The 71,631-nt window shown below is 47.4% G+C and overlaps 3 protein-coding genes and 1 pseudogene across 3 annotated transcripts; 1 reads left to right on the top strand and 3 right to left on the bottom strand.

Moving 5' to 3' along the window:
• Positions 1 to 32,993: 32,993 nt before the first annotated feature.
• Positions 32,994 to 34,481, bottom strand: LOC103642222 (auxin response factor 13). Its single transcript, XM_008665532.2, is given in 5 exon segments — positions 32,994 to 33,065; positions 33,432 to 33,500; positions 33,588 to 33,672; positions 33,674 to 33,824; positions 33,827 to 34,481. Coding segments are annotated over 5 exon segments (1,032 nt in total).
• A 2,691-nt stretch (positions 34,482 to 37,172) lies between these two features.
• Positions 37,173 to 38,315, bottom strand: LOC103642976 (uncharacterized; annotated as a pseudogene).
• A 9,630-nt stretch (positions 38,316 to 47,945) lies between these two features.
• Positions 47,946 to 56,861, top strand: LOC100502197 (uncharacterized). The gene is made up of 14 exons (NM_001363231.1): positions 47,946 to 48,308; positions 48,897 to 48,987; positions 49,085 to 49,201; positions 49,312 to 49,487; positions 49,601 to 50,462; positions 50,561 to 50,658; positions 50,758 to 51,181; positions 51,267 to 51,866; positions 51,936 to 52,124; positions 52,597 to 53,124; positions 53,403 to 53,513; positions 53,622 to 53,740; positions 53,828 to 55,358; positions 55,927 to 56,861. Exons 1-14 carry the CDS (start codon positions 48,112 to 48,114, stop codon positions 56,629 to 56,631), a joined length of 5,748 nt encoding a protein of 1,915 aa, NP_001350160.1. The 5' UTR covers positions 47,946 to 48,111; the 3' UTR covers positions 56,632 to 56,861.
• Positions 56,862 to 56,983: 122 nt separating this feature from the next.
• LOC100193827 (uncharacterized) lies at positions 56,984 to 58,493 on the bottom strand. The gene is made up of 2 exons (NM_001138909.1): positions 58,132 to 58,493; positions 56,984 to 58,063 (listed from the first exon to the last, which is right to left on the bottom strand). Exons 1-2 carry the CDS (start codon positions 58,249 to 58,251, stop codon positions 57,092 to 57,094), a joined length of 1,092 nt encoding a protein of 363 aa, NP_001132381.1. The 5' UTR covers positions 58,252 to 58,493; the 3' UTR covers positions 56,984 to 57,091.
• Between the last annotated feature and the right edge of the window lie 13,138 nt (positions 58,494 to 71,631).

Raw genomic sequence — 71,631 nt, 5'->3', positions numbered from 1 at the left:
CTCGGATTCGTGGCCTTTTCCCCGCCATTGAGTTCGCTGTGGCATTCTCTCCCTCTGTGTCCAATCCCGGCGACCCCGAACCCCCCTAGCACACGCCTGCCTCAACTCCGGCGACCTCACCGCCGCGGAGAGGAGCAGCACCGCCCACGGCCATTCAACCCCACGGTTTGATCTCCTCCGTCTGATCTTAATCGCACGGCCCAGATCGCGGATACTGCTTCGCGCACGCGCGCCCTGCGCCCCTGGCCCGCCTGTCAGCGCCCGTGTCCCCTAGCGCTGGGCCCGCTCGGTCAGTGCGCTCTCCCCTCGGTCGCTGACACCACCTGGCCCGCCTGTCAGCGTTCGCGCGCGCGCGCCCTTGGCCGCAGATCTAATCTCGACCGTCGGTTTCTGATCTAACGGTTGGAATCACCCGATACCCCTTCGCGTGGTAGTTTTATTAAAGAGACCCTTAGTTTGTTTAGAATCAACCCACCGTCCCTAGTTTTCGCACGTAGGCCCCTGTATTCTTGCAGATTGAACCCTGGACTTTTAAATATTCACAGAATTAGCCCTAATATCATATTTTGAACTCCCAAACTTGTTTATTTCATATCTTTTGCATATGAACTCCAAATTCAGTGATTCAAATTAAAAAATGTTCATAGTATTATTCTCTGTTCAAATAAATTAGTTCCATTTACACCATGTGCCTCCTAATTTTATGGATAACTATTAACTAGTTTATGTATAGATTTGGTGTATTTAATAAAATAAAAGGGAAAACTCTAGAGATTAAAATATGCTTAATCTTGTGAGATTAATAATGTGTATTACATGAATTCATCTCTGTTCTATTTTTAGGTCACAATAAAATAAATTGAACTATGTTATGTATTTGTGAGTAACACTTAGAGAAATAATAATCTATTTCCAAATGAAGTTAGTTTATGATTATAGTTTATGTTATACTTTGAACTCATTATCCCTTATGTAGTATTGTGTCTTTTTAAGATGTATTCCTATGTTTGTACATGTTTGGTGTACTATTCATTTGTACTTTCCAAATGTATTGAGTGCATGTTCGCTTTATTTAGACAACGAGCAGTCCGAGGCTCCTGAGTGTGTTGTTGGAGACCTTCCTGAGCAACAACCTGGTGAAGGCAAGTGTCCTCTGACCTATTATGTCCTACATACTTTATGATTCACTATCCTGCATGACCTTATATAAACTTAAGGATTGACTAGTCTGTATGTACCATTTCCTTGTTTACCTTTTGGGTTATCATGGTTAGCATTTTGCTATTGCCTTAACTTTAATCAATGAACATGATGTGAACATTTATGATACGATACTGTTATCCTGATTATGTTGATGATCTTGTGATACTCTAGGGGGCTCAAGCCTTTTTCCTGAGTACCTCTCCGTAAGGACCTGTTCGTGGAGTGACCACTCGGGATAACAGTGCACCCATGAGGGTGGAATGGGACGCCCTTAGCTGATTAATTAGATGAACCTGGGGGTGTAGTTGGCTTTGCCGGAGGGCCGTCAATGGGGTCAGGGCATAGTGCTCACTCTGCTAAGGTTGGGGTGCAGAGGTTCATTCGATTTGGTTTTGTTAGTCACCCACCTTGGGGAGGTGTACTGCGTTTGTACGACTGGTGAAACCAAATGAGCAGCTACGCACCAGGGGAGTCTTTGTAAAGGCTACGTAGTGTATTCCTCACCATTCACCTTGGTAGTAAAGATCGGGTCTGTACAACCCAGGCTGGAAAGGGATCACGACTCGTGGGTAAAGTGTGCAACCTCTGCAGAGTGTTAGAAACTGGTATATCAGCCGAGCTCACGGTTAAGAGCAGCCTTGGGATCCTCTTTGATTAGAGGAATTATAGTTACCTTTATGATGATGGTTAACAATGATGTTATAAATCTGATCTCTGGTATTTCCTCTTTTGAGGGAGTACTTTTGGGTAATAACTGGGTTTATTACTAAAACTTGGATCTACTAATAATAATAAACACTTGACCAACTAAAAGCGACTGCTTAACTTCAACCCCACATACAGCTAGTCCACTTTAGCCAAACGGGACATTTGCTGAGTACGTTGATGTGTACTCACCCTTGCTTTACACACCACCCCCACCCTAGGTTGTCCCTATTGTACTCAATGCTCAGGAGGTGATGCTGGCAACATGGATGACTTCGAGGAGTTCCAGGAATATGATGAATTTTAGTTTACTTTAGTGGCAACCCCCAGTCAGCTGCCTATGTAGGCTTATCATCTACGTTTTGTTTCTCTGCACTTTGATATTTAAGTTAAAGACAATGGTTATGTAATAGACTTTGTGGATGTCTTGGACATCTTGATGTAATTAAGTACTTTTCCGCTATTTATTTCGAGCATTGTGTGATGATGTCCAATTATGTAATCGTTGTGTACGTGAGTTTCTGATCCTGGCACGTACATGTTTCGCATTCCGTTTACCTTCTAAAACCGGGTGTGACATAAGTGGTATCACAGCCTTGCTGACTATAGAACCGCTAACCTAGACTAGAATGGTCGACCTAAGGACTATAGACCCCTACTCTTACCTTGCCCTTAGAGTTCTTTCAAAAGTTGGTCATCTTGACCAACTCTATGTTATCTACTTATCTCAAAAAGTTTTGTCTCACTTTTCTTTCTGTTTACTTTCTGGTCTCATAGTTCTACTCTTACTCTTGTGCTTACGATGTCTTTTGTAGATGGCCCGTATCAGGTGCACTGCACATAAGTCTGTGATCCCCTTTTTGCCTTCTCATCTTGCGGAGCGTCCACTGCGTCGCACGGTGCCTGGTCAGTCCAGTCACCTGGAGAGACTGCATCGTCGCCTGCACGAGGAGCAAGAGCGTCGATGCGAAGAGCAGGAGCAACAGGACTCTTCCCCCTCGCCTCAGCAGGAGGTGGAGTCTGAGAGGCCGCCTTCCCCTGCACCTCAGCCAGAGATGCCCCCTGCACCACCACAGGGCATCCTGGCTGCTGGAGGAGACCCTGATGAAGATGGAGACGACGACGACACCGGTGGTAGTTCAAGCCACGGCATGGAGCACTCGGAGGAGCCGAAGCCAAAGGGATGGATCGCTAGACCCATCACTCGTGACGCCGCTCGCAAGTGTCACTTCCACGACGCTCTCGATACCTTGTTGCGTCGGGCCTTCGACCGACACACTTGGTCCATCGAGTACCGTTGTGTAGTCTACCAGCATCGTCGTGGGTTATACCCAGACCAGTGGGAGGCTACTTGCTTGGTGCGCCGTCTAGACGATGATCTTCGGGGTGCAGAGGCCTTCTCAGAGCACTATTCTATTACTGAGAGGGACACTGCCGAGGCAGCCATGCAAGATGCAGCACGACAGGCACTTTCGCAGTATTGCTTGTTGTTTAGCGGGGTAGTTGATGGCCTCGACCTGAAGTACTACCCTAGCCGTTCGACCGGCAGTGCTGGAGTTGTGATTGCCTCGCCAGTTGGTGAGGGCAATCCTAGGCTGAACAACATGGTCAACCTGGCTGTCGTGCTCAACACAGAGTTGGACCATGACCTTAACGAGTTGGGCAAGGTTTGGGCGGAGGTTGCGGAATTGCGTGTTGAGTGCGCCGCACGCCACTATCTGGATGGTGGTTCTTCCGCCCTTGTCGGGATTCAGCACCCTTACCGTTTACCGCCCCGTGGTCGCTTCGACTATGGTACCCCAAACTGCAGGACCCGGATAGATTTGGATCCCTAGATCGACAGAGTCGGAGTCTCTAATAATGCTTAGTTTAGTGTCTTAGTCTATTCAGTCTTAGTTAGAGTTAGTTTTCTTATCTTATGTTGGATGCTTGTTATGATGGACATGTAATGAAGTTGGATCTTTGTAATGATTGTCACCAAGGTGTGGGTATCCCCTGCAACTTGGTGTAGTTATTAATAAAGTCAGTTATTTAGTTGGGTAATCCATTTATTTCCACTTTCCTCTTTATCTAAGAAGCTGTCAGTGAAGATGGTCATTTGTTCAGTACTATGAAGATTTTCTATACATCTTTTCTTATGCTGAAAGACTGCAGAGTCAGATTTGATATATGTGTGTGATTTCTATAGATGTCTGAGAACAGGCACATAGGTGCGAGGCATGCTCAGCCAGAACAACAGGCACCCCAAGAGGAGGCAGACCCGCAGCAACATTTGCCACCTCCACCCCCGATGACTATTGAGCAAATGTTTGTGATGCAGACCCAAGCAGTCCAGGCAATTGGTCAGACCTTAGCAACTATACAGCAGCTGCAGTAGTAGCCATCACCACCTCAGCCTTAGGTGCAAGTCCAGATGCCTCAAGTGCCCAGAGACAAGCGGGCAGAATTCATGAGGGGCCACCCCTAGTCTTTGCCCATTCTGCTGATCCCATGGATGCCAAAGATTGGCTGCGTACCGTGGAACGTGAGTTGCATACTGCCCAGTGCAACGATCGTGAGAAGGTGTTGTATGGTCCCCGACAGCTAAGGGGAGCAGCATAGTCTTGGTGGGAGTCTTACCTCGCCACCCATGCCAACCCTGAAGCCATCACTTGGGAAGAATTCAGGGACACCTTCCGTCGCTACCATGTGCCCGAGGGGCTAATGATAGTGAGGAAGGAGGAGTTTCTTGCCCTGAAGCTAGGTCCCCTGTCCGTTAGTGAGTATAGGGACAAGTTTCTGCAGCTGTCGCGTTATGCCTCAGAAGATGTCAACACGGATGCCAAGAGGTAGTACCGCTTCCTGAGAGGATTGGTTGATCCCCTCCACTATCAGCTAATGAACCACACCTTCCCTACCTTCCAACACTTGATAGACAGAGCAATCATGACAAAAAGGAAGCGTCGGGAGATGGAGGACAGGAAACGCAAGATTGGTGGACCTCAGGTTGGGAGTAGCAGCCATCCTTGCTACTCAGGCAACCCACCTCAGCCATTCAAGCAAGGTCACCAGCACCAGCACCAACATCAGTGTCAGAACCAGCAGCAGCAGTACCAGAGGCAGTTTCCTCAGCAGCAGCAGCAGTACCGTCAGAACAACCAGTAAGGAGGAAATCAATACCAGCGTTAGAGCAACCAGGCAGCCTGTCTTCCTGCCCCAGCAACCAACGAGAACAACCAACCAGCGCAAGGAGGAAGTCGTGCGTGTTTCCACTGTGGGGAACAAGGCCATTGGGCGAATCATTGCCCAAAGAAAGCAGCTCAGCAGCAGCCAGCTCCCAATGCCCCAGTCAAGCAGAATGCAATGTAGCAAGGAGGCAACAACCGTGGGCAGCCTCGTGCCCAGTACGGAAAGGTGAACCACTTGGAGGCCGACATAGTCCAGGAGACTCCAGGAGTGGCACTAGGTACGTTTTCAGTTGAGTACCATTCTGCAAATGTCTTATTTGATATTGGAGCAACGCATTCTTTTGTGACTGCATCATGGGTAGAATCACATAATATACCAGTAGCACCCATGTATCCACCTATGAGGGTTAGTTCAGTTGGTGGAAGGACCCAAACCGATAAATTTTGCCCTAGTGCAAAGGTTCAAATAAGGGGGATAGAGTTCCCCACTGATTTAATAGTTATGGGTAACTAGGATACAACTATAGATGTCATCCTAGAGATGAATTGGCTAACCAAGTATCAAGCCAGTCTTAGTTGTGATAAGAGAACAGTGAAGTTAGTGTCCTTATCAGGAGAAGAAGTGTTAATGGAGTGGGTCTTGTTTGGACCAAGGAAAGGAAGTTGTCACCAAGTCACCGCCCATATCGAGGAGATTAAACCATCAGAGGCTATCAATGTAGTGTCAGAATTCCCAGATGTGTTTCCCGAGGAGTTATCAGGTATGCCACCTGAAAGGAAGGTTGAATTCGCCATAGAGCTTATACCAGGCACCGCCCCTATTTCCAAGAGAGCCTATCGAGTGTCCGGACCGGAATTGGTGGAACTCAAGAAATAGATTGATGAGTTGTCGGAGAAGGGCTACATCAGACCAAGTACCTCACCTTGGGCAGTCGTAGTGCTGTTTGTGGAGAAGAAGGATGGCACGAAGAGGATGTGCATCGATTACCGAGCCTTGAATGAAGTTACTATCAAGAACAAGTACCCCTGCCCAGAATTGAAGATTTATTCTATCAGTTGAGAGGAGCCAATGTGTTCTCAAAGATAGATCTGAGGTCAGGTTACCATCAGCTCAGAATCCGACCCTCAGATATACCGAAGACAACATTCATCACCAAGTATGGACTGTATGAGTTCACGGTCATGTCATTCGGTTTGATGAATGTGCCAGCCTACTTCATGTACTTAATGAACAATGTGTTCATGGACTACTGATGAGGACATCACTCCCATGGATACAAACAACACTCCTCAAGTTGACTACCAATTACTCGCGCACGCGCTCGACAATTGAAATTATAGGTGATCTCGTTCCTAAGTAATTATTCTTGTGCATTTGAGAGTAGTATGCTACCTAATGATTTAATTGTACTTAGGAATGAAGGGGAGGACCAGCTAGGACGTCGGGATCAAGATGGAGGCCCAAGTTGACGTTCAGAATCTGTTCCGGCGCTGAGGTAGTCGGCGCCTTTTGCAGTATGGCTCGAACGAAGGTCGAGTCATTAGATCCCCGGTAGAAGTCCTCGATCACTGCTGCTTCCACAACCTCAGGGATACGATTTCTCATGATCTAAAACCTATTGAGGTATGACCGGAGAGTCTCATCCCCTCGGCGCCTGATGGATTTGAGGTCCCATGGCTGCGCTGGCTTGTCAGAGAGGGATTGGAAGTTGGCGATAAAACACCGACTGAAGTCGATCCAATCGTCGATGCAGTGTCGGGGCAGGTGTCGTAGCCATTGCAGCGCATCTTGCCCAAGGACGATGGGCAAATATGCAGTCATCACAACTTCAGTTGCCCCAACAGCCTGGGCAGCGGTGGTGTAGACAGCCAACCAGCCTCCCGGGTCCTGCTTGGGCTCGTACTTGTCGACGTTGGAGACCTTGAAGTTAGGGGGCCACTGAATGGCCCTGAGACGTGGAGTAAGCGCCGATACTCCACACGTATCCTCCTGTCGACGATTGTGGTGTCGGTACTAGGGAGGGAAGATGTTGATGTGCTGCTTCGACCATCCCCGGGTCGTGCTGCCAGTTGAAGCTGTTGCCGACTCAACCCTGGTGGCCTGACTTCGCGCAGGGATGCCATGATCTTGATCATACTCTTCTCGACGCCGAATCTCGTTCTCATGTCGTCGTTCGCGCGAAGCATTGATGGAGCTCCGTGCGTCCTGCCGACTATTGATGGTGTGTCGTAGATCGCTTGGAGGATGAGCGAGAGGCAGAAGGTGGTTGGCTGCCCGAGTAAGCAGCCACCGATAGCCCTCGGCGTCTAGAGTCCGGGGGAGGCCATCGGCTATCCGAGCTAACACCCCACCAACCTCGCTCGGTGTGTTGATGGCTCAGGCGAAGTCGGGTTCAGATTTCGTCCGAAGAGAGGGTTCTCTCGACGCTGTCTCGCCTCCTGCTCGGCTTGCTCTTGAGCTTGTCGTCGATCACGTCGGTGGGAATTCCTTCTTTCCCTGAAGACTCGTTCATCTAGAGTTTCTCCCACCTCCAAGATCTCATCTCACGACACAGGCTACGCTGGATCTCGTTCTCCGGCTTCATGATGTCGTCGGGCGTTACGGCGTCGGTTCCTTCGTCGACGAGCTTCCCGCTGAGGAGGTTCTTCCCCAGGCACAGTTGGTTCATCGTCGGAGATGGGGGACAATTCCACTCTCCCCCTGATAAAGAGGATGTCGGGGTAGAACGGAGTTGTCGTGACGACAAGCTTCTTTTTGTTCTCCTTTGAGGGCGGAGGCTCCAGAAGAGCAGCTTGACGGGTCCTTGTTTCTTTTTTCCTCGTAATCCGTGTCCACTCTTCTGTGGATGAAGTGGACAACGGGGTTCTTCAAGTGAATGAATTTTCCGCTCCTGGCTTGCAGGTGGTAGTCTTCGCTCGGAGCGGTGGAGGTTGCGCTATTTCCTGCTTCGCTCCGGCTTTCCCGGAGATTATCGAGGAAGGTTTTCTCTTCGGCAGATCCGTTATGCGATGTAGAGTTCCTTCTTCATCTGCCATGGATGAGATGGTTCCGAAGCAGAACACGGTTCCAGGGCGGAGAGCGATCTTGTGCTAGAAAGTGACGGCCATTGAGCTAGCTTGGATCAGTGACACAGCCCCTACCTGGCGCGCCAGCTATCAGTGTTTTGGGTCCGACCGCGCACCCGGGATTGCCCCTCGAGGTGCTTTTTGAGGAGGACTGTGTTACCAACTGTAGCTCGATGGTTCGTGCTAAATGCACGAGAGACAGTGGACAATTTTATACAGGTTCGGACCGCTTAGAGAGGCGTAACACACTACTTCCTGGTGTGGATCTTTTATGTGGTGGGTTACAAGGGAATTCTCTAGTATGAGGGACACTAGAGAGTCGAGTAGACGGCTAATGAGTGAGTTGTTTTTGAGGGGGTGCCCCCTAGGCCTTATATACTCGACCGTGGGGCGTTACATGCGGATATAATAACAACGTGCGCCTAAGTAATAGTGAACCGACTGAGCTTATCTTCCTATAATTCTGCCGACTTATCATCATTCAGTTCCGACGCCTGAGGGCGCAGCGCGGGAGAATCGGATCACTACTGGGGATAATGCTTAAATTCATTGGGCCGCCTGGGCTCGAGTTGATCCAATCTTGCATCGATCCACTATGCCAGACATTCCTCCCCAGGCCCACGAAGGGATGGCCTTGCGAAACAATGAGCCCAAGGCCTTTCGCGAGGTCTTCTAGCCTTCTAGTGGACCCGGGGGATATCTGTCCCCCATAGTTCGACCAAGCCTGAAATGCTTGCCTAGTCCTTGTTGGAGTTAGCCACACCTTGGCTTGGAGTCTATTTCAACTCCTTCCACAGTTTGCTCAGATCTATCAGTGCGACAAATAGAGCCTTCCACTATGTTGATATCAGTTACAACGATGTTGTGGCTGCTTACAATCTTCTCGACAGCACTCTGGCAGAGTAACAATGCGCTCAAGATATTGCTCTAGCTCTCAGCAGGACTTCCCCTCTCTCTAAAGGCTTATAACTTCGCCTCTACACAAACTAGAGAGATACACAAGAGAGGGAGAGAACGAATTGATCCAAATGATGTATGAACTTGTTGGCTGCACTTGTGTACTTGTTTGAGGCGCCTAGGGGTCCCTTTTATAGCGCCAAAGGGCCTAGGAGCCGTTGGAGCTTCATTTAGAAGCTCTCAGCCTTCCCTAGTTGCGGGTGCACCGGACTGTCCGGTGGCGCACCAGACAGTGAACAGTAACAAATCTGATTGGCAGTTTCCTTCCCTGGAAGAGCTAGCCATTGGTGCACCGGACAGGCTACTATTCACTGTCCTGTGCACCGGACATGCTACTATTCACTGTCTTGTTCACCAGACAGGCTACTATTCACTGTCATGTGCACCGAACAGCTAATATTCACTGTCCTGTGCACCAGCCAACAACACACTAAGTGTTTTTTCCTCCGTTCTTTCTCCGTTTGACTTCAACTTTTGGGAGGATTTTCCTGAGACTTAAACAAACACATTTAGAGTATAACCCAATTGATTTAGTCCTAGAAACTTACCTCTTTCTTGTTCTTCTCCTAGCTTTTCTGTTTCTCTTCAAGCAGAGATTAGAATGGCACTTTCTCTACAGAAAGAGTTAGAGAGCAAACCAAGGCACCAAACTTGTAGTAAGAGGTGTATGCAAAATGGTTGAACACTCAAACCTTACATACTTAACCTTTTTCATCGTTTTACCCAATTTGGCATGTTTGAGGTCGATGTTGGACTCTAAACCATCAAGTCAACTTGACTTGATCTAGATTGACATATCTGAGCTCCAACCCCCTTGTTTACTTCCCGAGCTTGATCTTGAGCCTTATGACTTACACCACATAACTGTAGACGTTGCCTCATTGGTTGTAAGTCATGTCCTTATGTAGTGATCCTTGATGCACCATAACTCTTCTTAACTTGATCAACCTTGACTTTGCAAGTCTTCTTCTTCACCCCTGGCTTTGGGTTCCTGGTCTCCTTGACCTTCTCTCGTGCACTCAGTACCTCGAAGCTCTTCTTGCCTCCATCCTTGGCTTGATCGGTTGTCTCTGAGTTACGCACATCGAGTCTCACTTAAGCAATGTCCATCTTACTTGTGATGTCCATTATCTATAGATAATCTAGTCTTTGGGCCATCAAAATTGTTCACTTGTGTTGAACCCTATTAGCTTTGCATTAAGCACCTGTTCAACACTTAGCACACTTGTTAGTCCTTTAATTAGGTTGTCATCTAAACACCAAAACCCACAAGAGAGCTTTCACAGGTGCAGCAAGAACATCAGCAGCAATGTCCTCAGACACCACAACACCAGGCCTCCTCATCAGGATTCGCCGGCAAGAACAACCTTGTCCATGGCTTTGTCGCACATCGCTTTCATAACAACACGGTCATCATCTAAGGCCTTGATGTTGAGGCAAGTGGCCTCCAGCTCTTGTGTGACAAGTTTCTTTGAGGCGCGTTGTTCCTTGATGACATAATCCTTCGAAGACAACAGCTTGTCGTGACACTTCAGTCTGAGATGCCCTCAATTCATCTCGATGATGGTCCAAGTCCGACATAGTGAAGTGATGACTCCTCTCTAGGATAGTCAAGGAATTGCTGGTATCGCGGTATAATCTGTCTAGATTGTCGCAAGAAGCAGGAAGCGTCCGCCTCTCCTCCTGCAAGCAAGAAAAGCACTGAGCATCAAAGCAAAGAAAGCAAAGCAGAAGTAGTCAGGAAAATTTACCTCATAAGCCATCTTCTCTGAATCAAGTTGGGCATTCAAAGAAGAGTTCAAGGTCTGAGCGCTGTCCAAGAAGGCAGAGACCTGGTTCAGATCAGCTTGGCTCTAAGTATACCTCTCCTCAACATTGGAGCATCGCTGAGTCAGAACTGGTAAAGCAGCAGGAAAAGAACACAAGATGTGAGATAAGAAAAGCAATAAACAACAAAAAAGGAAACCACAGACTCAATAACCAAGGTTTGAGGCCTTCAGATGATCTATTTTCCTCTGGAGCAGTAGAGGGTTCCACTGCATCAAAGACGAAACTTGGTCGGGGACAGGGGCGCCACAAGATTTTAGCTGAGCAGATACAGTGTCGAAGACATTCTGCAATTTCAAAAATTAGCAAGAGAACTCGTTTGTCAACATGAATAATAAGAAACAACGGTCGGTCCACCTGGAGATTGGAGAAAAATAAAGGAAGTCCTAGAGCTAGAAGCATTGATGCACTGCCTATTGATGGGGCATTGACAGGGACAATGTTGAGAGCATCACTCGGGGAAACCTCAGCTCCATCAGCAGGCGGCAGATTCCCAGCATCCGGGTCACTGGTCTCTAAGGTGACCAGATCGACGAGAGCAGTAGATAAATTCGATCACCACGGGTTCCTCAGATTGAACCAGTGGTGATCCAACGTGAACATCCATGGAGACAGCCGAAGAGGAGCCTGGCCTGGCATCCTTGGGGGCTGGGTCATCCTCAGCACCACCCTTGGGGGCTAGGTCATCCTTAGCACCACCCTCGGAAGCTAAAGCACCCTCGATCATGCCCAAAGGAGCTGGGTGACTCTAACTGGCAACGTCAAGGGACATTGTGTCCTCGTGAACTAGACCGTCTTCCAATGTCGACGAAGCGTGAGAAAATGTCCGGGTTATCTCTTGCCCTACAGGATCACCAGCCAAAGGAACGCCATCTGGGACCTCTGGACGGACGATAGAACTTTCAACCTCAGGAGGCTCTGATAAAAGGTCCTTAGGGATAATTTCTTCTAATGCATGGTCAATGGCAGACATTATCAACCCCTAGAGGCTAACAAGTCCTGATAAATCCTACATTGGGATGTCACTGCTCCTGCTGCTACGACTGTTTTTCAAATCAAGGGGACCTCTTCCTCCTCCTCTTCATCCTCATCAAGCACACAACCACCAACTCTGAAATCATCACGACCTCCGATGACGTCCTAGAGGTTGGTCTCGCTGGGCCACCACCGAGGAGTGAGGTCGTGGGATCAGCATCCTGTTCCAACACTGATGATCACCGAAGTCTCTTCTTTCTTTTCTTCCCCTCGGCAGGTGCAGCTGGAAGGATTGTCCGGCGCGATTGTTTGCGATGAACACTTCCAGGACTCTGAACTCCTTCATCCTTACCAAGGCCATGTCCAATGGCAATAGTCATCGACTAAACATGGCCAGAGTCAGACGATCCTCTTGCCAGCAGACTGAGAACAATGTTCACCTCAGCCTCATCAGCGCTATTCGACATCTGGAAATGGGTTTGTCTCTCCACTTTAGGAAGATTCTGGAATGGAGCAATGAAAGCATCAATGTCCTCTGAGGAGGGTCACACTCTATGGCCCGAACTGTCATCTTGAACAGGAGGGTTGGAAATGAACTCAGAAAAGGGGCTCTATGGAGGTAGATTCCAGGTAGAATAAGATAGAGGAGCACCAACATTCGAAATCTTGTCTCTCAGCATCAAGTCAATTCGGCTCATCATGTCCTCTTCAGGAATCCACCTGTTGGTAAATCGGGTAGGGTCATTGATCCCAGTATACAAATAGGTTGGGTTAACTCTATCTTTCCGAGGTTGAATATTTTTGAAGACGAAATCAGCGACAATAGCTTGAACAGTCAAGCCTCTATCTTTCAATGTGCATATTTCAGCAAGCACCACTCTAGACTCAGCTAGCTCTGAATCTGTAGGGGACTCTGTCCAGTTAGGCGTTCGGACGTCAGGTTGTCTCCCCGATCAAGGAGGGAGGGACTTGTTGTTGTTCTCCATGGTAAACCACTCAAGGCACCATCCCTTAATACTGTCCTTCAGAGGGATATCAAGATATTCGACCTTCCTGCCTCTGCGAAGTTCTAGGCTAGCACCGCCAACAAGCTGATGCTGTCCTCCAGCCATCCCGCGCTGATTGTGGTAGAGATACTTCCAAAGCCCAAAATGAGGAAGAATTCCAAGGAAAGCTTCACAGAGGTGAACAAACACAACAATTTGAAGAACAGAATTGGGGTTTAAGTGTGTAAGATTCAGAGCATAAAAATTGACAAGGCCGCGGAAGAAGGGAGATGCTAGCAGGGCTAGTCCTCGGTTGAGAAATGGCACGAAGATGACAACTTCGTGGGTATCCTCTATCGGAACGGTAACCCCACGCCATATTCGCTAGGAACACAACTCTTTTGGTGGAAGAACACCAGTTTCGACGAGGTGCAGAAGGTCAGCCTCGGAAACAACAGACATGTGGTTGCCGGTGAATGGAAGTTGGCTGTTAAGATCGATTGGCGGGATAATTGGAACAACAACACTCTATCTCTTCCTCTTGGAGGCCATCGTGATCTCTCAAGAAAGGCCGGTGGACTCAAGTGCTCAGGAAACAGGAAAGCGGCGGTGGAAAAAGTGAGAACTAGGGTTCAGAATTCAAGGGGATACATCAGCAGAAGTATGGGTTGGCTCGATAAGTCTTGCGCAAGGTGCCAGACCGTAACTCGGAAAAGTGGGGATCGCAAGCATCACTCGGGCATACCTCTAAAATGCCAGCAAGCTGTCAAATGCGCAAACAAAAACGTGCAGCAGTGGACCAGCAAAGAACTGCATTTTCATTAGTAGGGGAGATCGTTACAAATTTGAGACCGACTCACCTGAGTCGGCCTCTTCACCCCTTGGTCATTACATTAAATTACAGTACACTACTACTTACACTACGCTATACTACTACCTAATACTACCTTATTCTACTACTACTGCTGCTGCTACCTATACTAATATTTAAACTAGCAACATTATGCCGCCGGCCTTGCCGTCGCCGCCGTCGGCCTTGCCGCTATCATCGCCCATGTCGTCACCATCTTTGTCGTCGTCGTCGTTGCCGCCCTTGCTGTCGTCCTCGTCGCCATCATCCTCACCGCCGCTCCACTCCTCGGAGTCGGAGGAGTCCTCCACCTCCTCCGAGGAGGTCTCCTCCGAGTCGTCCGACCCACCGAGCCCGGGACGCTCGATGGAGCGCCAGTACGCTCGGGCCGCGGTGGACAGCCCCATGGAGTCGTCCGAGTCCTTGGACGACGCCATGGGGATGCGGGAGCAAGCGACCGATCATACTTGGAGGAAGCTTCCTCCGAGTACTTCGAGTCACCAAAATCCTCCGAGGGCGGACTTGGAGGACGCTTGTGCTTGCCGTCGGCACGGCGAGGTCGTCCCTTGCCCTTCTTGCCCCTGCCCATGGTCGTGCGAAAAGTGGACAAGTGACGAAGAATAAGAGAGCAAGTGATCAAGGACGAGTAAAGAAAATAGCCAGGGCCAGCGTGCTATTTAAAGAGGCCGAGGGGTGACCGTCCACTTCCTACCCCGCTCGCCGAACAGTCGCAAGAATTCAATAAGCAATTCAAGCCGCCTGAAAATGAGTTAGGCAATTGGCATCGTTTCGCGTAACACGACACCGGTTGGACCCAAGTAACTGCTCAGGCAAATGATTACACCCCTCCGTCACATCAAATTACTACTTCGGGACAACGCGATAAACACTCTACATAGGGCATACACCCCTTGGGCACACCCATTAGATGTATCACCTGGAATTTTCAAGATATTCTGAAGAAGTGATATCCATAAAATATACGCAATGAATGTACCACGACAAAAAGAGGAGATCGTCTGAAACAGGAGGAAGCCCATTTGTGGTTACTGAAGCGCAAGTCCAATCAACAGAAGCATTAAAGTACAGGGCAGAGTGGTGTCGAGCTGAAGGCCCTCTGTCTCAACCAGCCAGATGTCCAACATGTCACCGATCAAATTAATTTCAGGCCTAACAAGGCATGGACAGATGGCATCATCTGGTTATTCCGAAAATGCTGATTTCAAAAGCATAAAAATGAATACCTTTGAATGAATTACTTCCAAAATCCACTCAAAGCTCGAGGGCTAATCCCAATGGGTGCACCCTTGATGCCAAAATGCTAATTTCAAAAGCATAAATATGAAGACCTTTGAATAGATTACTTCTAAAGTCCACTCAATGCTCGGGGGCTACACCCATTGGGTGCACCCTCGGTGCACCTTGAGGCCAAAATGTTGACTTCAAAAGCATAAAGATGAAGACCTTTGAATGGAATACTTCTAAAATCCACTCAAAGCTCGGGGGCTACACCCAATGGGGGTGCACCCAACAGCAGTACAAAAAATTAGGCCATGCAACGAACCCACAGACAGGACCAGAAACCTCTGAGTCGATTATTTCAAAATCAACTCAAAGAATGGGGGCTTGTGGGGGACAGATATCCCCTGCGTCCACTAGAAGGCGAAAGTCCTTGCATGAGGCCACAGATTAGTCGCCCCACAAGGTCGTCTCGTCGTGGGCCGGGCAAAGACTACAATGGAAATGGGCCGACCCAAGAAGGCAATGGGCTCATGCCCGGATCATCCGTGGGTTAGATGAAGATGAAATTCCAAAGGCCACAATGACAACTATGGAAATAGGTGACGTGTGACCACAGGAACAACGAGAACAGGATCAACCATCTTCCTCAACAATGGTGCAACCCCCAACTCAAGATGAGGAACAAGTACCTTAAGAAGAAGGCATGAATCAAGGGGGAGCACAGGAAGAAAAGGATAAGGAGGAAGAAGTACCACAAGCACCTCAACTCAAGTCTAGGCCATCATTCAAAGGAATCATCCAGTGGATCAAATTCTCGGTGACATCAGCAAGGGAGTAACTACTCGTTCACGATTAGCTAATTTTTTTGAGCATTACTCGTTCATTTCTTCTATTGAGCCTTTCAGGGTAGAAGAAGCCTTGTAGGATAGGGAATGGGTATTGGCCTTGCAGGAGGAACTCAATAACTTCAAGAGAAATGTGGTGTGGAGTCTGGTGCCATGTATGAAGCAAAATGTTGTAGGAACCAAGTGGGTGTTCCGCAACAAGCAAGATGAGCACGGAGTGGTGACAAGAAACAAGGCTCGACTTGTGGCCAAAGGATATGCCCAAGTCGCAGGTTTGGATTTTGAGGAGACTTTCACTCCTATATGTTGTAGCTAGGCTTGAGTCGATTCGCATTTTATTGGCCTATGCTACTCACCATTCTTTTAAGTTGTTTCAAATGGACGAGAAGAGCGCATTCCTAAACGGAACAATCAAGGAGGAGGTGTACGTGGAACAACCCCTTGGCTTCAAGGATGATAGGTATCCCGACCATGTTTATAAGCTCTCTAAGGCGTCCTATGGGCTTAAGAAAACTCCAAGAGCATGGTATAAATGCCTTAGAGATGTTCTCATTTCCAATGCTTTCAAGGTCGGGAAAGCGGATCCTACTCTTTTAACTAAGACTTGTAATGGTGACTTGTTTGTATGCCAAATATATTTCGATGATATAATATTTGGTTCTACTAATTAAAAGTCTTGTGAAGAGTTTAGCACGGTAATGATGCAGAAATTTGAGATGCTGATGATGGGCGAGTTGAACTACTTCCTTGGATTTCAAGTGAAGCAACTCAAGGAAGGAACGTTCATATCCTAAACAAAGTACACTCAAGACTTGCTAAAAAGGTTTGACATGAAGGACGCAAAGCCCGTCAAGATGCTAATGGGAACCGACGGGCACTTGGACCTCGATAAGGGAGGTAAGTCTGTTGATCAAAAGGCATACCGATCTATGATAGGTTCATTACTTTATCTTTGTGGTAGTAGATTGAATATAATGCTTAGTGTATGCATGTGTGCTAGATTTCAATCCGACCCCAAGGGATGTCACCTTGTGACCGTGAAGCGAATTCTGCGATATTTAGTTCATACGCCTTGCTTCGGGATCTGGTATCCAAAGGGGTCTACCTTTGACTTAATCGGATATTTAGATTCTGACTATGCCGGGTGTAAGATTGATAAGAAGAGCAAATCGGGGACTTGTCAGTTTCTGAGAAGGTCCCTGGTGTCTTGGAGCTCTAAGAAACGAACATCCGTTGCCCTATCCACCGCCGAGGCCGAGTATGTTGCCGCAGGTCAGTGTTGTGTGCAACTAGTTTGGATGAGGCAAACCCTCCGGGGCTTTGGCTACAATCTAAGGAAAGTCCCACTCCTATGTGATAATGAGAGTGCAATCTGCTTGGTGGATAATCCTGTTGAACAAAGCTGCACTAAGCACATAGACATCCTACATCACTTTTTGAGAGACCACCAGCAAAGGGGAGATATCGATGTTTGCCACATTATCACCGAGAACCAGCTAGCCGATGTTGGGGGCCTTCTTCTTCGCTGAAGGTCCTCCAAGCAAAAACACCTTCTGCAGGATGATATGCAAGCAAACACAACATGAAGGTATGTGCCAAAGCTACAATACAGGGAGCTTCGGCATGACGACGCGCCTTGAGACGAAGGGCAGCACCGACTTAAAGAGTAAAAGACCATTTAGTCCATGATAACTTGTGTCATGGTTGTGATTAGTTATCAAGGACATAAATGTAATTTTGTCTGGGTTGCGTCCCGTGCCTATAAATAGATGAACAATACCCCCGTACTGTTCACACTGACTTGTATTCACTCGCACGTCACTCTTGGATTCATACCTTCTGTCAAGCCAAAGGTACAAATGTAATTTGCTGTTATTAATGTTTGTCCATGATTAGATAATAAGAATATAAATAATCTGACGATTTAATGTGATTGTTCATGTTATTTTCTATATTTCATATGTTTCTACTTTCATTATTACATATTGAGATGATGAAGGTATGTCCTTCATAACCTTCGTCTGAAGATCATTATATCTTGAGGGAGATAATGCTTCAAAGGACGAAGGTCTTTGACCATTAACATTTTGTGTTGCCTTGTTCTTAAGTCGAAGCATTTGAGAACAAGTCCCCAACATTGGCGCCCACCTCCGGTGAACTCACTTCCACTGTTGAGTTGATGGCTTCGTTCAACAACCAAGCTATAGCACCTTCGGTTACGAAGCTGGTGCTCCCAATCACGGGCGGTTCAAGTTCAGAGCCATCCAACAAGAAGAAGAAGAAGAAGGAAGCGCAGAGAAGAGTGCAGCATGTTGGGGTGCAAGGACTCTTCGTCAGGTCCAAGTGGTCCCACATCCCAATCACCTTCTCCGAGGAGGATCTTCAGCTAAAAGACTATCCTCACAATGATGCTATGGTTATATCTTGTGTCATCAAGGGATTTCTGGTCCACAATGTTCTGGTTGACACAGGCAGTGCAGCGAACATTATATTTGCAAAGGCTTTTAGGCAGATGCAAGAACCAGAGGACAAGATTCATGATGCTACACACCCTCTTTGTGGCTTCGGAGGACGGCAGATTGTGGCAGTTGGCAAAATCACAATGTCAGTTACCTTCGGTTATGTCCACAACACAAGAATTGATCAAGTTGTTTTTGACATTGTCGACATGGAGTACCCGTATAATGCAATCATTGGTTGAGGAACACTTAATGCCTTCGAAGTAATACTTCATCCAGCATACTTATGCATGAAGATACCTTCGAAACAAGGGCCCATTGCTGTCCATGGAAGTCAAGAAGCTGCCAGAAAGGCTAAAGGGAGTTGGACAGATTCAAAGGCAATCCACAACATAGATGGAGTCGAAGTTTGTCAACAATATAAACACAAAAGAGAGAAGGTTGCTTCAGCAGATCAGCCGAAGCCTATGCTCCTATGTGAAGATATAGCAGATCAAAGGGTACTGTTGGATCTCAGCTATCTGATGAGCAAGAAAAAACTTTGATAAGGTTTTTGTTCAACAACAAAGATGTCTTCGCTTGGACAGCCAATGATCTTTGTGGTGTCAACAGAGATGTCATCGAGCATTCACTTAATGTGGATCCATCTTCCAGGCCAAGGAAGCAAAGACTTCGAAAGGTGTCTAATGATAAAGCTGAAGGTGCTCGGAACGAAGTAAAGAGACTCCTCAGTGTTGGTGTTATCAGAGAAGTAACATATCCAGAATGGCTAGCCAACACTGTTATGGTGAAGAAGGCTAATGGCAAATGGAGAATGTGTATTGATTTTACATATCTTAACAAAGCATGTCCAAAGAACGAGTTCCCATTACCAAGAATAGACACCCTTGTAGATGTAGCAGCTTCTTCGGAGCTCATCAGTTTACTGGATTGCTACTCAGGCTATCATCAAATTTGGATGAAGAAGGAAGATGAGCCAAAGACTAGCTTCATAACTCCTAGTGGCACCTATTGCTACCTTCGGATGCCTGAGGAGATCAAGAATGCTAGAGGAAGCTTCAGCAGAATGACAGCCAAGGTCCTTCATTCTCAAATAGGCAGGAATGTGTTGACTTATGTTGATGACATTATAGTGAAAAGCACGAAGCAAGAAAATCATATTGCCGACTTGCAAGAGACATTTGCCAATTTCAGGCAAGCTGGTCTCAAATTAAATCCAGAAAAGTGTGTTTTTGGAGTAAAGAAGGGCAAGTTCCTTGATTGTCTGGTATCAACAAAGGGAATCGAAGCTAACCCAAATAAGATCGAAGCTATCCTTCGAATGGAGCCGCCAAATTCAAAGAAGGGGGCTCAACGGTTGGTAGGAAGGCTGGCATCGTTAAATAGATTTATATCAAGATCAGCAAAAAAGAATCTACCATTCTTTGAAATACTAAAGTCAGACGAAGTTTTCCAATGGGGTCCGGCTCAGCAAAAGGCTTTCGAAGAGTTAAAGCAATACTTGATAGACGTGACAACTCTAACTCCACCATCGCCAGGGGCTCCGTTACTCCTATATGTAGCAGCTTCTCACTTTGCAGTCAGTGCGGCGCTGGTACAGGAGAAGCAGGATGGTCAAGGCAAAAGACAAGCTCCAGTATATTTCGTCTCCGAACTTCTAAGTTTATCCAAGAAAATTTATATATAATTGGAGAAGGTGTTATATGCTGTGTTGATGGCCTCAAGAAAACTTCAGCATTATTTTCAAGCATATCATATAATTGTTCCTTCATCACAACCTCTGAAGGACATAATGAGGAATAGAGAAGCTACTGGGAGGATCGGAAAATGGGCTGCCAAGCTCAATGAATTCTCTATTGATTATGTACACAGATCCTCAGTTCAGTCCCAGGCGTTAGACGCTGATTGGATGCTAGGGGCTAAGAGAGAAGTAACAAAAGACGCTAAAGCCTGGACAGTCTTTTGTGATGGTTCTTGGGGAACCTTCGGCGCAGGCGCGGCTGCTGTTCTAGTAGTGCCCTCTAAAGTCAAAACATGTCATGCAGCAAAACTAGACTTTAGTTGTACAAATAACATTGCTGAGTACGAAGTCCTTCTGTTGGGGCTTCGGAAGCTAAAGGCAATGGGAATAAGAAAGGGTGATCCTTAAAACTCACTCCCAAGTCATCTCTGGCCATGTAGACAAAAGCAACAAGGCAAGGGATCCGAAGCTTGAAAAATATTTAGACACAGTCCGAAGGTTGGAGGCCTCTTTCGAAGGTTTTTCTGTAAAAAATATTTCAAGAGGGGAAAATGAGCATGCAGATCTGCTAGCTAAGTCAGCAGCACAGGGGCTCCCTCTACCTTTGGAAGTATTCTTTGAGACAATAAAAGCACCTTTGGTTGAACTTATGGAGAGAGCAGTGCTTGCAATATCACCTATACATAGTGAAGATTGCAGGACTGAAATCATATCTTTCCTCCAAGGTAACTGTCTTTCGGATGACGAAGTCTATAATAAAAGAATGGAAGCAAGGACAAAACCATATGTCATAATAGAAGGGGAGTTATACAAACATGGAGTTTGCTCTCCACTTCTCAAGTGTTTATCCAGAACTGAAGGTATAGAGCTAATGAAGGAAATACATGCAGGTTTGTGTGGATCTCACATTGGGTCTAGGCCTTTGCTGGGAAAGGTTTTTAGACAAGGATTTTATTAGCCGTAGGCAGCTTCGGATGCACCAGATTTGGTTCAAAAGTGCGAAAATTATCAAAAATGTGCAAGAGACCAGAAACAACCTTCGTCGCTAACTCAGTTAATACAGCCAACCTGGCCATTGCAAAGATGGGGTCTAGATTTGTTGGGTCCACTTCCACCAGCACAAGGCAACTTGAAGTATGTTGTAGTGGCAGTAGAATATTTTTCTAAGTGGATTGAGACGAAGGTCTTGGCTACAATAACTTCGGTCACGGTCGAAAAATTCTTCTGGTAGAATATTGTTTGTCGCTTCGGTGTGCTGAAAGCAATAACTGTGGACAATGGTACACAATTTGATGCCGAAGCATTCAAATATTTTTGTGACTGAATTGGTACGAAGATTCATTTTGCATCAGTTAGGCATCTAGAATCAAATGGGCTGGTAGAAAGAGCAAATGGCATTATAATGACAGGAATAATGAAGCTAATCTTCAACCAGCCCAGAGGAAAGTGGCCAGATGAGCTGATTAAAGTGGTGTGGAGCCACAACACAACTACGTCAAGGTCAACAGGATTTACACCCTTCAAGCTCTTATTTGGTGACGAAGCAATAACTCCAGAAGAAGCAAAGACAGGGTCAATAAGAACAATAGCTTCGGCAGAAGACGAAGCTGATTATCAAGTAACAAAAGATACTATAGAAGGGATCAGACTTCAGGCTATAGAGCACATCAATAAATATCAGGCTGAAACAATAAAGTGGCGTGATAGAAAAGTTTGATTGAAAAACATCAAGCCAGGGCATCTGGTGCTTCGGAGAGTGGCCAACCCAGATACAGTGGGCAAGTTGCAACTGAAGTGGGAAGGACCTTTTCTGGTAGTATCTTCGTCAAGACCCTGTTCTTATAGATTGAAGGATATGGACGGCAATGACAAACCCAGATGTTGGAATGCGGATGAGCTTCGACGATACTATGTGTAATCTGATGTAATCTTTTTTCATTTTTTCTATGGCACCCTTTTCCTTTCAAGAGGGGAGAAATGTTTTTAATGGGGCCATAACTTGTAATTTTTCATTCTTATTTAGCCCTATGAGGGCCAAATCCCCCAAAGACGTAACATGTAAAATCTGAGCCTGCACCATCAAGTGCAAAAAAGAAAAACAGGGAGAAGCTCAAAAGACGTCCCCAAGGGGATGCAGAGCATGACAAAGTTGCAAAAAAATCGCTCTTATGGGAGCGCAGCGTAAGTTTTCTGCTCAAAAGTCGTTCATAAGGGAATGCAGAGCCAAAAGCATGATGAAGCTGCAAAAAAGTCGTTCCTAAGGGAGCGCAGAGTAAGTTTTCTACTCAAAAGTCGTTCCAAAGGGAATGCAGAGCCAAATACCACCGAAATAGAAGGTAAAGAAGTTCGAAAGTCGTTCCTAAGGGGATGCAGAACTTAAATGCCACCAAAATATAAGGTGAAGAAGCTCAAAAGTCGTTCTTAAGGGGATGCAGAGTCTGGGTGTGGTTTCGTGTGTGTGTTCGGAATATTCACTTGCACATTACATTACATCATGCTTCATCCACAACAAAGCAATTTACACATGGATGAAAAGGTAAAAATATATTAAAAGGTATGGACAAATATACAAATGATCAATTCTCGATTACAATGTCTTTTACAAAGATAATAAAAAATGCTTCTAAGCTCTATGTAGCCAGGCCTAAAAAATAGCTTTAGCCTTCGGAATGTGCTTTGGACTATCAATCTTCGGCATCATCATCCTACACACAACAAAGTAGTATAAGGTAAAAAGTAATTACAAGAAAAGGTAAGCAACAGGTATAAGTTTCATACCTGCTTAAGCAAGCTTCGGGCCTCGTCACCAGCTAAATCTCGACCACCCTTCGCCCAAATTTGTGTTATAAATCTGCTCCCTATGCTTCGGTCTTCGCTGGGAATATCAACCAAATCTGTTGAAGATAGGCTGAAGGTTGGTCTATTCACAATCTTCGCGTGCGTACAACCAGCTTTCAGAAATGTTGCAGATGTGCCGCGAGAAGCTAGCAGGGCACAAAAGTCACCGTGCCCCGCTATTACTTCATTAAGCGCCTCGACTTCGCCTTCAATGTGTTCGAAGGTACTTGATATGTTTTCGGTCGAAGGGTTAAATTTTTCAGCACTGGCTCCAACCGAGTTGAAAACCTTTTTCAATCGTTGTACGCAGTGGCTGCCAAAACCCAAACACATGTTCCGAAGCTCTTTCAAAGATTGCTGCAGCTTCGTATTTTGTTTGCAAGTTTTTTCTCTCTTGTTCGAAGCTCTCTGATTTTTGAAGAAGTTCCCCATTCAATCTAGTATTTTTGGCTTGCGCTTCTGCAAGGGAACCCTCCATTGCTTGGAGCAGGAAATCTTTCTTCTCAAGGGAAGCTTCGTACTCTTTAATTTTGTTTTCTAAACCCTCGATTATAATTTCATTCTTTTTATCTTCGAGGTCTTGCTGCATTTGTAGTGCTTTGCTTAGCAACATACTCTGTAGAAGTAAACATTCATCAGCAAATTTGCTTCATCGCAAAAATAAAAAAGAAAATTTTTTCTTCATCATAAGAATTTTACCTTGAAGTTGGAATAAAACAAACTGCCGACGATATGTTGTCGTCGGTAGCTGCTAATATCGACTTCGAGCTTCGGAAAACGGACACTCTTCGATAGAGTGCCGATTATCTTTGCCCCGGTGCGGTCGCGAATGCATCCTAAGGCCTCTTCATCGATCCCACCAAAGAGCATGGCTCCTGGCTGGTAGCCACAGGAAATGTCATATTCCTGTAGCTTTTTCTTTTCGGCCTCAGATAGTTATTGCCCGATCAGGTTTCGAAGGTCGAAGTCTTTTTCCTCCGAAGCAGCATCGACAATTTTCTTTCCTTTGTCAGGCACTGGGGCCATGACCATTTTTGCAGCCGTAGCTGTTTCTTCTGTAGGCATACCCAATAGCAATTTATCAATTCCAGATAGTGTGCTCTCCAAGTTGGCAGCTTTGGTGGCAGTTGTAGCTTCGGCAGAAATGTTTGCTTCGACAGTGGCCGGGGCCGATGGTGGTGTCTGTTCAATGGCTTCCATTATGGTGCCGATCCTTCGCTTTTTCTGTCCATCCACCTTTTTTGTAGCTGAAGGCTCGTCCTTTTTCTGTAAAAGCTTCATCAGTTCTGGTCCCAGAGGACTTAGCAGCTTGATAGGTAGAGATTCAGTCATTACCTTTAAAATTTCTGCCACTTCGGTAGCAGGAGGTGTCGAAGGAGTTTCCTCTTCTACCTCAGTCACCTTCGGCTCTGGAGTTGCAGCTTTTCTTTTCTTCAAAGCTGCCACCTTCAGCTCAGGACTGGATTTTCTCTTCTTTAAAATTTTCTCATCTTCCTTCACCATTCTGGCAGCTTGTCTGTTTAAGACGCTGACAATTCTTTTCCTTTTTGCCCCTTCGGCACCCTTGCTAAGCCGCTCATAATCAGGGCATTTAAATTTTAGAGCATCCATCACCCAGTTTAACCTTCGTTTTGGCCGGGTGTCGAAGGCTGCTGCCATCAATTGGTCTTCTTTTTAGTATAGTTTCCCAGTATTTCATTACACATAGTTTCAATCATTTCTAGCCATTCTTGGCAAGGTTGCTTGAACTGTTTTTCAAATTTGAAACAATAAGGTAATTGAACAAGTTCATATTTCTTCTTTGTTCCCTTCATCTTCGGCATCCCCCAGTCACTAGACGTTGGATACGTCCGGTTGGCTAGGTATTCCTGCACCAAGTCACTGGTGCTGATTTGTTCAGCCACCACTCAGAATTCCACCTCGGCCAGCTGGCATACTGACCCTAGCTGCATGTTGCACAGGGGCCTGGTCATTTTGAAACTAAGGACAACGGGCACATGACCATCGTCATCAGTTTCCCTCTCTTCTTCTCATCAGCCTTGATGTAAAACCATTCACCTTTCCAGCCGGTTGGCCATTTGGTGCGTAACTGAGGACTGGAGCCTTCGTATCCTTGCGATACGCAAAATTGTAGCAACCAAAACTTTCATGTAGCCCGTCTGCCCTAGCCTTCGTCTGGTAGTGCAACTCATGCACTCGACAGAATGCTTCGGCATCTAGGCTCATCCCTTGGCTTCGGAGGGCCCAGATGAAGACGCTAAGCCCAACAATGGTGTTAGGGGTCAGCTGATGAAGATATATTTCGAATTTTTTCAGGACTTCTCCTATCATCTCGTTCAGAGGAAGTCGCAGTCCTTCTCTGAAAAAACACTTGAAAACCACTAGTTCATCATCCTTCGGCGCTAGGGTGGTTTCTTCTCTAGCAAATCGGACAAGTTTCCTTTCAGCTTCCCCAAAGTAGCCTAGCTTCATCATCATAGGCATGTTAGCTTCAGACACAGTAGATTTCTCAAAATCTAGAAGGCTGGGTTTTGATGGGATCAAAATACTATAATCTTCTTCATCCTCTTCAATATCTTCTTCTTCAACAACGGTCTGTTCAGCTTCGGCAACAGCAGTACCTTCGTCAGTTTTTCCCTCCGTCACAACTAGACCTAATTGTTTCATGACTTCGAAAATTGGTGCTGTCCCGGTGGCCTCGGTCTCTTCTCCTTCACGAGTCACCCTTACAGTCGAACACACTCTGGCCATCTGATGGATTTTTTTGCGATTTTAACGAAGTTGGTGTTTCTTTTTGCAGTTTTGACAAAGCTCTCTTTTTTAACGAAGTTAACACTAAAAGATGAAGTGTTCGCTTGAGAGCGCAGTGAAAAAGCTTCGGCTATGGTTAAATTTTTTAACAGCACAACAGTGCAATGGCAATGAATGTTGTGGTAACTCTCCACCAACTCGTCTGTTTATTTAGTGCTGCAGGTGGGAAGGTGAACCGCCAAATCACCTGCACCCGCTGAACGGTGGACCACTCGGCGCTTGGAAGGGGAATCATTAGATCGCTTGTATTCGTTGAATGGTGGACCACCCGACGCTTGGAGTATTTTAATCGTTTCTCGGCAACGAGCTCAGGGAAGATGTTTTCGGACCTTCAGCATTCCGAAGCCTTTGAGATTTTTCACGGATCGAGCTCGTTACAAAAAACGATCTAGCACCATGAAGGGGCTACTGTTGGGGGTCTTCTTCTTCGCCGAAGGTCCTCCAAGCAAAAACACCTTCGGCAGGGTGATATGCAAGCAAACACAACACGAAGGTATGTGCCGAAGCTACAATACAGGGAGCTTCGACATGACGACGCGCCTTGAGACGAAGGGCAGCACCGACTTAAAGAGTAAAAGACTGTTTAGTCCATGATAACTTGTGTCATGGTTGTGATTAGTTATCAGGGACATAAATGTAATTTTGTCCGGGCTGTGTCCCGTGCCTATAAATAGATGAAAAGTACCCCCGTACTATTCACGCTAACTTGTATTCACTCGCACGTCACTCTTAGATTCATACCTTCTGTCAAGCCGAAGGTACAAATGTAATTTGTTGTTATTAATGTTTGTCCATGATTAAATAATAAGAATATAAATAATCTGACGATTTAATGTGATTGTTCATGTTATTTTCTATATTTCATATGTTTCTACTTTCATTATTACATACTGAGATGATGAAGGTATGTCCTTCATAACCTTCGTCTGAAGATCATTATATCTTGAGGGAGATAATGCTTCGAAGGACGAAGGTCTTTGACCATTAACATTTTGTGTTGCCTTGTTCTTAAGCCGAAGCATTTGAGAACAAGTCCCCAACAGCCGATATCTTCACCAAGCCTTTAAATGAGAAAAGGTTTTGCAGGCTACGTAGTGAGCTAAATGTCTTAGATTTGCGGAACTTGGATTGATTTATAACATACATGTGTCTTTATGCCTTTGATCATATTCCTATGAGCATCATTGTCTTTACTTGCTTATTTTGGCGCTCAAGTTGTACAAAGTCATCCCCGGCCCTCACGAGTCCTTATGCAAGTGATGCATATGTTTAGGGGAGGATATGCTACAACTTGACCCTTTGAGACTAATGTGTTTGCTTGAGTGCTTATAATATAGTCTCAAAGGTGGAAAGGGAAAAGGTGGACTTGGACCAAGACAAGGCTTCCGTTGCATTACGGTATCAATGTATCTTGTTCCAAGTCACTATTGAGTTTTCTCATTGCCCTAGGCTTTTAGTTGAAATTTTTGTGTAAGGCAATGGGGTTAAAAGGCCACTAGTTCTTCTGTTTTAGTGTTTAATTCCAAAGGGGGAGAAATTAAGGCCAAAGCAACTGGATCAACCACCACTTGTGATTTTTTCAAAAATTTAGTAAAAGTATACTTGGTTTTTTATCAAAACCCTCTAAATTGCAAAAACCACTCTCTTGTGGGGGAGAAATTTGATTATGGGGGAGTTTCTGGCTTTTGATCAAAACTAGTCTTGAAAGATATTTTGATTTGCCAAAACAAAGTGTTCTAACATAGAGATAGGAAAATGAATTTGTTTTGTGAAAACAAACCAAGTGGTGGCAAAAATGATCCAAATATACCAAATGCTATGATGATTTAATTGGTTTTAAGTTTGACATCAATTTGCACTTTTAGCTCGCATTTGGATATGTTAGTGCATTTTGAGTTGCTTTTGATGTGTTGGCATAAATCACCAAAAAGGGGGAGATTGAAAGGGAAATGTGCCCTTGGGCTATTTCTAAGTGTTTTGGTGATTAAGTGCCTAACACATCACTTTGATCTAACATACAATTGTGAGTATGAGCTCAGAGTCAAAGAAGAAGCAAATTGAGAACTATAAGGATAAATTGCAAACTCTACAATCCTGAAGAAACAAAGGTATGATTCTAGCACTTAGTAAATTGTTTTTGATACTAACTAAGTTCTACTAAGTGCTAGGGAACTTCTCAAAACAAGAGAAATTTGACTAGAGAAGTTTGGCTAAGGGTAGCCAAACTTGCACCAGCCTGCAGTGCACTGGACAGTGTCCGGTGCTAGACTGGCGCACCCAGTGAACAAGGCGCTCTCAGGAAAAGCCAGGGCACCGTAGCTATAATTCATTGGTGTCCGGTGTGCACTGGGCAGTACGGTGTGCTAGCTACGCGCCTGGCCAACGGTCAGCAGCGTGATCAGTGGGTGCCATGTGTGCTTAGCCAACGGTCACCAAGCGACACCGAACTGTCCGGTGCATCATGGGACCAGAGGCTGGCAACGGTCGGCTTCGCTAAACAAGGAAGGGAGTCACACACTATTCATTGTTCGGTGGTGCACCGGACTGTTCAGTGTGCCCACGAACAGAAGGCAGTCAGAGCCTTCCTAATGGAGGAGCAACGACTCCTTTAGCCCTTGGAGGCTATATAAGAGGCCCTACGTGCCTCCATCAGAACACCAAGCATCCTTTGAACATCCTACGACACTGTGACCACGCTAGAGCTTTGATAGTTTGAGATTCGAGCATGTGTTTGAGTTGTAATTCCGTTGTGTTGTCTCTTGTGCTCCTCTCTCAACTTGTGTGCGTGTGTTGCTTTGATTTTATCTCTTGTGTGTGTGGTTCTACTCACCCTTACTCTTGTGGTTTATTTGGAATCAACTGTGTGAGGCGTGAGAGACTCCATGTTGTGGAAATTCCTCACAAAGGGAAAAGCTTGTGATAAAAAAGAGAACCGCGGTACTCAAGTTGATCATTGGATCACTTGAGAGGGGTTGAGTGCAACTCTCATCTATTGGGACGCCACAACGTGGAGTAGGAAAGCATTTTACGCTTGACCAAACCACATGCTAAAATCATTGTGTCACTTGTCTACGTTACTTTAAGTTATTACGATTCTACTCTTTCTAGCACTTCTCTTCACTTACAATATTGCTCTAAGTTTAATATTCACCTTGTGAGAGCAATTAAGTGAAGAAGTTCTCTCCTCTCATCCTCTTCATTCGAACTTGGTTTTTTATTACATTAATTCAACATTAGACGAAGTTTGTTTTGTTGAGTTTTTTTTACAGGATCACCTATTCACCCCCTCTAGGTGTTCTCAAAAAGTGAGTTGTCTCATGCCTCCTTGATGATAGAGGTCACAACAAGCCTCCTTTTCTATGGGGCAAGCCCTCGAGTCCCCTGTTCATTAGGGAGGATCAGCCTGGGGGCGTGTCATGTCTTTCTACTGTTCCTTCCCACGCATCCCGTCCACCGAGAGGGGAAGGGTGAGTTGTACCATGCTCCCCTCGGTGATTGAGATCATGGCGCTTGGAGGGCCTTGATCGGTAGATCCGAATAGGCCCTTCTTTTTGCGGAGCGAGCCCTCAAGTCCCCCATTCGCTATAGGGGATACGTCTAGGGACCGCTCTATCTTTTTAATACTCTTCTCGTGCATTTTGTTCATTGGAAGGGGAAGATTGAGCTGTACCATGCTTTCCTCGATGATCGAGATCATGGCGCTCGATGAACTATAAACAAGTGATCCAAGTGACGCCCCGACTCCTTCAGCAGGATCAAGGAGCGGGGTCCGCTGGTGACCGTCCTCATACTCCTAAGTTATGACTCATATAGTTGTTGGCCCCATTCGACCGGGTCCGACAACTCGTTGCCTCTGTTCGTGATAAACCATGAGTCATATATTCCATGAGACTTGAACATGATTTAGAAGTGCCCTTGATGCTTGTGCAGTAGGGTACTGACCACTATGGTGCCTACTTCATAATCGCCCCTCACTTTGGGGTTTTGGGAGTGGTCACGAAACCTTCACGGGCCGACCTTTGAACTCCAAATTTTTACAGATAGCCTGGGCCGCCTCGCGGTCCAGGCCAGCGAGGATCCACAGGCCTTTCACGACAGATGAGAGATAGTATCGAGTACTAAAAAGACGGGTTGAGTCATCTTACTCAATATCGGCTTGGTAACAGTTGGGCCTCAGCGCCACTTCCTATACTGTGTGAAAGCAAGGGTGAGTACACATCAACGTACTCAACAAATGCCCAATTTTGCTGAAGTGGATTAACTTTATGTGGAGTTTGGCTCAAGCAGGTTGCTTTTACTTCATCAAGTTTTATCATTAGTACAAGCGGGGTTTTAACATTAACACTAAGTTATTAATCCATGAGATATCCCCTCATAGAGGGAATACCATAATTGTAACCATGATCATCATAATTAAAGCCAACATCATAAATGTACCAGTGTATCTTTAATCAAAGAGGATATATATCAGTTTCTAACCCTCTATAGAGTTCGCACACTTTCACATGAGCCGTGATCCGTTTTTGGCTTAGGTTGTCTAGACCCTTAATCACTTTCAAGGTGAGTCGGTAAGGTTTCAGTACGTAGCCTTTACAAAGATTCCCTAGAGGTAATAGTCGTCCATTAGGTTTCATCGGTTTGATAAACACAATACTCCTCGCCAAGGGGGTGACTAACAAGAGCAAATGAAAGAACCACGACACCTAGCCTTAGCAGAGCAAGCACTATGCCCAGCCCCATTGACGACACGACGACAAAGCAAACTATACCTCAGGTTCCTCTAATTAATTAGATAAGGGCGTCACATACCAGCCTCATGGCTGCACTGTCTTCCCGGGTTATCTCTCAATGAACCGGTCTTTACGGAGAAGCACTCGGGAAATAGCCCGAGTCTTCTTGATGTCACAAATTCATAAACAAAACCTTGTAAACCATCGTATCATAGATATGTATCATCATGTTCAATAATTAGGTTTAAGCATTAGCATAAGAGCTAATCATCATAGCCACCCAAAAAGGTAACAAGGACAAGATAAAAGAAAACTAGTAAATTCTTAGGTAGAATCATTTATGCGAAAATGTAAGTTTTCATGTGAATAGGACATAATAGGTCAGAAGACACTTGCCTTCACTAAACAGTTGCTCAAGTTCTTCTCCTGCTCCTCCTCTGGGAATCACAAACTGCTCGTTGTCTACCTAATACAATAATTCATTCAATACACTTAGAGAAAAGCAAAAGAACAACACACCAACCATATGCAACACAATAATCTCATGTTTAGCAAAAGTTGTAGAAATAACTACGGAATCACTAAGTTTTGGATGGATGAAGACACAAGGTTTTCTTTTACTGTGTTAGTCATTAGCTAAATCTATATCTCAACAACATTATTCAAATAAAAATATTTTGTTAATGTCATCAATCACTAGCGTGACACGGAGCACGGGCAGCGGACGACGAGGCGCGGTGTGGACGCAGCTCGGCGACGAGGCGAGCTTCGACGTGAGCCTAAACGCAGACAGTGGGACGATGACATGACAGTTGGCGGTGCTCTAGTGCGTAGAGCCCTCGACGAGGAGCGGCCCCAACAAGGTCTCGATGCGGCAAGACGAGCACTCGGATTGCTACGAGATCGTAGCTTCATGAACCACTAAATTCAGAGTTAAAATGTGCAAGTTATGAAAATTTTAAGTTCTTAGATTAACTTTTATACCAGAAAATCATTTCCTCAGTATTTATTTTATAAATATGAAGGATCTAGACTGCAGTTACTATTTTAGGAAGGTCGAGGTTTATTTTATAAATATTTGGACCTATTTGTTATGATCTCTGTGAAGGAAGGTACGATGGGTTGATTTGATAGAAACTCGAGGTCTCTTTATAAAGTTTGTCGTGGCGAATGTGTATGTTTATATCTCGGCCGCTCGATCCTAATACAAATCTACGGCGGAGATTAGATCCAATCGGTACATGACCACGTCCACTCGATCTACAATCCATGACCACGATTTAAAATCCCATGATCTAATATTGTGCGTTCATCTTCGAACCAATGCACCGGATTCAACTTAACCAAACGGAAATTCGTTGCACTAATCTCAGACGTCTGAGGCCGAAACGACGGCCCACGCTTCTCCTTCCTACCCCTGATGCCCATACGACGGCCGGCGTGTCGAGGCGCGGTGGCGCCATGGCTGGGCTTACCTAATCCGACGATCCCGACCCCCATCGCTCAAATCAAAAGGTCCTGCACCAACAAAAGACTAAGGCGGAGCTTGAGGAGGAGTCTTTATCGTTTATTAGGTTGCGATGAAACCAGTTCCCGGTGCAGCGTGGATTGATGGTGGTCACGTTGCTCCGACGAGCAATTGCGCCGTCACCCAGTCGACTCTGAGCATGGCGAGGTCCTGATGACGTGCGGCACGTGCGGTACACCTTCCCGGATTCTTGATTTTGCTTGGGCTCTGGGTCGTCTTCGAACGGCAGGGGGCAAGGTTTCCATGGAAACAACAAGCTATTTGTACCTTCCGCGGGCGATGCGAAAATACTTCTCGACGATCTTCGTAGGCTCTTCAGGATCGCCCGGTATGGTGAGCTAACTGACGATGTTGGTGAGGCGAAGAGCGAAGTCTTCCACACCCTCACCGTCCTTGAGTGCCAACTCCTCGTACTGACGGCGCACACGTTACACGCTTGTCTTCCTCGCGCAATCGTCTCTGATCCGCATGAGGCGAATGCTCTCCCACGTCAGCTTCGCAGTCGGCTTGATGGCGAGAGTCGACACCATCTCAGGAGGAGCTGCACTGCAGAGGGCGTCGAGCGCCATCAGGGCCTCCAGCTCACTGACATGATCGTCGAGATCGATTGCGCGCCAGAGACACAGGGCTTGCAACTTCATCTTCATGAGCAGGCCCAGTCGTTGTAGTTGGTCTTGGTCAAGATGGGGTACATGGCCAGTCTCGTTAAGGTGATCCGCTCCATCATCCTTTCCACCACTCGCTCGCTGTTGTCGTCCTGTCATCGTCGACGCCTCCATGGTCGGCAACGAGGTGGAGTCAGGGAGGGCGTCGACATGCTGGACCTCCCAACCTAGCTTCAATGCCAATTGTTAGGAAGGCCACAGTCCGGCGATCACCGTTGTGGAAGACGGAAATTGGACCTCACACTATGAACTGGAATTTGTGTCGTTCTAAAACTTGCGACGTTTTCTGATGCATATATATCAACGGGAAAACTAAACACACGGAGAGCCGAGCGTCTCCACGGATGCCCGGGTATCGGCGCGTCCATCCCCGCGCCCGTACACCGCGAGTGTGTCACTCAATATGGATCTTTCACCTGGCACACATATGGATCAATCGTATACATTTGATCATTGATCTTGTCCGGCAACTGAAAGATGCAATTGCGATTTGCATTGCAAGCAATGGATGGATTGCAGCAGAAATAGAGTCGACCAGCAGCCAGCAGCCAGCAGCCCAGCATTATCTCAAGCTAGCTAACATCCGCATGCAGCTAGCTAACTACTGTCATGCATCATCCATAGCATCACCACCACCATTGACTTGTTCAGAACCAACAGGGATTCACGTTTTGGACTGGGTTGTTGGGGGAGAAGCGCTAGCAGCTGAGGGGCTTCGCATTGCAGGAATTGGTGGCCCCTCCAATGTCATGCTCATGCCCTGGGCCTGGCTTCTTACGGACCCTCCAATAATATGGCCGAGGAAGGAACCACGCAACACGCTGGACTTGCCAAACATTCACAAATCTGCTCATTGCTCGTGACGGTGGTGACGCAGATGCAGGTGAGTCACCCCACCAGTGGATCTGCAGTTATTTTGGCAAATCATCAGTCAGCTAGCTCATCGAAAACAAGAAACAGGTCAATGGATGGCGAGACGAGAATTTCAAAACCTCGAGCATCCGCCAGATGTTTTGGCGGTTCGCCTTGACGACGTGGCCGTCGACCCACACGCTGCGCTGCTTGTTCTCGTCCTCCAACCTGCGCGCCTCGTTCCCAGCTGGTGGCGAGCGCGCTATCCACCTCGCTGTGCGGGACGACGAACTCCACGGCGGCCTGTCTCGGGAAGTAGGTGACCGTGAAGGGCCTGCCCACGGCGGCGAGGCGCGCGGCCTCCATGACGTCCTGGTGGCCTTGCGGCGCAGGCCGAGGATGAGGTCGCCGTTGGGGTGGCGCATGAAGACGATGGTGTCCCCCGCCACCAGCAGCTTGGCGTCGACGAACTCGCTCCACCCGGCGGTGAGCCGGTGTTGGCGTATCTTGACTACGTAGATGTGGTGGAACTGCCACGGTTTGCCCCTGGTGTCGCGCATGACGAGGTCCTGCTCGGGCGGGTTGGCATTCAGGTCGAGCTTGGGGAAGATGTGCTCCGTGCAGTAGCGTGGGATGCAGAACATTCCGCTGGTACTCGTGTCTCTATGCAAGAGCTCATTGACGAAGTAGCTGAGCCCCTGCCGCGTGCTGTTGCTGCTGCCGGGCCCGGGCCCGGGCTCCGGACGAGAAGCGGCGGCGGGGCCTGGCCTGAGGGAGATCTTGGCGAACACCTCGTCCGTCCTGTCCTCCGCGCCGAGGCTCACGTCGGTGACGGTGCAGGTGCAGGGGAAGCGGTGCGACGCAGGGAGCGGCGCCAGCAGGTGCTGCTCGGCGTGGCCGTCGGGAAAGTAGTAGACCTCGGCGCCGACGGTAGGGACGCGAGAGAACGGGACGGCGCAGGCCAGCCAGACGTCGCGGTCTACGATGCTATCGCCATCGCCGTGGCCTTGGGGAAGCGCTGGCTCGGTCGCCATTGTCTTGTGAGTACTAGGGTTTGGCGAGGCATAGGGAGAGAAGGAAGGAGGACGGAGGAGAATGCTGTTTGGGGCGGAAGATTCGGACATATAATAATACTAGATGAATACCCGTGCGTTGCTACGGAGTAAACATCTTTCTCTTGCAGTTGTAGCATCGCAAAACAATCTCTATCTCTATTGGCCTCTTGTTGTGACTGTTGTTGCTACAATAGCAATAGCCGACAAAACAAATTGGACAGCAACAAGAGAGAAAACGACAACTCTCCATAATTGTTAAGTATGTATTAACCTGAAAGTTTTACAAAGAAACAATGTTGAGCTTATCTAAGGACTAAAATGGTGAAACATTGTACCTAGAAATAGTAATGTGATGTCACTCATTTATCGAACACTTAAAAACTCTAGTTCATCTATAGACCCGATATAGATAATAAGGAAGCATAAACAAAAGAGTCAATATAGAGTTTTATATAATAGAGAAATACATGTGGATTAAAAATGCTAAACAAAAGATCTAAAATATAACAGTTCGATCAAGTTGCATAAGATGTACAATTTTTCCAACTACTTCTGCATTTGGAAGTCCACCTTTCTATGTTATCTTTGCTATTTCTAACTTAATATAATCCAAATAGTATTGAACACTAAGAAAAATACAAAATGAGATGGAGTTGTGTTGACTGAAAACATATGTATGTAGCATTTGGAATAAAAAAAATACACTTTAAGTATTCAAGTACCAGATAATGCCAGACAAGGGATTAATGTCACAGAGCAAAGTACAAAATCCATGACGAGATATTTCATAATAGATTTAAATAAGGAAGGCTCTTGCTTAAAATATGAGGCCTTAATCTCAAAATGTGTATCTGTGATATTGAACGGGTCACCACCAATGCCTACACAAGTTGACTGCCCCAAACCTACAGTTGTTGTTTGAAACACTCATCAACAGAAATCAGACATGCATTAACCAAACATAGTCAGGTGCTCGTGCGTTGCCACGACTCACAAATTATTAATCTTTATTTTTGCATAATTTTAGATTTTTTACCGTTTAAACGTGGGAGAGGAGAGAGAGGTGAATGGAATAGTAGAGATAAGATATATAAGAAATAGGGATCTGCACCAAGAACATAAACACAAATTAATTAGCATATTCTTGATAAGGCATGAAGGGAAATTTGAAGAATTACTGAGTATTCTTCACCAAAACAGGTTCTAAGGAATGAACCACCTCCTGGATCGACTGTATATATTCAGCTTCATGGGGATCCCTCCTTAGGACACATTCAATTATTGATGTTGCTGTTTTCGATAAAGCTGGAATGGACAATTACAAAACGCAGACAAAAAATGAGCAAGATCATCATATAGTTATTGGATCGTTGCAAGGGATATAAAATAATACAGTCATTTTGGTTTGATAGAAAATGGAGCACACTGGGATAGAGGGCATAAAGAAAGTGAAAGCACAGATGATAACACCACATAAATAACAGCAACTTTAAGGCAAACTGGTTATTCCACTCCAAGCTGAAAACAAAAATGGAATATATAAATAACGATAATTTCAAGGTGAATTGGTAATTCCACTCCAAAAAGGAAATAAAACTGGAATATCTGCTTCATGCTATGTTCATTTTCTAGTAGAATATGAAGCAATTTCCAACTATGTACCAGCAGTACAGGATGAAGTAATAGATATGGTCATATTAGCATTTGTCTCTTTAATTGGACATTAGTTATAGCATTTACTTGTTATTGGACATGAATATGCTACACGCGTACAGAGAACAGAATAAAACATGTGATATCTTGAAAACCATGTTATCTACTTCTCACAATGCAGCAATACACAATTAAAACTGAGTGTTAATATATTTCCTGAAACAAATTTATTACACATTGACTGGTCCTTAAAACTGTCCCCATGTGAAATTTGAGTATAACTGTGGAAGCTGGGTCAACAAGCCGAAAACACCAACCTTTACCTTTGACATAGACCGGCACCTCAATATTGGGAGTGAGAGCAGTGAGCAAACCTCCAAGATCAATGTCCCTTTTAAGGAACCGATGAGGATTAAACTGGTCAGCATCATCACCCCAAACAGAAGCATCCATTTGCACGAGATGCAGAGGAACTACTAATATTGATCGCGCTGGCAGAGTGACACCTGAGCCAAGAGTCAAACCTGCACTCAAGGAAAATGAAATCCAAAGTGAGTCAAAATCACCTAATAACAAGAATGCGTCGATCTGGGCCTCCATGCTCCTGAAGAATTCGTCGGCTTCCTGGATTGGCCTTGTGAGCTCCTGTCTGTATCTCACCAATATGTGACAGTAGATCTCCTGCGCGCGCGCACAGTCACACACGACATGTAGATCCATTGTCTCAGCCAGTTATATACACGATCTGAAAACCCAGAAATGAATCAGTTACTCATCACGTACTGATATATATAGATATATATGTTGTAATACCATGAACCGGTCGAGCTCTGGGTCTGCTGCTCGTCGCTGTTCTTGTCTGTCGTCTGAATTCATTTCGACGTCAACAGCGAGGGCGGAAAGCCGGCTCACAATCTCTGGCGGCGCTCCGACCTCAAGTAACAAAAAAACACACACACACAAGAGAACTTCCTCATGAAAAATTGGAGAATAATATATAAGGACGGAGCTAGCACATTAAAAAAAATCAAGAAGCCATGTTAGCTTTCGCTCTCGGGCAAAATTAGCTGTAGAATTGTATGTCTCTGGGAAATCTGTTGCACCACCAGAGTCATAAGGTGGAGCAAAGACAGTGGCAGGGTTGAACGGGAGGTTGGCCTCAGACAACAGGGGCTCAACAGTGGCCGGCGCATTTAGGTGTGGTCCTTGCGATTCAGGTGGAACTTTCTTATATGGGATGAGTGTCTCTGCACAGAAGGTCACCCTCAGTGGAATAGTTAGATCCTGGTCTCTTGGTCGGGCCTGTTCATTGCGCATCATTCGAAAATTGCGCTGATGTTGCCAACGCAGTGGGCGGAATGTAATTGTGCGCTCATTAGGTTGTGGTAACTGGAGAACAGAGAACTCTGGCTCCGAGGATCCTGCTTCATCAGTGTTGGCAGGCTTCCGGCGCCGGCGCTCAGGAAGACGGAGCACATGCACGTCCCCGCACTTGGTGAGGCAATAGACCTTACCTTTGTCGGTGTATACGACGTCGGTGAGTTGGTCCCCGCAGGTGAGGCGGACGGGGTCCATGACGGCCCACCTCCTGGCACCGGCGGTGACGTATGCGATCCTGTCGATATCGCAGATTGCCGCGGCGGCGAAATCATCCTTGGCGGGGCTCGGGGTGAAGACGACCTTGGAAACCCAGCGGCTCTCATAGATCAGCGGCGGGAGGAGGATCTCCACAGCGGCGATGGGGTTGAGGAGCACGAAGACGGTCTTGCCGTTGAAGAGGACGATAGAGAGCGCGATTCAGCCGTTGCTGGAGCCAATGCAGCGGCTTCCCAAGACGATGGCGGTGAGCTCGAATGACCTCCGCGTGGGGAGGGAGGCAGCGTAGGGGCAACAGCGAGCGTCGTCAGCGACCACGAGGAGCGCGGGCGACGGAGGCGGGAGCGCGCAGCGCCACGCCGTGCAGACGCCCCGCGCGCTGGCGTACCACTTGAGGTCGAGTCGGTCTCCGATGCGGCAGAGGAGATCTGCCGGCAGGTCTGCCCAGCGCCGTAACGGTGCCATGGCGACCGGCGGATTCGAGATGCTAGGGTTTGGGAAGGGCGGATGCAGGCGATTCCCCTGCCGGGGAATTTACGATCCATTGTTCGGGTGAGGGATTTTACGAAGGTCAACCCGCAGACCACCACAAGCATTGAACCCAATAACATCGGTGAGAAGGGCTTCCGCGGACCGCTTCGTCCGCGTTTCCCTTCTCGAGGGCAGCCTCCGCCTTCTCCCTCATGGCCAGCGCGGTGAGCCCTACGGCCGCATCGAATTCCGTGGGGCCGACGAGGTGCTCCAGTAGCTGCGCGCCTCGCGCCGCCGTGCCCACGTGGCCGAACACCGCGGCGCTCCCAGGGACGGGCGTGTGATCCACCTGGGACCGGGGGAGTTGAACGCACGCACGGCGGGTGGGAGAGTGTGGACAGCGTGCCGCACCCGTCGATCGGGTCGCAGATCTGGGCATCGCGGTCGGATCTGTGCATGGCGGCGGGCAGCGGCAATGGCGAGGAGATCCGAGGAGGAGCAGGCGGGATCAAGGCGGTGGCGCTCGTGCCCCTCCGGTCTCGCTTCGGGCTGGTTCAGGGGCGGCTGCGGGCGTGCGGTCGGGCTGGTTCGGGAGCGACTGCGTGCGGCATGCGTCAGGTGGGCGGGAGGGCGGTTCGCGGCGGCCGCAGCGAGATTTGCGGGATTGTGGCGTGCGAGCGGTTCGGTGGGCGGGAGGGCGGTTCGGCGGGGGCAGTCTACGTTAGACTCTTAATAGTAGTAGAGATTAATAATAATATATACACACGTTATACGTATACGACGACGTATACTCCTCTTCCTACTTAATGCCCTGAGTTGAGAGATCTCTTTCTGTGTGCAGTGTACTAAGGTACCGTTTTGTTCAAATATTTGTAACGTAATGGGTAAGTGATAACGTTAAATTATGTTTGTTTTAGTCCAACCGTAATCAGATACCATACTAAAAATTGATACCGGACTATTCAAACTTGTTACCGACAGTAATCGAGATTAAACCATTACCATTACCCTTTACGTTACATTTCGTGAACCAAACATCACCTAATTTCTTACCCCGCTAATTAAATCGGTCGGCACTCTTTAATTTTATTCGGTACAAACTGTATATTTGTTTTTTACACTGCCTACGCATGTCGTGCTTTAACGACAACTAGTTGCCCGTGCGTTGCGACGGCTCACAACAATACACACGTAAATTATCTGCCAAAATATCTCAAGATTTTTTTATTGAATTTCTCGCTCTTCGCATCATATTATTTTTGATTTGGCTAACTGATGTTGTTGTTTACTCCATCCAATATATTTTGGTACAACACGTCAAATGAAGAAAGCGATTAGAAAATAGTTCACAACGACGGACTATACGAACATATATTATAGAATGACATAATTTTATCATACAAAGATCAAATAAGAGGAAGTTTAGGAGCTCAAGTTTCTAAAATAAGTCACATAAACTTAAACTTCCCTTGTTTTGGCGCGAACGGCGCTCTAAGGCTCGTAGTAATACCTCGAGTCTTGCTGCCCCAGCCAAGATGGTGGATATTCAAGGTTTGACTATGTCGGTTGTTGATGGTATACTCGAAGATGTCGTTCCTGATGATCTACTGCTTGAATTACCTAAGATCAGAGTTATTGATGTCCGTATAAATTGCCCGGACGAGGTTAATTCTGCTAGTTTGTTGGCCGAGCCAGAGGTAAGCTTGCTAGTCCCTGAGGGTGTTTCAGCTCCTGTCCTCGACCTTATATAGTCAAACCAGCATGAGGTGCTAACTAAACCACTTCCCAATTTGAACTGGTAACCTCATCAGTAGGGCATTGAGTGTACCTTTTATTTTTAGCACGAGCAAATGACACCGACTTTAGTCGTCCTGACTTAAGCCAATTGCTCCGTTTAGTAGGGTATAATATGCACCCTTTGTATGTAAGCGTGAGCATGTGACACCGTCTTAAGTCGATGCCGACTTAAGACGACTGCTCCGTTAGTATGGTACGATATGTACCATTTGTTTGTAAGCGTTAGCATGTGACACTGTCTTAAGCCGATGCTGACTTAAGTCGATTGCTCCGTTAGTAGGGTATAGTATGCACCCTTTGTTTGTAAGCGTAAGCATGTGACACCAACTTAAGCCAATTGGTCCGTTAGTAGCATGCGAGAGTACAATTGTATGTGGAAAAAGGAATAGAAGCTTTATTGAGAATGAAGTCATCGAATTACAAGTGGTAGCTTACCATCTAGAGTTTATGGCGCTACTAAGGGTAAAACTTATTGAGGTGCTCAATGTTCAATTAGTTCCCTATCGGAGTACCATCCATCTGAGTTAGTCGATATGTCCTGGAGGTAACTCCTGCTCCCGATGATAACCTGGTTGATGTTGCTCCATGCGTCTCACCGACTGTTGATGACTCAGCGCATGTCGTTTTCCGGATGAGTGGGGGAAGAAGATGGTTCGCTGCCCGGGTAAGGATCTGCCGATAGCCTTTTGTGTCCGGGGTGCACGAAAGTAGGCCGTTGGCGATCTAAGCCAGGGCTCCGTCGACTTCACTCGGCGTGTTCAGGGCTCGAGCGAAGTCGGGCAGTAGGTTCCGATGGAGAAGCAGGTTCTTGCGTCGGAGCCTGGTGTCATGCTCAGCTTGTCCCCGCTTGCGCCCATGGGTGTGGCGATGATCACAACGTCGGGAATTGCAAGCGCTCACGGAGCGCTCTATCGTTAGGAGTCTCTCCTACCTTCAGATGTTTCGTCCCGGGAGATGGGTTGAGTAGGATCCCCTTCCCCGGCTTTATGGTGACGTCGAATGTTACGGCGTTGTTCCGACGTACTCTTCCCTAGATAAAGAGGACATCCGGGAAGAAAGAGCTTGGGGGCGACGTCTCGTGCTCCGGCCATCTCCTTAGAGAGCGGAGCGGTCAGAACAATCGCCGGTCTTGTTCTCCTGGCTACGCCAGTGCCAGGGTTACCCGCTTCTTTTCGCCGAGTGATCCGATTCCACGTCGAGTGGGTGACATGGACAAAGGGGTCCACCACGATATATGTGCAGCCTCAGTCAGCTGAGCTATAGGTAGGACTGGGCATTCGGGTATACCCGAAAATTCGGGTCGGGTTTTTCGGGTTTTAAAAAATTCGGGTATTGAACAGTCGAACCCGAACTCGACCCGATTTTGTCGGGTACCCGAAAATTCGGGTACTCAAAAAATCGGGTTCGGGTTCGGGTAATTTACAGTTACCCGATTTAACAGGCAATAAAATGTACAGGCAATAAATATGCCGGTTTAACAGGCAATAAAAATCGGGTACCCGAAATTGTAGACAACAATAAAATGTACTTTCAGCCAATAAATCTGGACAGCTATAGACAACAATAAAATGCAGACATGCGACATGCCTAGTCGCCTACACAGGAAAGAAACGATAGCAATAACATGTCTTTCCAGGCAATAAATCCATTTAACACAGCTACAGACAGCACAACAGCAGCAATAAAAAACCACAGGTCCACAGCTACAGCCTACAGGCAATAAAATGCTACAGACAGTGAGACAAACAGCTACAGGCAAATCACACATACAGACATACAGTCTCAAGTTCTCAACTGTCAAATTATTACACACAGGCACACAGCTCACAGTCACAGCCTCACACAACTCTTTGCTGACCGTGGACTGGTAAGCTACAACCTCCAGGCTTTTTGTGATCTTGTAACTTGTAAGCTGCAACCTCCATTGCATGACCAATGTATGAAAGGCTACAGCCTACAGGTCAACCATTTTGCTCATAGAAGTAAGCAGTAGCACACAAAGAAATTAAGGATAAAGTAAAACATAAGTGCTTTCAAACCTTAAGTAGCAGGTCTTTCATCAGATTTAGAGGGAGGACATCTAATGCTGCTTGGCGTTGATTGAGACTTGGAAGTGGTAGGATTTTCTTTCCCTTTTCCTTTCCCACCAAATTCTTTGATCATCTTTGATTTTGCAGCTATCATAATGCCTTTATCATCTTTGATCTTGCTAAAATGGTTCCACACATCTGATCTTGGTGCCATCTTCTTCCTTTCATGTTGTGCACAATCCTTGTCAAGGTCAACCACCTCTTGATCAGCAGCCCCTTGTGATTGTGATGGTTGTGTTTGTGTCCCATCATTGTCTAGAGTGCCAGTGCCCACTGATTCCATGCCCTTGTCCAATATGTCTTCAGGTTCAGGCATCTATTAAAAAGGAAACACATAGTAAGGAATTAAAGAAATGATATCTGCTAGATCAAATCATATTAAGAACTACTATTTCTACTGATCAAATCTGCTAGAGCAAATGTGTTAGAACAAAAATCTGCTAGATCAAATCATATTAAGAACTACTATTTCTACTGATCAAATCTGCTAGAACAAATGTGTTAGACTTAGAACAAAAATCTGCTAGATCAAATCATATTAAATTATTAAGAACTACTATTTCTACTGATCAAATCTGCTAGAACAAATTTACTAGACCAAAAATCTGCTAGATCAAATCTGCTATAACAAAAAAACCAAGCACTGAGCACTTAGCAGTTAGCACATACGTTGCAAGATTCCTCCGATGTTGGTGCCGTTCTTCAATGTTGGCTTCACTACACCACGAGCTCGGCACCGGGCAGTCGAGCGCAGGTCGCGGGCGTGCACCGTGGCACCGTGCTGGGCTCGCGCAAATCAGCCTGGGCGCCTCCGCGGTCGGCACGGCGGTCAGCTGGGCGTCGCCGTACGCGGCTCGGTGCAGGATGGTCGGCAGTGGCAGGACGGCGACGTGGCGCGGTAGCGGACCGTGGACTGGTGCTCCTTGTTCGACGGCGGCGGCTGCTGCTAGCTAGGGTTGGATTGGATGCACAGGTCGGAGGACGGAGGTCGCCTAGCTACTCGCCCTGGACCGCTGGAGCCGAGAGGCCTCTGGAGTCTGGAACTCTGGACTGATTGCATGCGCCTTGCTTTTGCTTGTCCGTAATGGGCCATTGCCCATTGGGCCTTGTTCCTTGTGTTGTATTGTATTCGGGTACTAGTTTCCTAGTCGGGTACCGTGTAATTGAACTCGAAATTCTCTATAAAATTTCGGGTACCGGGAGGTTATACCCAAATTAGATTTCGGGTTTCTCGTGTTCGGGTATTTCGGGTTCGGGTTTTTCGGGTTCGGGATTCGGGTATCGGGTTTTATGCCCAGTCCTGGCTATATGTGTCGTAATGGTCCTGGTCCCACCCCACGCGAGCACAATTCTGTGCAGGGCGGAAGCTGGTCGAGATCCTCGCACCTTAGAGTTCGTCGGTGTAGTTCTTGTTGGACTTAGGCGAGGCGAGCCCGCCCCCGCATTTGGTGCCATCGGAGAAGATCTTTTCCCGGATGGGTTCGCAATGCGGTGCAGGATGCATTTCTGATCTACAATGCACGAGAGGGATCCGAAGCAGAAGATCTCCCTAGCATTGAAGGTGACCGGGATGCAGAAGATGATAGCCATAGAGTCGTCGTAGATCAACGTCGCACCCCTACCTGGCGCGCCAGCTGTCGGTGTTTGTAACCCAACTGCGCACCATGGTGTTTCCCACGTGATGTTTTTGGGCACGACAACATCATTAACCGCGACTCGATGGTATGTGCGGGAGCACGTTGGACTTGCACTAATGAGTTATTCATGTTCGGGCCGTTAGAAACCAACAAATAGGTAGTTGGTACTGGCTAGATCTCTAACGCGCAAGTCGATATTGGCAGGTCCGGTTCTAATGAGACTAGAAAAAAACAGCGCCCTATCGGACGCTATACCAGTCACGTGGGAGTTTTTTTATCTTCATCTTGTTTGGACTCGTCACTTGCTACAGGTAGCAACTGGAGCTAAAAGTTTATCCCTGGTACCTATCATTACATACTCTGGTGCAGCATCAACCATAAGTGGCAACAACCCGAGTAGATACATGAGCTTTATCACCCGAAGGACCAGCTTTTGCTAAACAGAACTCAGATAGTTTTGTGTTGTACTCCTACATAAGTAAAATCATCACAATTAACAAGGTAACATGCATTGTCTAAGCATAATATGAAACATATTGAAATTAAACATATAAAATATCACATCAAGAAGAACATTTGATGTCTTAAAATCCATCCTATAAATGACAGGTTTGGGACCTCCATGGAGGAAGGCAATATGATAACATAACAGCAGCAAGCAACGGTCATATGTAGTTGGCTCCTCGAATCAATGAATCATAGACTTACTTAAAGCTCTTACCATGTCGGCTTCAATTGTTTCCGTATAATTAGAAATCTCAGTTAGCAACTGAAATGTGCTACAATGGATTACATAAAGCCATTTGGATTGAAAGATAAGGAGCACAGACAATTGACAGACCGAAAGGGGAATTTCTTAGAAATCAGATTAGCATACGACTTTTACTTCGTACTGATGAGCATGTAGCATTCAAACAGTTCGGCGCGAGCTCATAAATAATAGTGCAAGTTGCCACCAGGTAATCTAGCAAAGGAGGAACAGAAGGTTTAATGCATCATCTAATGTTGTATTAGTCTGCTCTAATCAGCCAAACCAGCAGCAAGAATGGTTTCAGTCAACTCACATCCAAGTAGAGTTTGAGTCCAACGGCTAAAGTTCTTCAATAGCAGCATTTTCCAATTGAATCAAAAGGCAGGCCGATGGTGAAGGTGTGTCCAATGAAAAAAAGCCTCGACGATCCCAACAGCTACCTATCAAGGAAGGAGTCAGGCATTAAAACAAGTAGCTGGCAGGGCAGCACATGTAATGAGCAGGATCAGCATGGCGATTAATATTAAGACCATGTCTGCGACTGTTCTTCCACCATAGTAAATGGATCCTCCATGCACCCGTATTTTATGATAGACTGTATCTACAAATGTCTCGCTCAGATCCAAATGGCACATAGTTGCATATATTCAACAACCTCGTTAACATGCTGTTGGTGATTTGACTAATATAGTTGCTAAGCACAAAAGTTGGACTTTTATGCAGCTAGTGTGAAAGAATGCTCACCACATGGAGGCACATAGTATGAGCATGAACAGATACTCGACATTAGGCCTGCAACGCCATTTGCTACAGCAATCCATGACGCCTCTGATATATCAATGTTCACAATACTTAAATGTCATTTCTTTAGAGATCTCCATCGATGTTACACTTTGTTTTCCTCAAACAGAAAAGACTGCAATCGAATGACACTTCATTTTTAGTCCAGTTTGACAAATAGGCACCAGTTCCTAATGATTAATGCATGGGAAACTTTGCCAAATTTATCAAAAATCTGATTAGCAATTCATAATAGAAAGCGAAGCATGGACCATAGATGCAGAAGAGTATTATTGATGTACCGGTAGTTCAATCAACGGAATATACATATACTATTTCAGTAACAAAATATATGAATACCTGAAGTTCAGACAGATCCATCCAACAAAAGAACTTATGATCTAAGTCCAACAGCAACACATCAATACTAATGTTCACTAATGATGCACATTGCACAATTCTCAGATTTGGCATACTAAAGAATCAGATAGAGCCTATTTTCTTTCATATGATTAACCAGGTGCCACTGGTTGCCCAATACATTTTCAGAATACCGAATTTCAGGGCACCTGCTCCTATATATCCAACCATCACATTTAAAAATTAACACATCTGATGACCTCTCACGGAACACACAACATAGATCCAATGGTAGGATCACTTATCAAGGTGTGTGATCTTACCCTTCGATCACCCAATTCTATAAGCTATAAATAACAAGTGTATCATCAATCAGCTCCTCTAAGTAAATACAGCTTAGGACAAGGTAGTACCTCGCGGTCATCAGTGACCTTGAGCACAAGCTTCCCCTCGCAGTGCCGGTACTTCATCACGTAGCGGGTCTGCAGACACACGCGCACAAACAGGTTAGGTAGGATCAGACACACGGAATGGAGCAGGAAGGAATTTGGAGAAGAAGAGAGGGGATCGGGTGACGACGGTGTACGGTGTTGGGGTCGGCGCGGAAGAGCTGCACGGACCGCTCCACGAACTCGTCCCAGGAATCCACGTACACCATCGCTGCGGCAGAAAAGGGGAGCGTGCGGCGTGGCCGGATCTAGGTGGGGCGAACTTGCGGGACGAAGAGGCCGCCGCGGGACAAATACGGTTTGCTTTGCTGCTCGTCCTGGCCGCGGCGTGCTGCGTGGACCCGCACGGCGTCACGGACCACATAAGCAGCGTCATCCGACGCCGAGGCGATGACGACCGCGCATGGGAGCTAGGCCAATGCCAGCGTCAATCAACGGAAGGCAAGCCGGCGTACACCGTTTGCATCTGCTCGCACCCCCGCGGCCTGTCTGGGTACGCGCGAGTCGCAGCTCGTGTACCGCGCGGCCGTAACAGAGGGCGCCGGTGTGTGGCGTCCCCAACGGCGCGCCTCGACGCAGACGCGACGGCGGATCTAGGGCCACCGATGCACCGATGGGTGGGAGACGAGCGCGTGGAGGTCCCGGTAGATGGGGGAGCTGATGCCAGACCTTGATGGCGTGGAGATCCAGGATGAGAGACCGTGGGTCTGGGACCAAAGCGTGGTGGTCGAGGGGAAGGCGGCGGCGGAGCGAGAGGAGGAGGAGGAGGTTCTACGGACTCAAAATTGGAGAGGGAGCGGCGGACAAAATCGACTATTCAGGGAGCCTGTGGTCCTGTTCCGCGGAGTGCAGAGGGGCGCTGGCCCTGTGCCTATCTGGCTGTCTCTGTCCTTGACGTCCGGCGGAGTGTGGAGAGGCGCTGGCCTAAGCTGGGACCCACGGAAGAGTGCGAACCCGCCGAATGCGGGGAGACGTCCAAAACGCTTGACGTTTTAATAACTTAGGCCCCCTTTGGAACACAGGAATGTGAAAACATAGGTATAGGAAAAACAAAGGATTAGAGTTGGCTATGAATTGCAATCCTATATGAATTGGGAATGCACAAAAAATTCTCACCTGGCATTTGGATGCTGTGCAGGAATTTGAATAGAGAGATAAGAGTCATAGGAAAGTTTCCAAGAGGTTGGACCTCTTGTTATTTTCCTCCAAAATTTGTATGGAGGAAAGCAATCCATAGGAATTTCAAAGGATTTGATAGGATTGAATCCTGTGTTCCAAAGACTCACACAGGAATTTTTCTTGTAGGGAAGGAATCCTTCAAAAATCCTTCATATTTCCTGTGTTCCAAAGGGGGCCTTAGATTAGTATCGAGCACATATGTTACCACGTCACCGGTTGTTATCGGTTCTGGTTGCGAGCATGAGGCCCTGATGCACCTGTGACTTGTTTTGATTCTACACTTCTTGAACCGAGCCACTACCAATTTACTAGGAGTCTAGCTACAAAGGTGCTTATTCAACTGGTCGTCTCTTAAGAAAACGAGTAAATTGGTAAGTGGTTGGGCCGTTTAATTTTGGTTCAATTTCAAATTGTGTCCAAGTCTAATCCAGTAGGGGCAACAAAAGCATAATTGAGGGAGAATTGGAATTTTGATTGATACAAGGATAAGGGAAAAAAAGAAGAAGAAGACAAACCCCAGTCCGTATTCATTGTTGGGCCGAATTCTCATAGGCCGAGCCGAACCCTACACCAATACTCTCTGTCCAACCGTGGCGAGCGAAGAAGGGAAAACCTGAGAAGGTTCGCGAGAGCAGGTTACTTGCGGGCTGCGCCGCGCCGCGCCGCGCCGCCTTTGCCCCTTCCCTTCCATCGCGACTTGCGAGGGGAGAGTTTGGGACTCGCTGCCCCTCTTCGCTTCCCACCAACCTCCTCTTCTCCGTCGATTCCATTCGATTCGAATTCGCGATCGCCCACCACCGCACCAAGCGCCAAACCCTGACCCTGATCCTAATCCTGTGCGCCACAATGGCGGAGTCGGAGAAGGGCGCCGCCGCAACCACCACCGCCGCCGCCGAGCCTGGGTCCGGCCCGCCGCACGAGGACGAGGATGCGCTGCTCGCCCGTGCCCACACTGTCATCTCCAGGATCCTCGACCGCGAGCTCGACCCCAACCCTCGCCTCCTCCACACCCTCGCCACCATGTGCGAGCTCCACGAAGCCAGGTCAGTGCTGCTGCGCTTCACTCAGTCTCTCATCCGCTCCTATCTCTATCCATCCCTTCATTCCTTTTCCTACCTTTAATTTGATTCTGCTGTATTTATGTGAGCCGATTCTCCTCCCCGTTATCTAGATTGCTGCTTCCCGCCATACTTGATTTTGTACTAGGGCGTTCCACCTATCCTATCCCTGCTTCACTTGATTTTATACAAGGGCGTTCTACCTATCATATCCCTACCTCCCGGCCGGATTGCACCACCGTTAGTGTGCGTGTGCGTGTGCCTTTTCGTGTGGATAGCAACTCGCTCTGCTTTGCGTGTTACCTGCCGAGTTCCAGGCGGGGAGCTACATCCCTATCCCTATTTTAAACAGCTAGGAAGTACTGTCTGTCAACTTAACAGCTATCTACTGCCCCGCAATCTTTCTTCTGAGGCTTCATGCAAATAATTAGTTCAATTTTTACCATGTGGACGCAGAGTTGCAGACTTGTTTCATTCAGTTATGTGCAGCTAACCCAACGTTTAATAACACAAACACAGGAGTTGCAGACTTGCTTGTTCGATTGCCTCCTAACCATTTGTTTCCCTCTGCAGATATCTTGAGTTACGTGCAGCTGACCCAACGTTCAATAACACGAACACAAGGAGCACATTTACAATTGGGAAGCTGGCCAATTTGCTCCGGGTGCATAGCCTATTCTGGAGTTCTTTATGCACCAATTTAGTTTTATTTTGCCCGTTAATTGTATGACTAAGCGATGTTACTTCAAACCTATCAACAGGACAATGACGAGTTTTATGAGTTGGTGTTTTGTAAATTCTTGTCCGACACCTCCTACTCTGTTGCTGTACAAGCCGCTGCTGCTAGGCTGCTCTTGAGCTGTCACTCTGCCTGGACGGTTGGCTTCTCCTCTATACATTTGTGCCATGCACTCTTTTTGTTGTCTCCTCTCAATCTATTCAAACTGTGCTAAACTTTTCGTTACGCCTTCCTTTTCCTTTTCCTCAGCCTCCGTATCCTCATGTCTTTGAAGACTCTATCATAGATAATATTAAAAAGTGGGTAATGAAGGATCCTGAAGCATCTAATGAATGTGAGTGGAAGTATCTAGGAAAAAATAAACCCACAGATGCTGAGATGCTGAGAACATATGCGATTGGGTTGCTTGCTATGGCATTGTGCAGGTACTATTAGTGTCCTCATTGATTTATCATCTGGTGTGATAATGTTATAATTTTACTACCGAATACATCATGATATTCATCCAATTCTTGCACGTTTCATTTTTTCACCTCAGTGGTGGGCAATTGGTAGAGGATGTCTTGACTTTGGGGGTGCCAGCAAAGCTCATGCACTTTCTGCGCATAAGAGTCCTTGGTGATGCCTCATCTTCTCAAAGAGATGCTAATCATCCACAAGACACCAAATATCCTCGAGGCAGAGACGATAATAGGGGTAAATCACGTCTGGCCCAAGATGGTTCTCGGTTGGATGGAACAAGGGTTGGGTATGGAATATTGACCAACCCAACAGCAGAGAAGGACAATGAACCTGGTGTTGTAATGAGGCAAGCATATGGAGAAAGGTCATTGGATGGCACTTTTGCCTCATCAGATAATTCTGACGTCCCTGAGGTTGATTGGACCAATGATAACTCTTATGGCACAATTGTTTGTGACACAAAGTCAAAATATGGGGAAAAGACTTCTGTGACAAGGGCTCTTAAAGATGAAGAGATCAGCGAAAATGGTGAACTGTTGAAGAGAAAGCTGAGTCGAGCCCCCTCTCGACTTAGAGTGAAGGGAAAAGCAGGAGACAACTTGCCTGAATGTGAAATGACACCTTTATCACCAACCTCTGGATTGAGAATCGGAGGTCGGGCTTCCAGAGACAGGAATGTGGTGAGGGTTGATGACCCAAAGAAGGCAACTGATGTGAACAATAGTTCTGCAGGCCTCGAGTTGTTTAGCGCTATTTCCAAAGAAGAATATGAAGATCGTTTGAGGGATTGCATTATTGGCTTGAAGGATATATCTGACATCGTTTTGAAGGCAGTGAGAGCTGCTGAGGCTGAGGCCAGATCTGCAAATGCACCTGATGAAGCTGTGAAAGCAGCAGGTGATGCTGCTGCCGAGCTTGTGAAATCTGCTGCTTTGGAGGTATGGAACATCTTTAAACTTGTATGGCAGATAGCCTAGCATCTGTTTCATACTTCATCAGTGACATATCATATATTTGGAGAGCTACAATTCTGTAGGTTTGGAAAGCCGAAAATAATAGTGATGCGGTTATAGTAGCGGCAGAGAAAGCTGCATCTGCAGTTGTAGAGGCTGCAGTGTCGACTAGTGTCTCACGGTAATGGGGAGAAATGCTTACACAAATGCACATTATGTTTCACATTGTTTTCTGTCACTGACCCTTTTATTTATCTGAGAGTTCACTTTGATGTTACAGAAGCACAAATCAAGTTGGTGAAGAACGTGCAGCGGAAGAAGCTGTACAAACCAGCGAAGACCAGGATTTGGAAAATTTTGTTATCAGTGACAAATCACAGCTCTTACAACTTAGAGAAAAATATAGCATCCAGTGTCTACAGATTTTGGGAGAGTATGTTGAAGCTTTGGGTCCTGTTCTCCATGAAAAAGGTGTTGATGTTTGCCTCACATTATTGCAAATGAGCATGAAAGACCAGGAGGGATGTGACCACTTTGCTCAACTCCCTGATGTTCTTAAATTAATTTGTGCATTGGCTGCCCATCGAAAATTTGCTGCACTCTTTGTTGATCGTGGTGGTATACAGAAGATCCTCTCTATTCCTAGAATTACCCAGACATATATGGGTCTTTCTGCCTGCTTATTCACTTTCGGGTCTCTTCAGGTAGACAACCATACTTGTTCATGAAATCTTAATGCTAGTCTTCTACTTCCTTTTCTGCCATGCTAATCTTCTGATATGCTTGCAGTCTACCATGGAACGTGTTTGTGCGCTCTCCTCTGACACACTTGACAGTGTTGTTGAATTAGCACTTCAACTTCTTGAGTGCCCACAAGATTTAGCTAGAAAAAATGTGGGCATCTTTTTCGCTGCTGCTTTTGTGTTCAAAGCTGTTCTTGATCTATTTGATGCACGAGATGGGATGCAAAAGCTTCTCGATATCCTATATGGTTGCGCATCTGGAAGATCTGGCAGTAATTCTGGAGGAGCAGGATCCTCCAATGTAAATCAAGGGAATGATCGGTCACCTGCTGAAGCTTTGACTGCATCAGAGAAGCAAGTTGCATACCATACTTGTGTTGCTCTACGGCAATACTTTAGAGCTCATCTCCTTCAGCTTGTTGACTCCATTCGGCCAAGCAAAAGCATCCGCAGTATTGCTCGGAACACTTCTAGTGCACGAGCTGGCTACAAACCTTTTGACATTAGCAATGAAGCTATGGATGCTGTCTTTCGTCAGATCCAGCGGGACAGAAAGTTAGGCCTTGCTCTTGTGAGAGTTCGTTGGCCTGTGTTAGACAAATTTTTTGCCTCAAATGGTCACGTGACTATGCTGGAGTTGTGTAAGGTAAAACACACTGCACACATGCATTGTTGGGTTATGTGAGGCTTGTTAATAACCTGATTTGATTCACAGTTTCAGGCACATGGTGATCGCTATTTGCGTGATTTAACTCAATATGCAATTGGAGTTCTTCACATCATAACACTTATGCCACAACCACATGTCCGCAAATCAATAGTGCAGGGAACATTAAGCAACAATCGTGCTGGTATGGCTGTCTTATTAGACACGGTGAAAAGTTTTGACTACATTGATCATGAGGTACGGTCTCACTTTGAAAATATGAATGAATTAAATAACCTTTGCAATTCTCTGATGGTTTCTGAAGTGTTATTTCAAATATCAGCTCTTATTGTTACTCAGTGAACTTCACAAATCTGCTTACACTTTTGAGCTACAAACCTACATCATTCTGTGCCCATTTCACAAACCCACCAGGCCACCATTACTTGGGCTACATTCTCACAATAGTAAAACTTCGTGATAGTTTTCATTTCATGGTCAGCTGGGCCCACTTGTAAGCGGCATGCTCTTGGCCAGATGAGCCCATGTCAAATTTGATGAGCTGTGGCTGATGTGGGCCCAATTGGTCATGAATGGTCACAAGTTTGTAGTTTTGTGAGAAGACTGCTCAAGTATTGGCAGTTTTGCACAAAATATGGTGTGTCTGACTATTAACCCAAGATATTGGTGAGGTTGTGAAAAATCTGCTTTCACTGTTTTTGTGAATCAGGTGATCTGTCCAGCACTGAATGTCCTCGTCAATCTTGTATGCCCGCCTCCTTCTATCAGCAACAAACCATTGTCAACTGCCAATCAGCAACCTGCAGCCGCGCAAGCACTTGCTTCAGAAAGCAGAGATAGGAACTTCGAAAAAAGTATTTCAGATAGGAATCTACTAGCAAATCAGGGTGAATATCGTGAAAGATCTGGTGATGGCAACCCTGCTGAAAGGAACAATACCTTGCATCAAGGAACTCCTAACACACCTGTTGTGACATCTGGAGTAGTCGGTGATCGAAGAATAACATTAGGTGTTGGAGGTGGTGGTCCTGGTCTTGCTGCTCAATTGGAGCAAGGATACCGTCAAGCTCGAGAAGTTGTAAGAGCCAATAATGGCATAAAAATTCTTTTACAGCTTCTCGGTTCTCGGATGGTTACACATCCTGTGGCTATAGATTCTATTCGAGCGCTTGCCTGCCGTGTCCTGCTTGGCCTGGCTAGAGATGATACAATTGCACATATACTGACCAAGCTCCAGGTATTGCATACTACAGAACATAACTTATCTCATATCCAGTGTTACAAACTACAGTCATAGTGGTAACTTATAATTATTGTTAACTATGATTCCACTGCAAGCTGAGTACTCCCTCTGTTTTTTATAGGGCCTATTAACATTTGAAAAGGTCATCTTTATCAGTTTTTCTACCACTTTTATATGTCCTTGTGCCTTTTTAATATAGCACAAGATGATTAGTTTTGTCAAATAATTCTCTGATGCGCACCTTGAAGATATTTATCCACTCATTGTTTCAGGTGGGGAAGAAATTATCAGAACTGATCCGTGATACCAGTGCCCAGACATCTGCGGGCGATAGTGGAAGATGGCAAGCTGAGCTGACCCAAGTGGCAATTGAACTAATTGCGGTAAGCACTTTCATATTATGTGATTATAGGTAATAATTTTGAAGATTCAACCCTCTAAACAGGCCATGTTGGTTAGATGCGTCCTATGTTCACATGATTCTTTGGCAGGTATTGACAAATTCTGGAAAAGAAACAACATTAGCAGCAACTGATGCTGCTGCTCCAGCATTGAGGCGCATCGAGCGAGCTGGGATAGCTGCTGCTACTCCTATCTCCTACCACTCAAGGTTTAATTTCTGTATGATTGTTTTATTGCATCATCTTGCTGCTTTGAGTTCTTTTTTTTTTCTTATTCCTTTTTTGGGTCTGTATAGGGAACTGATGCAGTTGATACATGAACATCTTCTTGGGTCTGGTTTCACTGCCACTGCTGCCATGCTGCAGAAGGAGGCTGGCCTTGCACCTTTACCATTGATAGCAGCGGTGCTTCCTGCCCACCAAGTTGCTGCCCTGGAAGCATCATCTGTTCAGCAACAGTGGCCCTCTGGACGTGTTCAGGGATTTCTCTCAGATAAAATAAATATGTCGACAGATCAATCTGCCCATAGATCAGATTCTATCCCGCCTTCATCTAAGAAAAAAGCACTGACCTTCTCATCCAGTTTCTCACGAAGAGCTCAGACTCCACATTCTGTTTCTGGCAGCAGAACAAGCAACATCCTTAAAAGTCCTGTACCTATTGCGGCTGATACTAGAGATGCAGAAATGTTGAATAAGACACCACTGTCGCTGCCACTTAAGAGGAAGCTTGTGGATGTGAAGGATAATAATTCTGTATCAGCAACGAAGCGCCTCGCAACAACTGATCAAACGTACCAACCCTCTGTATTCCAAACTCCTGCTCCTACTCGCAAAGGTCTGTCAGTAGCAGTAGATTCTCCTACTTCATTTCATTGTGGCCGGACAAACTTCAACTATGTTTCTACTGAAAACTTGGACAATTCTCAAAGCACACCAGGAACGTTGATCACCACAACACTTCCTGGTGTGAATGATCAACAATCAGGAAATTTGGAACGTATGACACTTGACTCACTGGTTGTACAATACTTGAAACATCAACACCGCCAGTGTCCTGCTCCAGTTACAACTTTGCCACCACTTTCTCTTTTGCACCCTCATGTTTGCCCTGAGCCTAGTCGCAGCCTTAGTGCACCTGCAAACATAGCTGCTCGTATGGGTAGCCGTGAGATAAGAAGGCAGTTTAGTGGGATCCAGATACCTCGTAGGGATCGTCATTTTATATACAGTAGGTTCAAGCAGTGTCGGGTTTGCCGTGATGAGGCATCACTATTGACTTGCATGACATTTCTTGGAGATGCATCTCGAGTTGTGGCTGGTAACCACACAGGTGAATTAAGGATATTTGACTGCAACACGGCAAATCTCCTAGAGACCCAAACATGCCACCTACATCTTGTTACAACGATGGAGGCGACATGTTCTGGTGGACACGAGCTTATTCTCACATCCAGCCTAAATGAGGTTAAGATCTGGGATGCCTTCTCGGTATCTGCAGGGCCTTTGCACACATTTGAGGCCTGCAAAGCTGCTAGGTTTAACCACTCTGGAACTTCATTTGCTGCCCTTTCTACTGATACAGCTCAACGGGAGGTTCAGTTGTATGATGTGCAGACATATACTCTTGCTACACAGCTTCCTGATAACACTAGCAGTTCAGGTTCGGGCCGGGGTTACATACAACCCATTATACATTTCAGTCCTTCAGACACAATGTTGCTTTGGAATGGAGTCCTGTGGGATACAAGGCAGCCAAATTTTGTACATCAGTTTGACCAGTTCACAGATTACTGTGGTGGTGGCTTCCATCCGGCAGGAAACGAGGTATGTGTTTTTTTCCTTGAACCATACTAATTAATCTCGTTTCTGTCCACCTCATAGCACGTTATTGTGTGTTTACGGCATCCTAAACTTAACGTATCACTTCTCTCTCATGACTATGTTAGTAGGATTGTTTGATATACTTCCTCTTCTTCCAGGATCTGTTGTTTAGTTCAGCAGCATATCTGGTTAATGTCATTGTACCTCAACCTTGCCCCATTTTGTATTAACAGATTTTCTAGGATTCAACTTGATCTGATCTTTCGAGCCCAAAAACATTGCACAATAATTTTTTTGAGTAGAATGAGTGCATGTAGTAGCAGAACAACAAGAGCCTTACAAATCATCAGCATTGATTAATTGGCATTAAAAAATCTGTCGGCTGTTGAAAATGATAGTACATTTATCGTAGTACATGGGTATTGGTGATGATGAACAATGGTCTGAAAGGATAATTTATTTACTGTGGCTTTGCTACCAAATTTATTTGTTGTGTGTTCCATTATTTTAGAAAGAGGAACTTGTTGCTATTGTGTTTGTCTCCTAATCTTTGTCTTTAAATATTGTACAGGTGATCTTAAATTCGGAGGTGTGGGATCTGAGGAAGTTCAAGCTTTTACGGAGTGTCCCTTCCCTGGACCAGACAGTAATAAAGTTCAACGGCACTGGTGATGTTATCTATGCCATCCTGAGGCGTAATCTTGATGACGTGACATCATCCATCAATGCTCGGAGGGTCAGGCATCCTCTTTTCCCTGCATTCCGCACGATTGATGCGGTGACTTACTCGGATATTGCAACCGTCCAAATCGACCGCTGCGTACTTGATCTTGCCACTGAGCCCAATGATTCTCTTATTGGGGTGGTTGCTATGGACGATCACCAGGAGCTTTTCTCTTCTGCCCGCTTGTTCGAAGTTGGCAGGAAGCGAATAACCGATGACGATTCAGACCCGGAGGATGCAGGTGAAACCGACGATGACGACGACGACGATGGCGACTCTGATGATGATGTTCTCCTTGCGCCGGTGCTGGAAGGGGATACAGATTCCGAAGAGATTAGTAGCAGCAGCGATGATGGTGATGAAGATGGTGGTGACGATGATATCCCCAGTTCGGATGACATTGAAGATGACCCAGAGTACATTGATGGTGGTGGTGATTTTGAAGGGGGAGGGGGCTTGATGGATATTTTGGGTGATGACGAAGGGGAAGGCGATGAGAGTGATATGATGGAATCCTTTAGCAGTGGCGACGAGGAGGGTTGGATCATGTAGTTTTTTTTTGGGTAGTGCAGCCCTGCCGAAGATGGAGCATGGCCCTGTACAAGTCAATATTTATACGCTCACATTATGATTGTAATTATTATTTCCTGGTTCTTTTGAGCAGCTCCTGCCCTGCTAGGGAAATGTGGAACATAATGGAAGATGGTGTAAGTAAAGGTGGGAAGAGAACAATCTAATACCAATCGATTAAAAATCTATCTATCTATTAATTAATTAATTTATTTGTGGTGTGTGATCTGACTTTGGTTGTGGTGCTCACTGTCAATGAAGGTCGATGCTAACTGCTGATACCTGCTTCCTTTTCTTGTTAAGATGTCATGAGAGAGAATCCTACCACTGAATATTTTCATCAATACCATCACCATTATGATAGTGTATAGTTTGACTGAAATTCATGTTACAGGCACGCATTACAACACAAAACTACCAATGGCAGGCAAGATACTAAGAGTCAGATTTGGAGTCTGCTCATAATCATGTCGAACTCTCCGCTGGCGTGCACCTGCCGCACCGTTCTGTCGTAGTCGTCGTCATCGTCATGGTCGTCTTCTTCTTCCTGTTGCTCTGCTTCGTCGGGCCTGGACGGTGGCTTGGGCACCGTCTGCGCCTCCTGCACGATCCTCAAGATCTCCTCCACGCTCTGCGACGAGTAGGCGGGTGCTGCTGTCGCATTATTGCTGCTGCTGCTGCTGCTGTCTCCCTGGCGGCTGTAGTAGTAGGCTGCCTGCGCCTCCTCCTTGAGCTCCCTCGGCAGGTTCTTGAGGTACCAGGGGTGGGTCTTGATCTCGCTCATGGTGATCCTCTTGTACGGGTTCTGGACGAAGATGCGGGAGAGGAGGTGGCGGCAGTTGTGGGAGACGTGCACGTACTCGGGGATCTTGTACTGAACCGACATGATGCGCTGTATTGTCTTCCTGAAGTTCTTTGGGTCCTTTGGATCCTCGAACGGGTACGCCCCCACCAGCATGACGTAGAGCGTGACTCCGCACGACCAGACGTCGGCGTGCTTCCCGTCGTACTCTCGCCGCGACAGCACCTCGGGCGCGATGTACGCCGGCGTGCCCACCGTTGACTTCGGTCGCGAGTGCAGCACCGAGGACTTGGAGTAGCCGAAGTCGCAGATCTTGAGGCGCGGCGCCGGGCTGCCGTCCAGCAGCGTGTTCTCCAGCTTGAGGTCCCGGTGGCAGATGTTCATGGCGTGGCAGAAGCTGACGCCGCAAACCAGCTGCTGGAAGAAGTAGCGCGCCTCGTCCTCGTGGAACCGCCCGGCGTCGCAGATGCGCTCGAACAGCTCCCCGCCCGCAGCGTACTCCATCACGATCGCAAGGTGCGTGGGAGTCAGCACCACCTCCTTGAACCGGATGATGTTGGGGTGGCGGAGGGAGCGGTGGTTCACGATCTCGCGGAACACGTTCTCGTCGATCTATCAATTAATCCATCAATTAGATACTAGCTAGCAAAGAAGACGCGACGGCTAGACTGACTACTCACCCTGTTTCCTCGCTCTATGAACTTCATGGCCACCAGCTCCCTCGTGTCCTTGTTCCTCATCAGCTTGGCCACCCCGAAGTTGCCCGCCCCGATCTCGCGAACGGGCTCGTACTTGTCCATCGGATCCCTTGCCTTCCTAGCTAGCTTATCTTGCCTTATCGTGGATTGGAGGTCAGCTAGCAGGGAGGGAGAAGACGACGAAGGGGGATGTGGGTGGAGCTGAGTCACTAGTCAGTCAGTCCAGACGGAGGAGCAGGTGCTGCTGTCTGTCTGTAAAACTAGCCACCCATCGCTTTCAACGACAGCGACACCCAAATTTAAAAGCACTCCACTCCATGCTTGCCTGCTCACCATTTCTTATCTCCTTTTTTTTTTCTTTTCTTTTTGAAATTTCTTTTAAAATGTCTGGTTTGGCTGCGCTCCGATCCACCACCGCGATACATCACCTATTGATACCCAACGATGAAATGCATAGTGTAGTGTTGATCGTAGTATAGCAGTAGAGCGTGTTATAACTGGTGTGCTTGTGTCAGAAGAAAGTGATCGTCTTACCCTTTTATATCTCAAAGGGTTGAAACTTACAGAGGGGATCTATTTTCTACTAGAGAGAGACAGTGACAGAGAGAGAGATTGACTCCCTCGGGTTATCGCGGTAGGTCTTCCGTAGGGTCATGTGTAGGCATACTCTCGGTATTGTCACACCCGGGTTTTAGGGGCACCAAAACCCGGACGCCGTCACCAAGTGTGCTGAGACCAAGTCTCACACATATGATGACTCATGGTACAGAAACGAATGCCACATCTTTACTATATAATAGTCCATGCTAAATAATTACATCATATGCACACAACGATCCAGCAACCCTAGTTGACTGGGAGACGACAGTCTAGACCACTCACGAACTCATCACGACATCCTCCACGCGCCTCATCCTGTGGTACCTATTCTTGGCCGGAGGGGATGTGAGTACAACAAGAGTGAGCTCACATACGTTCATCACTCAACAAGTTGTGAGGAATAATGTGCATGAAATCACCAAAGGTGGGAGCTCATGTGAAGTGTAAGGCTTACCAAATGAGATGGTTAAAGCTGAGTATTGCTTTTAAAGTTGGTCAAAATTTTATTAGCAGTTACTAAGTATAAGTAGATACCAACCCAATTAAGTAAGATATCAAATTAATAACAACACCCACAATGCAATGTGTCGGTACCCTGAAACAGGGGTACCCCTTACTACAGTGTGAAGGCACGGTGCCCATGCGGCTATCTCTAGTCGCGTGGTAAACAGCACCCGACCCTACCACGTGGACGACTCCCGGGTCGCCACGTGGCCAGAGAAGACGATATACTCCAGGATATCAACAGTGGGTCCGGACCCCCATGGGAAAATGTTGGACCCCTGTACGTACGGACCAGACCTCCGGGTAAGGTCCAGAACCTCCACGGGCACGAACCGGACCCCTAGGATGGGTCTCGAACCCCTCTGTGTGGGGTCCGGGCCACTAACAACAGGGTCCCGGGATTCTGGGACAAAGAGTACCCAGACCTTAATCAAGACCAGGCGGGGGTCCGGAGCTGACACGTGTCCAGACCATACCACACACGCTTCTGCTCCCCGCTTAGGCGGAGACCCGATACTGCCATGTGGCCCACTGTCCGTGACGTAAGCCAGCGGGCGGAGCCTGACGTAAGGCCTCTGGGCCGCGCGTCCTCTGCATTTATTGCGGATAAGGTGCGCCGCTTGTCAAACTGGCAGGTGATGTGCCGCCTCAGCTTTTAATGAGCCCTGTCACTCCACTGGCAAGCGATAAGCCGCCTCAGCATTAAATGAGCCCTGTCCACTCCGCTGACGGAGGACGACCAGACCACCTTATAGGCGGCGTGCATGTCCATTCCGTTGGCAGGCAATACGCCCGTGCTGCAGCATACACTGTGCTCATCATGACCCGCGCGTTACCGAGGAGGCAGCCACGAGATATTAATACTATATGGACTACAGACATTATGGCGCTTGGAGATCTTCTGGGCGACACTGGCATTGGATACTTCTATATGTATTCCCTCTGTTTTGCCCCTGGGCCCACATGTCGTGGCTCAGCGCCCTTGTACGTGCCCCCCTTGAGCTATAAAAGGGAGGGCACACGACGTTACATGGCAGGCTCACTCGGACCCAACTTAGGCTCAAGCTCACTTAGACTCTCGGGCTCACAAGTTCATACAAGCTCTCAAGCTCAATACATTACACAATGGAGTAGGGTATTACGCTCCGGCGGCCCGAACCACTCTAAACCCTTGTGTGTTCTTCCCGATTCCATCTAGCAGGCAAAACACTTAGGCCCCTCCTCATCTTAGGATTTAGGGCGAGTGCGTTCCTCCACCCGGCCGGAAAATTCCCTCTCCGAGATTTGGCGCGCCAGGTAGGGGGCTAGGCTTTAGGTTTTTGCTTGTTCTTCTACTCGACACCATGGTCCACATCGTCGAGCACCATGATTTCATGCCCGAGGACTTCATGGTGGAGGAGGCGGCAACCTCTTCCACACCGCGGGCCACTAACCTCCCTACACCTGGTGCAGCCGCTGTTGTGCACTCTGCGCGGCAGCACACTCCAGCGCAAACGTCCAGGACGTCTAGGGTGGCGCCTGGGGCGCTGTCCGTGGCCAGAGAGTTGCTACGCCACCCTCCTAGTTCCACGGCCTCGCTAGAGGCCATGAAGCAGTGGCGCGACGACGTCGACCGCCTGCTCGACATGGCGCACTCTGGCTCTACCAGGCCCCGGCCTTGGTCATCCGGCGTCAACACGAGGCATCAGCGTCAGTGCGCTCCCCCTCGGTGAGGGCCGCAACGACTAAGGACCTGCGGGCGGAGCTCAACCGCCGGTGCGCGGGAGAGGACGCTCCAGTCTCTCTGGAGAGGTCTAATGACCTGCGGGCAGAACTCAACCGCAGGCGTGCGGGCGAGGATGCCCGCGTCTCTCTAGAGGGGGCACGTGAGCGCCGACAGAACGTCGGGGGTCGCAACCTCGACTACGACTTCGCTGCGGTTGCACCGCAGACTCCAACGGGCGCCCGGATCCAGGCGGGTGTCCCCTTGGCCGGCGTAGGCTGCGCCGCGCTGGTGGATCATCTCCGCGCGACAAATTGGCCATTCAAGTTCCGGCCGCACCTGCCGGAAAAGTACGATGGTACGTCAAACCCATCAGAATTCTTGCAGGTGTACATCACCGCCATTACGGCGGCGGGTGGAGACACCGCCGTAATGGCAACATACTTCCATGTAGCCTTGTCTGGGCCAGCCCGGACTTGGATCATGAACCTTACCTCGGGGTCGTTCTACTCCTGGGAAGAGCTCTACGCGAGGTTCATAGCGAACTTCACCAACGCTTATCAGCAGCATGGCGTGGAGACCCACCTCCACGCAGTGAGGCAGGAGCCCAGGGAAACTCTCCAAACGTTCATCTCCCGCTTCACCAAGGTACGGGGCACCATACCTCGTATTTTCGATGCTTCCATCATCACCACTTTCCGCCAGGGAGTACGTGATGAAAAAATATTGGAGAAGTTAGCCACGCATGACGTGGAAACTGTCTCCACACTCTTCACTCTGGCCGACAAGTGTGCCAGAGCCGCCAAGGGCCATGCATGACACTCGGCGCCACAGACCAGGGTTGCCCAGACGGGTGGCTCGGGTGCCGTCTCCCAAGATGGCAAAAAGAAGAAGAAAAAGAACTGCAGCCACGAGAAGCCGCCGTCTGCTACTCCGGTTGTCACCGCTGCGATTGGGGGCCGGAATGAGCGCAACAAGCGCCCACGGCCACAGGGGGGGTAACAGCAGCACATGCCCTGTGCACCCCAATAGTCGCCACAGCACCGCCGAGTGCCACGAGATCATCAAACTCGCGAAGCGCATCAACGAGCAGCGCGAACAGTCATCCAAGGATGGCTCCCCGCATCGTCGCCGGCCTGGCAAGGAGAAGGTCGACGATGGTGAGGTGGCCGTGGGAGAACAGGACCTCGGGTATCAATCACCTGAGGGGGACCTGAAGGATGTCTTCACCGGGGACTCCAACTCCGGTGACGACAACGACCGCTGGAAGAAGCTGTACGTCATGTACGGCGGGAGCTGGGAGCTCACCTCCCGCAGGAACGTCAAGTCCCTGCGCCGAGAGGTCCTTTCGGTGACCCCGGGGGTCCCAAAGGCTGCTCCACATCAGCGATGGAGGAGCACCACCATCTCCTTCGGGGCATCCGACTGCCCTGACAACATGGCAGGGGCCGGTGTACTACCGCTCATCACCGCTCCTGTCATCGCCAACATGCGACTGCACCATGTTCTGATTGACAGAGGGGCCAGCCTCAACGTCATCAGCCATGCCGCATTCAAGCAGCTACAGATCCCAGGGTCCCGGCTGGGACCCTCTCGCCCATTCTCTAGAGTGGGCCCACAACTGGTGTACCCCCTTGGGAGCATCGCACTCCCGATAACATTCAGGATCGAGGAGAACTTCCGCACGGAGAACGTCCCGTTCGATGTCGCGGAGGTTAACCTCCCCTTCAACGCCATCATCGACAAGCTGGCTTTGTACCGGTTCATGGCCATTGCCCATTACGGGTATTTGGTCTTCAAGATCCCGTCCCCAACCGAGGTCCTCACCGTGCGTGGCGATCGCGCTGCCGCGCTTGCGGCTATGGAGAAGCTGCACGTCCTGACGACAGAGGCTGCTCGCCTGGACGACGGAGGGAGGAACCCCTCGACCTCCGGGACCAAGGTGCCTACCAAGGTGCCGAAGGTGCAACCATCCGGAGCGGACGACGTCCCTGTCAAGGCCGTCCAGCTCTGTGCGGGTTCCTCCCAGACCACTCGCATTGCGGGTGATCTAGAGGAGAAATAGGAACTTGCGCTCATCGCCTTCCTCCAGGCAAATGCCGACGTGTTCGCATGGGAGCCGTCGTAGATGCCTGGGATCCCTAGGGAGGTAATCAAGCACCATCTGAAGATCAACCCTGACGCCAATCCGGTGAGTCAGAAGCCTCGCAAACAGTCCGTCGAGCGGCAGGACTTCATCCGAAAGGAGGTCCGGAAGCTGCTAGACGCCGGCTTCATCAAAGAGGTTCATCACCCAGTGTGGCTGGCCAACCCGGTCGTCGTCCCCAAGGCGAATGGGAAGCTTCGGATGTGCATCGACTACACCAGCCTTAATAAGGCTTGTCCCAAGGACCCCTATCCACTTCGCGAATAGATCAAATCGTGGATTCTACCTCCGGGTGCGACCTTTTTGTCTTTCTTAGATGCTTATTCTGGTTTCCATCAAATCTAGATGTCTAGGGAAGATAGGAAGCATACCGCTTTTGTAATAGTGGATGGGCTTTATTGCTACGTTGTTATGCCGTACGGTCTGAAAAACGCCTTGCCAACATTTGTGCGGGCGATGAGTAAGACTTTTGGGGACCTGGTCAGGGACAAGGTGGAAGTATACGTCGATGACATCGTGGTCAAGACTAAGAGAGGGTCGACCCTAGTGGGAGACTTAACCCTGGTCTTCGATAGGCTGCGGGCAACCCGCACGAAGCTGAACCCAGACAAGTGTGTCTTTAGTGTCTCCGCAGGGAAGCTGCTGGGGTTCCTGGTTTTGTACCGGGGCATTGAAGCAAACCTGGAGAAGATCAAGGCGATTGAGGCAATAAGACCTCCGGCCCGTATCAAGGACGTCCAGAAGCTTACGGGGTCATTAGCTACCCTTAGCCGCTTCATTTCATGGCTGGCTGAGAGGGTGCTACCCTTCTTCAAGCTATTGCGGAAGTCCGGTTCATTCTCTTGGACCGAAGAGGCGGAACAAGCCTTCCAGGAGTTGAAGCAGCACCTGGTGTCCCTACCAATATTGGTAGCCCCAGAGCCTGGGGAGTCGTTGTATCTGTACATCACGGTGGCTGCGGAAGCGGTGAGCATGGTGCTGGTCGTCGAAAGGACGACACAAGAAGGCCAAGAACCTGAGGACTCAGGACCAGCTGCCAGGGTCCGGACCGTTCAAATACCGGTCTACTACGTCAGTGAGGTCCTCCACGAGGCGTAGACCAGGTACCTTGAGACGCATAAACTTCTCTATGCTGTGCTGGTTGCGTCCAGGAAGCTGCGCCACTATTTCCAGGCACACAGGGTTATGGTGGTGACCTCCTTTCCGTTGAGGGCCATCCTCCACAACTCTAACGCCACAGGCAACATCGCCAAGTCGGCCGCGGAGCTCGCTGAGTTCCAGTTGGACTTCCAGCCTCGCCACGCCATCAAGAGCCAGGTCCTGGCTGACTTTATCATGGAGTGGACGCCTCCCCCAAACGCTCCTGGGGGTCCGGATCCCGGTTCGGACCCTACGCCTGCGGAACCCAGGGGTCCGGTCTTCATCGAGCCCCACTGGACGCTCTTCTTCGACGGATCCACTTGTCAGCAAGTTGGCAGAGCTGGAGTGGTCCTCATCGACCCAAGAAGAGATCAAGTGAAGTACATGGTGCACCATGAGTTCAAGGCCACCAACAACATGGCGGAGTACGAAGCACTGATCTTCGGCTTGTCGGCGGCCCTATCCCTAGGGATCCGCCAACTTCTGGTGAAGGGGGACTCCTAGCTGATCATCAAGCAAGTCCATGGGGAGTGTAGCTGCAACGAGCCCAGGCTCGCAGCGTACCTACTTCACGTGAGGAAGTTGGAAAAGGACTTCACTGCCCTAGAACTGCAACACGTTCCTCGGGCTGACAACTCGGTGGCAGATGACCTCTCCGTGAGGGCATCAACTTGGGCACCCATGCCCGAGGGCGTCTTCGAAAGACGGCTGCTGAGACCCACTGCCCAGCCGGCCGAGCTGGGCGAAGGGGGCGAGACTAGCACTTCGAAGCTAGCGGTCCCGGTGGCGTCCCATCTACAGAACCCACCGAAGGCTGTGTGTGCTATAGGAAATCCTGTCAGTCCCTTAGCGCCATAGTCAATATCTCAGAGTGGCCCCGATGCATGGATCTCCGAGATCCGGGACTACCAGAAGGAAAATATCCTTCCTGAAGACCATGTGTTCACAGAGCGCATAGTGCGGTTGGCTAAACGCTACGCGGTGGTAGAAGGGTGAAAGGGAAATGTGCCCTTGGGCCATTTCTAAGTATTTTGGTGATTAAGTGTCCAACACCAATGGTTATGTGTTAAACTATGCCAAATGGTGGACAAAGTGCAAATCAATACAAAGGTATGATTCTAGACTTAGTACATTAGTTTTTGTGTACTAACATACTTGTCTAAGTGCTAGAATCATAGAAAAGACAAATGGAAAAGACTTGGCTCGAGCAGCCAAGACTCTGCTCAGTCTGAGTGCACCGGACTGTCCGGTGGTGCACCAGACAGTGTCCGGTGCGCCAGGCTGGCTCTGGTGAAAAGGCCGCTCTCGGGAATTGAACGGCGGTGTACGGCTATAAATCACCGGACTGTCCGGTGGTGCACCGGACTGTCCGGTGAGCCAACGGTCGGCCGAGCCAACGGTCGGCCGCGCAATCCGGGCGTGACGTGTGGCCGGGCCAACGGTCGGAAGGGGGCACCAGACTGTCCGGTGTGCACCGGACAGTGTCCGGTGCGCCAACGGCTCCAAATCGCCAACGGTCGGCTGCGCCAAAACAGGAAAGAAATCTGCACCGGACTGTCCGGTGCACCAGTCGACAGAAGGCAAGAATTGCCTTCCTGGATTGCTCTCAACGGCTCCTAGCTGCCTTGGGCTATATAAGGGGCCCCTAGGTGCATGAAGGAGTACACCAAGCATACTTTGAGCATTCTTGATCATTCACACTTCGTCTTTGCGCACTCATTTAACATTCTTAGTGATTTGAGCTCCGTAACTTTATGATATTCATTTGAGCTCAAGTCTTGGCTGTGTGTGTGCGTATTGCTGTGGACTTGTGTGTGTTGCTCATCCCATCCTTACTTCCGTGTTCATTTGTGATCATCTTTTGTAAGGGCGAGAGACTCCAAGTTGTGGAGATTCCTCGCAAACGGGATATAGTGAAAGGAAGAGAAACACCATGGTATTCAAGTGGGTCTTTGGACCACTTGAAAGGGGTTGAGTGCAACCCTCGTCCGTTGGGACGCCACAACGTGGAGTAGGCAAGTGTTGGACTTGGCCGAACCACGGGATAAACCACTGTGCCTCTCTGTGTTGATCTTTTTGTGGTTATTGTGTTTCGCAAGAACTCCTCTCTAGCCACTTGGCTTTATTGCTCTAACACCTAATCAAGTTTGTGGCTTTAAGTTTCAAGTTTTTACAGGATCACCTATTCACCCCCTCTAGGTGCTCTCAATTGGTATCAGAGCCGTTCTCTTCAAGAAAGGGACTAATCGCCCGAAGAGAAGGATCCTAAGGGAAAGGGGATGGTGGTCAACGACAATGAGAAGGAGTCCATCTTCAACGAGCCAAGGGACGACAAAGTCAATGACTCCGGCTCAAGTCAAAAGAAGAAGGACGGAAAGAAGAAAAGACGCATCAGGAAGGTTGTCTACTACGACAGCGACGAATCTTCCTCTTCTCAAAAGGACTACGAATATGAGGAGAAAAAGAAAACGGTTAACTCGAACTTTTCTTTTGATTACTCTCGTATTCCGCATAATTCCAATGCTCATTTGCTTTCCATTCCACTTGGTAAACCCCCACACTTTGATGGAGAGGACTACGGATTTTGGAGTCACAAAATGTGTAGCCACTTGTTCTCTCTTCATCCAAGTATATGGGAGATAGTAGAAAATGGGATGCAATTTGATAGTTCGGATAACCCCATGTTTATCAATGAACAAATCCATAAAAATGCACAAGCTACTACTGTTCTTTTAGCATCCTTGTGCAGGGAAGAGTACAATAAGGTGAGCGGCTTGGACAACGCCAAGCAGATCCGGGACACCCTAAAGATCTCGCATGAGGGGAACGACATCACCATGCTCACCAAGATGGAGTTAGTGGAAGGCGAACTAGGAAGGTTCGCAATGATCAGGGGAGAGGAGCCAACTCAAACATACAATAGGCTCAAGACCCTGGTCAACAAGATAAGAAGCTATGGAAGCACGAGATGGACGGACCACGACGTCGCACGACTTATGCTAAGGTCCTTCACTGTCCTTGATCCTCATCTTGTAAACTCTATTCGTGAGAATCCTAGGTACATCAAGATGACGCCCGAGGAAATACTCGGAAAGTTTGTAAGCGGGCGAATGATGATCAAGGAGGCGAGATACGTTGATGAGGCGTTGAATGGCCCAATCTACGGGCCTCAAACCGTTGCTCTCAAAGCAACAAGTAGCAGGGAGAAGCTACCTAGCAAGGTGGCGCAAGTTGAGGCGGCCGGACTAAATGAAGATGAAATGGCCCTCATCATCAAGCACTTCAAGACGGCGCTCAAAGGTTGCAAGGAGCACCCCAACAAGAGCAAGACGAAGGGGAAGTGCTCCTGCTTCAAGTGTGATAAGATTGGTCACTTTATTGTTAACTGTCCCGATAATGATAGTAACCAGGAACAAGGAAAGGGCGGAAAGTGGGAAAAGAAGAAGACCTACAAAAAGGCTAAGGGCGAGGCACACCTTGGAAAGGAGTGGGATTCGGATTGCTCCTCGTCTGACTCCGACAATGAAGGACTCGCCGCCTCAGCCTTCAACAAGTCGGCTCTCTTCCCCAACGAGCATCACATATGCCTCATGGCAAAAGAGAAGAAGGTAAATACTCGAAGTACTATTACATATGCTTCTTCAAGTGATGATGAGTCTAGTGATGATGAAGTAGACTATGCTAGTTTATTCAAAGGTTTAGATAGAACTAAAATTGATAAGATCAATGAATTAATTGATGCCTTGAATGAGAAAAATAGATTGTTAGAGAAACAAGAGGATCTTTTATATGAAGAGCATGATAAATTTGTTAGTGCACAAAATTCTCTTGTTCTAGAAGTTAAAAGAAATGAAATGCTTTCATGTGAACTATCTACATGCCATGAATCTATTTCTAACTTAAAGAGTATTAATGATGACTTGAATACTAAGTTAGAAGTAGCTAATAAATCTAGCTCATGTACTGATCATGTATTAATTTGTAATAGGTGTAAGGATTTTAATGTTGATGCTTGTAGTGAACACTTAATTTTCATTTCCAAATTAAATGATAAAGTGGCTAGTCTTAATGCCTAACTTAAGACTAGCAAAAATGAATATGATAAACTAAAATTTGCAAGGGATGCCTATACTATTGGTAGACACCCCTCTATTAAGGATGGGCTTGGTTTTCGAAGGGAAGCCAAGAACTTAACAAGTCATAAGGCTCCCATCCCCGCCAAGGAGAAAGGGAAGGCCCCTATGGCAAATAATAGTCAAAAGAACCATACTTTTATGTATCATGATAGGAAGTTCTCTAGAAATGTTCATCATGATAGGAGTTACAATGCTTATGACTCAAATGCCATGTTTGCTTCAAGTTCTTCCTTTGTGCATGGTAGAGATATGCCTAGGAGAAATGTTGTTCATGTACCTAGAAAACCAAGTAATGAACCTTCTACAATTTATCATGCCTGCAATGCTTCCTTTGCAATTTGTAGGAAGAATAAGAAAGTGGTTGCTAGGAAATTAGGGGCAAAATGCAAGGGAGATAAAACTTGCATTTGGGTCCCTAAGACCATTGTTACTAACCTTGTAGGACCCAACACAAGTTGGGTACCTAAGACCCAAGCCTAAATTTGCCTTGCAGGTTTATGCATCCGGGGGCTCAAGCTGGATTATCAACAACGGATGCACAAACCACATGACGGGGGAGAAGAAGATGTTCACCTCCTACGTTAAGAACAAGGATTCCCAAGATTCAATCATATTCGGTGATGGGAACCAAGGCAAGGTTAAAGGTCTAGGAAAGATTGCTATTTCATCCGAGCACTCCATTTCTAATGTGTTTTTAGTTGAGTCGCTCGGGTATAACTTGTTGTCCGTTATTCAACTTTGTAATATGGGTTATAATTGCTTATTCACAAATGTAGATGTGTCTGTCTTTAGAAGAAGTGATGGTTCATTAGCTTTTAAGGGTGTACTAGACGACAAACTTTATTTAGTTGATTTTGCAAAAGAGGAGGCCGGTCTAGATGCATGCTTAATTGCTAAGACTAGCATGGGCTGGCTGTGGCATCGCCGTTTAGCACATGTGGGGATGAAGAACCTTCACAAAATTCTAAAGGGAGAACATGTGTTAGGTCTAACAAATGTGACTTTCGAAAAAGATAGACCTTGTGCAACTTGTCAAGCAGGTAAACAAGTGGGAAATGCTCATCACAGCAAGAACGTGATGACAACATCAAGACCCCTGGAGCTGCTGCATATGGACCTCTTCGGACCCGTCGCCTACCTTAGCATCGAGGGAAGTAAGTATGGTTTAGTAATTGTTGATGATTTTTCCCGCTTCACTTGGGTATTCTTTTTGCAGGATAAATCTGAAACCCAAGGGACCCTCAAGCGCTTCCTAAGGAGAGCTCAAAATGAATTTGAGCTCAAGGTGAAGAAGATAAGGAGCGACAACGGGTCCGAGTTCAAGAACCTTCAAGTGGAGGAGTACCTTGAGGAGGAAGGAATCAAGCACGAGTTCTCCGCTCCCTACACACCACAGCAAAACGGTGTGGTAGAGAGGAAGAACAGGACGCTCATCAACATGGCGAGGATGATGCTTGGAGAGTTCAAGACGCCCGAGAGGTTTTGGTCGGAAGCCGTGAACACGGCTTGCCACGCCATAAATCGGGTCTACCTTCATCGCCTCCTCAAGAAGACTTCGTATGAGCTTCTAACCGGTAACAAACCCAATGTTTCATACTTTCGTGTATTTGGGAGTAAATGCTACATTCTAGTGAAGAAAGGTAGGAATTCTAAATTTGCTCCCAAAGTTGTAGAAGGGTTTTTGTTAGGTTATGACTCAAATACAAAGGCGTATAGGGTCTTCAACAAATCATCAGGTTTGGTTGAAGTCTCTTGCGACGTTGTATTTGATGAGACTAATGGCTCTCCAAGAGAGCAAGTTGTTGATCTTGATGATGTAGATGAAGAAGACGTTCCAACGACCGCAATTCGCACCATGGCAATTGGAGATGTGCGGCCACAGGAACAAAAGGAGCAAGATCAACCTTCTTCCTCAACAATGGTGCAACCCCCAACTCAAGACGATGAACAGGTTCATCAAGAAGAGGCGTGTGATCAAGGGGGAGCACAAGATGATCATGTTATGGAGGAAGAAGCACAACATGCCCCTCCAACTCAAGTTCGAGCGACGATTCAAAGGAATCATCCCGTCGACCAAATATTGGGTGATATTAGCAAGGGAGTAACTACTCGCTCTAGATTAGTTAATTTTTGTGAGCATTACTCTTTTGTCTCTTCTATTGAGCCTTTCAGGGTAGAAGAGGCCTTGCTAGATCCGGACTGGGTGTTGGCCATGCAGGAGGAGCTCAACAATTTCAAGAGAAATGAAGTTTGGACATTGGTGTCACGTCCCAAGCAAAACGTTGTGGGAACCAAGTGGGTGTTCCGCAACAAACAGGACGAGCACGGGGTGGTGACAAGGAACAAGGCACGACTTGTGGCAAAAGGTTATGCCCAAGTCGCAGGTTTGGACTTTGAGGAGACTTTTGCTCCTGTGGCTAGGCTAGAGTCAATTCGCATATTGTTAGCCTATGCCGCTCACCATTCTTTCAGGTTGTTCCAAATGGATGTGAAGAGCGCCTTCCTTAACGGGCCAATCAAGGAGGAAGTGTATAGAGCAACCCCCTGGCTTTGAGGATGAACGGTACCCCAACCACGTGTGTAAGCTCTCTAAGGCGCTCTATGGACTTAAGCAAGCCCCAAGAGCATGGTATGAATGCCTTAGAGACTTTTTAATTGCTAATGCTTTCAAGGTTGGGAAAGCCGATCCAACTTTATTCACTAAGACTTGTGATGGTGACTTATTTGTGTGCCAAATTTATGTCGATGACATAATATTTGGTTCTACTAACCAAAAGTCTTGTGAAGAGTTTAGCAGGGTGATGACTCAAAAGTTTGAAATGTCGATGATGGGCGAGCTAAACTACTTCCTTGGGTTCCAAGTGAAGCAACACAAGGATGGCACTTTCATCTCCCAAACAAAGTACACGCACGACTTGATCAAGCGGTTTGGGATGAAGGACTCCAAGCCCGCAAAGACTCCAATGGGAACTGACGGACACGTCGACCTCAATAAAGGAGGTAAGTCCGTTGATCAAAAAGCATACCGGTCTATGATAGGTTCCTTGCTTTACTTATGTGCTAGTAGACCGGATATTATGCTTAGTGTATGCATGTGTGCTAGATTTCAATCCGATCCAAGGGAGTGTCACTTAGTGGCCGTGAAGCGAATTCTTAGATATTTAGTCGCTACGCCTTGCTTCGGGATCTGGTATCCAAAGGGGTCTACCTTTGACTTTTGGATATTCAGACTCCGATTATGCTGGATGCAAGGT

This window comes from Zea mays, chromosome 10, assembly GCF_902167145.1.
Source record: "Zea mays cultivar B73 chromosome 10, Zm-B73-REFERENCE-NAM-5.0, whole genome shotgun sequence".
NCBI lineage: Eukaryota > Viridiplantae > Streptophyta > Magnoliopsida > Poales > Poaceae > Zea > Zea mays.
The sequence above is the reverse complement of the archived record's forward strand: the minus strand, read 5'-3'. Positions and strand labels throughout refer to the sequence as shown.

Coding starts and splice junctions, on each gene's coding strand:
- LOC100502197 (NM_001363231.1), top strand. CDS start 48,112: ATGGCGGAGTCGGAGAAGGGCGCCGCCGCAACCACCACCGCCGCCGCC. Junction 51,182..51,266: donor TCACTTTCGGGTCTCTTCAG/GTAGACAACCAT, acceptor ATATGCTTGCAG/TCTACCATGGAACGTGTTTG. Junction 55,359..55,926: donor TCCATCCGGCAGGAAACGAG/GTATGTGTTTTT, acceptor AATATTGTACAG/GTGATCTTAAATTCGGAGGT.
- LOC100193827 (NM_001138909.1), bottom strand. CDS start 58,251: ATGGACAAGTACGAGCCCGTTCGCGAGATCGGGGCGGGCAACTTCGGG. Junction 58,064..58,131: donor TCATAGAGCGAGGAAACAGG/GTGAGTAGTCAG, acceptor ATTAATTGATAG/ATCGACGAGAACGTGTTCCG.